This window comes from Phyllobates terribilis, unplaced genomic scaffold, assembly GCF_046119375.1.
Source record: "Phyllobates terribilis strain yellow unplaced genomic scaffold, ASM4611937v1 Scaffold_1__5_contigs__length_1240528914, whole genome shotgun sequence".
NCBI lineage: Eukaryota > Metazoa > Chordata > Amphibia > Anura > Dendrobatidae > Phyllobates > Phyllobates terribilis.
Genome location: NW_027362761.1, coordinates 46,361,838 through 46,433,926, shown reverse-complemented (window position 1 = coordinate 46,433,926; position 72,089 = coordinate 46,361,838).

Sequence of the window (72,089 nt, the reverse complement as noted above, 5' to 3'; positions counted from 1 at the left end):
TTTAGATACTAATGGCCCAAAATGGATAATACAGAGGTTTGAACCATGGAAGTGCAAAACAACACTTCTGTTTCTCTAGCCTACACCAGACTATTTTCAACAGTTATATTTGTGTCTGAAAAATCAGACACGCTTTTTTTTGGGGGGGGGGGGACACACCAAAAGGTTAATAAGACGGGTATTTGTACAGTGTGAAGGAGGGAAAAAAAAGGAGGATTTAGATGAAAAAAAAAAGATTTTTCCTTGCCCCGACACCTGGTGCTAAGTCCAGCAATTTCAGCAACAGGAGCACACAGGACTGTAATGCAGCGTTTGCTGGTATAACCACTGTGTCTCCTATACAGCCTGCCTGCCTGGTATCTGGGATGGATATTAGTCCTGAAAAGGACTGTTTGTTTGTTCTGGCTGCCTTTACAGACCCTACACTAACTATTTCGCGGTTTATATCTCTCCCTAAATCAGCAGCGCTGTCCCTACACTGTCTAATCCGGAGCGACTGTGTCCAAGATGGCGGCGCCCGGTTTTAAATACTCGAGGTGACGCTGTGTGGCCAGCCAATCACTGTAATGCCTACAACCAACATGGCTGCAGCATTACAGTGACTGGCTGGCAATCCCTGCATGTTCATTGGCTCTGTAAAGAGCGCAAAAAATGCAGGGCGGAGACCCGAGCTCCCGCCCGAGTAACCCGGAAATGCTCGGTGCTCGCTGAACATCCCGAGTAGCGTGATGCTCTGGCGAGTACCGAGCAGTGTCGAGCATGTTCGCTCAACACTAGTAAACACCCTAAATGTAAAAAATTCAAGAACGCCAAAATTAAATGTTTGGTCGCTGCAAAACCACAAAAGTGCTGTAAGGCTGTGTGCCCACGATGCGTTTTTTAAGCATTTCCGCAGAGGCAAAAACGCTGCAGAAACGCTTAAAAAACGCATGGTAGAAGGTCTGCAAAGTTCCCCAATGATAATCCGCATGTGCTCTGCACATGCTGCGGAAATTTCCGCTGCGGATTATCATTGCGGAAAAAACGCAGCACTACAAATTATTTTGCGGAAGTGCTGCGTTTTTGCCGCCATCGACTTGCATTAGAACGCATGCATTCCGCTTCACTAGATAAGGACATGCGGAATGCATGAGTTCAATGTGCGGACGGTACCCAGTTCTAGAGAAGATGAGACTCTCCTCCGGACCCGGGTACCATAGAAAAAACTGTGAAAAAAAGAATAAAATAAAAAATAAAGATTATATTTACCTTCTGGCTGTTAGAACCCTCCTGTTAGTTTTTTCTATTTTGTGGTCACATGACCTGCTGCCTATTTATTCCAGCTCCGCCCTTCTGGCTTTGCTGAACTTCAGTGTTACTTTGACTCTTAATCTAGCCAGGTGCTTTGTACCTATCTCTATAGTTTGCTTGGTCCTTGGACCTCTAAGTATTTTTGTCTGTTTGTCTTTTTGCTCCGCTAAAACTTCTGCTAGGAGGTGTCCAATTTTGTCCCAGTCCTTAGTGCTTTTAGGGACCCCTCCCTTATATCTATAGGTCTGCGTTCAGACTAGCTGAGGACGAAGGCGGGTCTGTTCACAAGGAACAGGTTGCCCGCTGCATCATAGAGAATCAGCTTAGTCCTATTGTAGGGACAGTTTTCCTATCTTTCCTTAGTTCTTGTAGCAGATCGTAACAGTAAGTCCAGCCCAAAATCAAAAAAAAAAATTCCTAAGGAACGAGATCCGGAGATCAGCATGGTGTCTGTTCAGGAATTGGCTCAACGCCTACAGGGATTGTCTCTTGAGTTGGCCGAGCTCCAGCAAAACGTGAGTAGCTGTCCTGGAGTGCATTTTGTTGAACCGAAGGTAGGACTGCCTGATTTTTTTATGGTAAACAACAAGATTTTTTTTCCTTTAAAAATGCTTGTTTATTATATTTTCGTTTGAGACCCAGGTCCTCTGGGAATGAATCACAGCGCATTGGGTTTATCATGTCACTTTTGCGCAAGGAACCATAGGGATGGGCCTTTTCTCTCCAACCTAATGATCTGTGTTTTAGATCAGTGGAAGATTTTTTTTATGCTATGGCGTTGTTGTATGACGATCCTGATCGAGTCTCTTCTGCAGAGACTCAACTGAGACGTTTAAAGCAGGAGTCAGGTGATGTTGAAAATTATTGTACTCACTTCAGAAGGTGGTCTTCTGAAGTGAGATGGAATGATTCGGTGTTAAAATGTTTGTTTCTTGCTGGTCTAAGTGCAAGGGTTAAGGATCTGCTGATTGCTTTCCCTGCACCTGGAAACTTGCAAGAAGCCTTGCAATTAGCTATATGGGTGTACAGGAGACTGCGTGCCAGGGTTAATGAGGAGAAAACTCCTGCTATGGCAGCTCCTAGTTATCAGAGGGTCTGCTTGGACGACGGAGAACCATGGAGATTGGGGCGATGCCACTCCGCTCTCAGGAAAAATACCGCAGGTTTTCCAAGGGATTGTGTTTTTACTGTGGTAAATCTGACCATTTTGTTAAGAACTGTGAGCTTCTGTTAAACAAAGAAAAAAAAAAGGTCAGTTACGCCCGTATTGCTTGTTTAAACTCTAAGGGAGTATTTCTTTCAGGGAGTACCTGATTGCAGGAGGAGTTGATTGAATTTCAGGTTTTTATAGATTGTGGTTCTACATTGAATGTGATTGATAAGGGATCTTTGGAAAAACTTAAATTGGAACCTAAACCTTTGTCATCTCCTATTTCTGTGGTTGCTGTTGATAACATTCCTTTGAAATGTGTTACTAACAAGGTTTTTGAATTTCCCCTCACTATTAATGGTATTCACCAAGAGAATTTGGATTTGGTGGTATTAAATAATTTACCTTCTCCAGTAGTGTTAGGTTTGCCTTGGTTAAAACTGCACAATCCTTTACTGGACTGGTCTACTAATGAGATTAAATCTTGGAGTCCTAAGTGTTATGATAAATGTTGTAACGGTCGCATTGCTGCTGTGGAAAGAGGGGAATTACCTATACCTATTCAGGATTTTTGGAAGGTTTTTTCAGAGGAGGAGTCGCAAATTCTACCTCCTCATAGGGACTATGATTGCACCATTGAGTTTGTTCCTGGAGCTACTCTTCCCAAGAGTCGCTTCCCAAGAGTCGCTTATTTAATCTTACTATCCCTGAAAGAAAAGCCTTGGAGGAATACATACAAACGAGCTTGGCTGCTGGTCACATTAGACCTTCTAAGTCACCTGTGGCTGTTGGATTTTTTTTTGTTAAAAAAAAAGATGGCGGTTTACATCCATGTCTGGACTTTCGCGAAATTAATAAAATTACAGTACGCAATTCCTACCCACTGCCGTTAATTCCTGACTTGTTTAACCAGTTAGTGGGGGCCAAGTGGTTCTCTAAAATTGATCTCCGGTGGGCATACAATTTGTTGCGAATGAAGGAGGGTGATGAATGGAAGACTGCTTTTAACACTCCGGTGGGTCATTTTGAGAATCTGGTTATGCCTTTTGGTCTTACCAATGCACCATTGTTTTTTCATAACTTTATTAATGACATCTGAAACCTTTGATTGGTAAGAATGTGGTGGTGTATTTGGATGACATTTTGATTTATTCGCCAGATCTGGAGGCTCATTGGCAGAGCGTACGTGAGGTACTGCAGTTATTAAGTGACAATTCACTTTTTGCTAAGCTGGAGAAATGCGAGTTCGCTGCGCAGAGAATTAGTTTTTTGGGCTACATTATCTCCAGCGAGGGCTTTGAGATGGACCCGGTGAAGGTTCAGGCTGTGCAGGAATGGCCTAGGCCTATTGGTTTAAAATCTATACAGAGATTTTTGGGTTTCGCCAATTATTACAGAAAATTCATTAAGAATTTTTCTATAATTGTTAAGCCGCTGACCGATCTCACCAGGAAAGGTGCAAATACGGTCCAGTGGACTACTGAGGCCATTGAAGCTTTTGTGTATCTCAAGGAGAGGTTCAGTTCTGCCCCCATCCTTATGCAGCCTGATGAGACCAAGCCTTTTTTGGTTGAGGTTGATGCTTCTTCGGTGGGGGTCGGTGCGGTTTTGTCTCAGGAGAACAAGGATGGGGTTCATCCCTGTGCCTTTTTTTCGAAAAAATTTTCTGAAACCAACATTGTTTCTGATAGGGGACCTCAGTTTGTGGCTCGTTTTTGGCGTGCCTTTTGTGACAGGTTGGGATTCCATTTGTCATTTTCATCTGGGTATCATCCTGAGTCTAATGGACAGACAGAAAGAAAGAACCAGGATGTTGAGCAGTTTTTGCGTTGTTTTGTGGCAGACAATCAAGAGGGGTGGTCTGAGTTTCTGCCACTTGCTGAATTTGCTCTTAACAACAATACATCCTCTTCTGCTGGGTGTTCTCCGTTTTTTTGTTGTACTGGGAGACATCCGTCGTTTGGTTCGTTCTCCAAATTGGTGTCGGCTGTGCCGGAGGAGGAGAATTTTTCCGGTGATTTGGAGAGAGTTTGGACTGATGTACGTTGTAACCTTCAAAAGGCTAACAAAAAGTCTAAGAAGTATTTTAACAGGAAACGTCAAGAGGTTTTGTTTACTGTTGGTGACATGGTTTGGTTGTCCTCAAAGAATCTGCGGTTGAGGATTCCTTCTAAGAAATTGGGTCCGAAGTTTGTGGGACCATTTAAGGTGCTTCAGGTGGTTAACCAGTCTGCTGTTAGGTTGGAGGTTCCCTCCTCCTGGGAGATTAATCCGGTGTTTCATGTTTCCTTGTTGAAAAAAGCTGATGTATCAGATAGGGATGCCACTGTCACAGTTCCTCCGGTGGTGGAAGACGGTGAATATGAAATTTCTCGTATCCTGAATTCCAGAAGGCATAGAGGGAGATTGCAGTATTTCGTCGCTTGGAAAGGTTTCGGTCCTGAGGATAACTCCTGTGTAAGGGCAGATGATGTCTCTGCTCCTAGACTTATCAGAGCGTTTCACAGGAGGTTTCCTGATAGGCCTGGGCCTGGAGGATCTGGAGGATCCTCATAGAAGAGGGGGTACTGTTAGAACCCTCCTGCTAGTTTTTTTCTATTTTGTGGTCTTTTAGTACTTTTAGGGACCCCTCCCTTTTATCTATAGGTCTGCGTTCAGACTATCTGAGGACGAAGGCGGGTCTGTTCACAAGGAACAGGTTGCCCGCTGCATCGTAGGGAATCAGCTTAGTCCTATTGTAGGGACAGTTTTCCTATCTTTCCTTAGTTCTTGTAGCAGATCGTAACACTGGCGGCCCGCGGTCTCCTTGTCTGTGCTTGCCGTCAGCTAGCGATGGACTGAAGGACCTGCGCTGACGTCATAGTCATGTGACGGGTCACTCGACGCTGACGTCGGCAGGTCCTTCAGTCTACCGCTGCTGGCAGCCGGGACGGAGGGAATCAAGACTGCGGGGGCCCTCGGAAGGTAAGTATAGATTTATTTTTTTATTTTTTACCATTCTTTAAGGTCACACTATATAAATCCATGCCGTTTGCATGGATTTATATAGTGTGACCAAGTTGACAAGCACTTTCCAAGTGATGCTAAAATCGCTTGGAAAGCGCTTGTCAACCCGCATGCGGAAATGCAAGTGAAGAACGCTTCACTTCCGCTTGTTCCTGGCAGGAAAAACGCATGTACAATCCGCATGTACAATCCGCATGTACAATCCGCATGCGTTTTTTTCTGCCAGGGGAGATGCAGAAACGCTCAGGAAAAAATCCTGAGCATTTCTGCATCGTGGGCACATAGCCTTACAAGCGATCAAAACGCCATATCTATCCCGATATGGTATCAATAAAAATATTGTCTCACCCTGCAAAAAGTAAGCCACACTTCATCGACCAAAAAATGAAAACGTTACCGGTCTTGGAAAATGGGGACACAACCCAAAAAATATTTTTTTACAAACTTTTTTTTACCACTAAAATAAAACAGAAAAAAAACATGAAATTGGCCTTGTTGTGAAGAGGTTAAAGATGAGCTAGTTGGACCTTTTCAGGTTAAGGATGGACTCAAGATCAACTCCCAAACCTACTGTCAGTTTTTAGAAGACACTTTCTTCAAGCAGTGGTATAGAGAAAAGTCAGCATGATTCAAGAAAACCATGATTTTTATGCAGGACAAGGCTCCATCGCATACATCAATGTCCTCCACTGCTTGGCTGCCAGTAAAGACCTTAAAGATGAAATAATAATGATATGGTCCCTTCCTCACCTGACCTAAACCCTATTTAAAACTTGTGAGCCCTTCTTAAACAGGAGATTTACAGTGAAGGAAAACAATACACCTCTCTGATCAGTGTCTGGGAGGATACGGTTGATGCTGCCCAAAAAGTTGATCAACAGATTGAGAAACTCACCGACTCCATAGATGGATGACTTATGACTGTTATTGAAAAGAAGGGGGGCTATATTGGTCACTAATATATTTTTTTCAAATGTCAGAAATGTATTTTTGTACATTTTGAGTTGTTTGGATATTATTTTATGTTATTTTGTAAAAGTAAAATGCAAAAAAAAATGAGAACTTTGGTGTCACTGAATTCAAAGTGAAAACAAAAACTGAGCAACTGTTTTTTTAATTTTTTTTACCATTTCACAAACACTTTTCTTTCTCATGGTTCAGTGCATTACATGGTAAATTAAATTGTGTAATTCAAAAGAATTACTCGTTCTTCAAAAAAGAAAACCTTATACAGTTATGTCAAGTAAAAAATAAAAATGATATAGCTCTTGGGGAACTGAAGTAAAAAATGAGAAAAAGCCAAGGTGGGAAAGGGTTAATCACATGGCACTGCTGAAATGTCTTGCATGAATATTCAGTTTCATAGAAAATATCCTGTTGTGACAGTTAGTTTCTCTTTAATGCGGGCTTCATTTGTTCTATTTTTTAATGATTCTGCATCATTCCTTTTGCTCACTGGTCTATAAATGCCAATTTGTTAAGTAGATATGCTTTTGCGTCATTTATTTTGCCCACTGATTCTATAAATGCCAAAAATCCTCACATGATTTTTTTATGTAAAGGGCAGAAAGAAAGTCAGCCTACTTGCTGATTACAATAGAAGTAAAAAATAGATGCAACCATTTGTCAGAACCACAAAGAGATTTTTTTTTTATTAGATTTTTGTTAAAAATAAAGTTATTTTTATATTTGCTTATATCATGTTGCTTCTTAATCCCTGGTGGATAGCAAACTCAACCTCAGTGATGGCTACCAGCTACTGCCAATTCATATAAAATCAAGGGATGCATTAAAAGAGGCATTAATGCTCATGATAAGCACATAGTTTTGCCTCTATACAAGTCTGGCAGCAGTTGGAATTCTGTGTACAATTTCAGGCCCCAGATTATAACGACAAAGCTGAACTACAGTGGGACTTCCAAACAGAAAGAGGCAAGTGTGAACAAGTGCAAGCAAAGAGAGCCACTCTATATACAGTTGTGTGAAAAAGTGTTTGCCTCCTTACTGATTTCTTATTTTTTTTGCATGTTTGTCATAGTTAAATATTTCAGATCACAAAACAAATTTAAATATTAGAGAAAGATAACACAAGTAAACACAAAATGCAGTTTTTAAATGAAGGTCTTTATTATTAACGGAAAAAGAAATCCAGACCTACAGGGCTCTGTGTGAAAAAGTGATTGCCCCCTAAACCTAATAACTGGTTGGGCCACCCTGAGCAGCAATAACTGCAATCAAGCCTTTGCGATAACTGGTAATGAGCCTTTTACAACGCTCTGGAGGAATTTTGGCCCACTACTCTATGCAAAATTGTTGTAATTCCGCCACATTGGAGGGTTTCCGAGCATGAACTGCCTTTTTAAGGTGATGCCACAGCATCTCAATCAGATTAAGGTCAGGGCTTTGACTACGCCACTTCAAAGTCTTCATTTTGTTTTTCTTAAGCCATTCAAAGGTGGACTTGCTGGTGTGTTTTGTATCATTGCCCTGCTGCATAACCCAAGTGTGCTTCAGATTGAGGTCACGAATAGAGATGAGCAAGCCTTTTGATGTTTGGGTTCGTTGATTTTACCCGAATATCAAAAAAAGGTTCATGTTCAGACACCCATTACCGAACACGAACCCGAATGGGGCCCTGAACAACTGTTTTTTCCCACGCTGTCATCTGTGTGACAGCGTGAGAAACAGGGGCTCTAATCGGCGGTAACTAGTGATGAGCGAGTATGTTCTGTTAACCCCTTCGCCGAGTATGCTCGGACGAGCACCGAGTATTTATAGCGTGCTCGGTGATATGTTTGAATCACTCCCGTGTGCATAATTTGCGATGGTTTGACAGCTTTAATACATGTGAGGAATGTGTAAGAAGCCGACATTCCTCACATGTTTCAAAGCTGTCAAAAAGTCGCAAATCATGCACACGGGAGTGATTCAAACATATCACCGAGCACGCTATAAATACTCGGTGCTCGCCCGAGTATACTCAGCGAAAGGGTTAACAAAACATACTCGCTCATCACTAGTGATAACATCACAGCACTGCGGGATAACGCTGACAGATGTCAGCTTGATACCGCAGCTCTGACTGTCACCCACGGTAAAAAGCTTACCGCGGGTCACAAACGCTGGCTGTTGAGACTACTACCCCCAGTGAGCGAAGGTGCCAGATGATGGGAGGAGTAGTCTCATCAGGCAGCGGCTGTGCTGCAAGTAAAAAAAAAATGTTAAAATTAATAAATATAAAAATAAAAAACACATTATACTCACCTACACCTAATCGCTGATGCCCTTGTCCCCTGTAAAAAATAAAAAATAAAAAAACACTATATACTCACCTTGATTCCTAATCCCCCATGCCCATGTCACCTGTAAAAAATTATAAACCACCATAATCCTCACCTATCCGTTGTAATCCCGGTAATCTCGAGTGTCCCACCACTATCTCACTTATAGAACAGTCACATCAAAATTCTCACTCAGCGGTGGTGCCGTAAATGAGGTTACTGGAGCTCATCAGCTGATTGAACTCCTGTGACCTCACTCACGACAGCTCAGAGCTATACACTGACACAGGAGTGATTATACTCCTGTCAGTGGATAGCCGGCTGTCCTGACCCAGATGTTCATGGGACAGTATGGATTATTTCATCACGTTTGACAGATGAGGGATATGGTTGTTTTTTATTTTTGATTTTTTACAGGTGACAATGGCTTCAAATGGAATGGGCGTTAGGCGAGTATCTTTGTTGCTTATAATTTTCTGCTTTTTACAGGAGACAATGGCTTCAATGGAATGGGCGTTATGTGAGTATAAGTGTGTTTGTTATTTTTAAATAAAAAAGTAAAAGTGTCTTTTTTTATTTCAAATAAAGGATTTTTTTCTGGCTGTATCTTTATTTCACAAATGTTACTATGGGGTTACTAATGGGGGGCGTCTGATAGTACTAACCTGGGCTTCATGTCAGCTGCCATTACAAGGCTGACATGAACCCCAACCTTATTACCCCAGTTGTCACCGCACAAGGGCAAGTGGGAACAGCGGAGGCTAAGAGCCAGAATTGGTGCATCTCATGGATGTACCATTTCTGGGGCGGCTGAGAGCTGATGGTTTTAGCCTCGGAAGGGGGCCAATATCCATGTCCCCTTTTTAGGCTATTAATATCAGCCTGCAGGTGTCTGCCTAACCTTTGCTGGTTATTAATTATAGGGGGGCCCCACGTCAAGACTACTCTTCTCATCAGCGATGCTTGTGCTCACTGATAACAGTGACAGCAGGCACTGGCTGATGGGAGAAGTAGTCTCATCAGCCGACACCTATCACCAGTGATAAGCTTTTTACCGCTGGCCACATTCACAGCTGCGGGATCACGCTGACATCCGACAGCGTGATCCAGCAGTGCTGTGACTGGCAGTATCTTTGTTACCGCCGATCAAAGCCCCTGTTTCCCGCGCCGTGACGCAGATGACAGTGTGGGAAACCAGGGATGTTCAGGCTCTACTTTTGCCGATTTTGAGCAAAATGTTCAGGAATTGAAACACAAATCAAAATGTAGAATATTCGTGCCTTATTTTAGATTGTTGAACGTTTTTTGAACATGTTCGCTCATTTCTTGTCACGAACAGATGGCCGGACATTCTCCTTCAGGATTTTTTTGTACACAGCCGAATTCATGGTTCCATTTACCACGGCAAGTCTTCCAGGTTCTGAAGCAGCAAAACAGCCCCAGACCATCACACTACCACCACCATATTTTACTGTTGGCATGATGTTCCTTTTCTGAAATGCTGTGTTACTTCTACGTCAGATGTAATGGGACATACACCTTCCAAAAAGTTAAACTTTTGTCTCATCAGTCCACAAAATATTCTCTCAAAAGTCTTGGCAATGATCAAGATGTTTTCTGGCAAAACTGAGCTCAGCAGTGGTTTTCATCTTGGAACTCTGCCATGCATACCATTTTTGCCCAGTCTCTTTTTTATGGTGGAGTCATGTACAGCGACCTTAACTGAGGCAAGTGAGGCCTGCAGTTCTTTGGATGTTGTTGTGGGGTCTTTTGTGACCTCTTGGATAAGTTGTCGCTGCGTTCTTGGAGTAATTTTGGTCAGCCGGCCACTCCTGGGAAGGTTCACCACTGTTTCATGTTTTCGCCATTTGTGGCTAATGGCTCTCACTGTACTTTGCTGGAGTCCCAAAGCTTTAGAAATGGCTTTATAACCTTTTCCATACTGATAGATCTCAATTACTTTGTTTCTCATTTGTTCCTGAATTTCTTTGGATCGCAACATGATGTCTAGCTTTTGAGGATCTTTTGGTCTACTTGTGGCAATAATCAGGCCTATGTGTGGCTAGGGAAATTTAGCTCAGGTTCCCAAAGATATGATAAACCACAGTTAATTTATGTTTTAAGGAGGGGGGAGCAATCACTTTTTCACATGGGGCCCTGTAGGTTTGGAATTCTTTTTCCTTTAATAATAAAGACCTTCATTTAAAAACTGCATGTCTTATTTTGTGATCTGAAACTATTAAGTGTGACAAACATGCAAAAGAATAAGAAATCAGGAAGGGGCAAAACACTTTTTTTCACACCACTGTACCTAACAAATTAAAGGTATAAATATGTTACACTATATATTGTAAACATTGGAAATATGAAATTGGAACTGCATTACTGTTATAGAAAACATGTTAAAAATGAAGGTACTTAGCACACAAATTGGCCAACTCGTGTGAGTCCAACAGCCAGCAACAAGGTGTACCCCTTTATTGGGACCCTAAACTTAACATGATGCCTCTCCCAGGCTAAAAGCCTACAATTGTATGGACAGGTAGGATCAAGCTCTATTTAAAAACGCCTTAGGGAGGAATACTCAAGTCAGAAGGCGTGTACTGCAAATATAAAAAAACTGACCGGCACTTCCAAACAGAAGAAGTGTGAACAGGTACAAGCTAACACAGCCACTCTATATAACTAACAAATTAAAGTTGCACTCTGAAACGCTATAATATGTAAACATTGCATATATGAAATTTAAACTGCATTACTGCTGTAGAAAACATGTTAAAAATGGATATACGGCACTCAACCGAGTAGTATAAATGCTCAAATTAGGGTTCCACTCCGTATCACAGAAAAAACTAATAAGATACTCGGCACTCTATTAGATACTATATATGAGAAAAAGGGAGAGCAAGAGTATAACTGGCGTATGAAAACAATTTTATTAATAATTGGAATAACATTCACAAATCTTTAAATAACATCCTAAATACAGACAATTTTTACCACCATCCATTTTACCTGACTTGGGTAAGATTTCAGGGGCATATGGTTTGACTCCCTATTCCACTTGGATGCATTCTTATACTTTGGTGTCTAGCATGTGACCCCTGTGTTTATAATCCATATGCACTGATTGCCATCATGGCGTACAAAATTTCGGGCCCATGTGTCCTGTTGCCCTGCAGACCCTGGTCTTTTCATTTCCTTTGTCTGTATTTATGATGTTATTTAAAGATTTGTGAATGTTATTCCAATTATTAATAAAATTGTTTTCATATGCCTGGTATAGTCTTATTCTTCTTTTTTCTCATATTTTTTGAGTTGGCGTTTCTATGTGTAGGTGCCCGACCTACTTAGGACTGGGCATCTGGCACCTTCGAGTGTTATTATGTATTGGGCCGTTTCTTTTTCATTAGATACTATATATATAGACATAAATAGAGTGCTGAGTATCTTATTATTTTTTATCTTAAAAAAGAAGATACTTAGCATGCAAATTGGCAAATTCGTCTGAGTCCAAAAGCCAGCGACAAGGTGTACCCCTTTGTCGGGACCCTAAATCTAACATGATACTTCTCATGTATCCAATGTTTACATATTATAGCTTTTTCAGAGTGCAGCTTTAGCCCCTTAGTAACTAAGCTAATTTTGACCTTAATGACCAGGCTAAATGTTTTAAATCTGACCAGTGTCACTTTTTGTGATAATAACTCTGGAACGCTTCAACGGATCACAGTGATTCTGAGATTGTTTCATGATAGTGGTAAAATTTGTTCGATATGACTTGCATTTATTTGTGAAAATATCGCAATTTTGGCAAAAAATTTTGAAAAATAAATCACAATTTTCAAACTTTCAATCTTTTTATACTTGAGCCTGTTAGGCTGTACAAAATAATTAAAACATACATTTCCCATGTGTCTACTTTACATCTGCATCATTTCTAAAATGTGATTTTATTTTGTTAGAATGTTAGAGGGGTTAAAATTTGAGCATCAATTTCTGATTTTTTCAAAAAATTTACAAAACCTGTTTCTTTAGGGACTTCAAATTTCAATGGACATTGAGGGGGCTTAATATTGGAAACTCCCCAAAAGTGATATCATTTTATAAACTGCACACCTCAAATATTTAAAAACTGTTGTCAGGAATTTTTTTCACCCTTTCACATGCTACACAGAATTAATGTAAAGTGGAATGAAAAAAAAAAAAATTAAATTTTACCTCTAAAATGTTGCTTTAGCCCCAAGTTTTTTCACTTTTGCAAGGGGTAACACCAAAAAGTGGACCCCACTGTTTGTTACCCACTTTCTTTCGAGCGCAGCGATACTGATACTTGAGATAGAGAAAAACCAAAGACAAGCAAAATACCCAAATATCTGGAAGTAAATGGGTAAATCGCACAGTGCAAAAATAATGATAAATAATAAAGGGTATTTAGTTAACATAATTTTGATCAAAATAGTGTAAAAGCCATCCCACCACATCACGGTAACCCTTATGGGACAGTCCTAACTCTAATATTAAAACCTTACCATTTGTCAAGTGACATACATATGGATAAGGGCAGAGAGACTGAACCCCTAGTAGAAACATAGACCTGTGAGGCAGAATGAACCTTTCAGCTCAGACAAAGGGCGGCCACACCCTTTATATGCACTAAAGCACACTAAACTGCAAAGAAACTTGAGATGTAGTCAAAAAGTTCTGTTTGGACAAACATGAGGGATCAGAACGGAAGGAGCACCATTTGAATTTTGGAACACAAATTGGCTGAAATAGATTGTGGGTGACATGTCTCATTTGCAGGGCCCCAAAGGTGCCTAAACAGAAACCTCCCACAACTATCCTCATTTTGTAAACTACCCCCCTAAAGGATTTTATCCAGAGGTATAGTGAGGATTTTGAACCCAAAGGTACTACACAGAATTTCATAACATTAGGTCGTCATATTGAATATGTCATTACACTGTGTTCCAAATTATTATGCAAATAATATTTTCTCAGATTTTCCCAAATTACCTATATGAATTGCAGTCATTGTAATTTTCCAGTCAAATAACTATTAGAGTACAATTGAAAGGTTTTTGTACAAACTGCCTATGATAACAGTATATTTTTAAAAAAATAAAAAACTCAAACTGCACTCAAAATGCAAGTTCCAAATTATTATGCACAGCAGAGTTTTCAACCTTTTCATTTTAATAAAGAACAAAAAAATTGTCATTTTTGAAATTATAAGCATTAGCAGGTTATTACAAACTGAAATCAAACAGTTTTCAACTCAAAACTTTATTCTAGGTGATGTTACATTTGCACATAGGACCCCTTGTTCGAAAGGAGCTTCTGAACTCTCTCGTCCATTGAATTTGTCAGGTTTTGGATGGTTTCTGCTTTAATTGTTTTGCATGAGGACAGAATACCCTCCCAGAGCTGTTGCTTAGATGTGAACTGCCTCCTGCCATCATAGACACTCCTTTTGATGATGCTCCAGAGGTTCTCAATGGGGTTGAGGTCAGGGGAGCATGGGTGCCACACCATAAGTTTGTCCCCTTTTATGCCCATAGCAGCCAGAGATGCAGATGTGTTATGTGCAGCATGAGACGGGGCATTATCATGCATGATTTATATAGTGTGTGATGTCAAAAAATAAAAAATAAATCTATACGTTACCATCTGATGGCCCCCGGTGTCCTGCTTCATCGGTCCCGGCTGCCGGCAGTGAAGACTGTAGGACCTTCCGACGTCAGCGTCACGTGACCCGTCACATGACTCTGACGTCAGCGAAGGTCCTTCATTCAACCGCGAAGTGCGCGGGAAGCCGGCAGGACGCAGCGCGGGCCGTCAGAAGGTGAGAATATATATATTTTTTATTTTATTCTTTTTTTTTTAATGGTACCTGGGTCTGGATGAGAGTCCTCTCATCCACACCCGGGTACCATCCGCACATTAGACCGCATGAAAAGCACATCAACATATACAGTGATGCGGATTCCATGCGGTCTAATGCAAGTCAATGGCGGCAAAAGAGCAGCGTTTCCGCAAAATTAATTGACATGCTGCGGATTTTTGACCGCAGCGTTTACGCTGCGGAAAAATTCGCATCATGGGCACAGCACATGTGGATTTCCATTGGGGAACATTGCTGCCCTTCTACCATGCGTTTTTCATGCGTTTCCGCGGCGTTTACGCAACTGCAAAAACGCCGCGGAAACGCATGAAAAACGCATCGTGTGAACTCAGCCATATAGTGTGAAGTTGACAAGCACTTTCCAAGTGATGCTAAAATCGCTTGGGAAGCGCTTGTCAACCCGCATGCGGAAATGAAAGTGAAGACCGCTTCATTTCCGCATGTCCCTGGCAGGAAACCGCATGTACAATCCGCATGCGTTTTTTCCTGCCAGAGAGATGCAGAAACGCTCAGGAAAAAACCCTGAGCATTTCTGCATCGTGTGCACATACCCTTACACGGTATCAATGTGAGCAATCAAATATGCTCTATCTTGCCTCCCCTCCATTGCAGCTGCTGAGAGAACACACCTTATTGTCCAGAAGGAGCTGAAGTCCAGACTAAATAAATGCCAAGAATCAGCAAATTAACTTTAAAGCTTGGAAATATTGTATTAACCCTGTGCCCACTGAAATTGAACCCTTTTAATATTTGATTGGCTATTAGATGTACATTTATAACTGGAAGATGCCTTGTGTGAGTGTTGTTTGTCCAAATAAGCAATGTAATGAGACTCCTCCTTGAAAAGTAATAATAGTTTATGTTTTGCTTATGAATTGTTTCATTATTACTGATGTCCAGCATTCTTTGTTCTGGGCAGTGGGCATGCAGAGAAGCTCCATGACTGTGAGACAGAATTTTGATTTAAATACTGCACCTTTTTGTAGCAGTTTAAATCCTTCTCTCACATTCATAGAGGTTCCCCATATGCCTTTTGTATCTTATCTTTATCTATCTCTTTTAACTGCACTTTATTGTAAATAATTTTTCCTTTTATTCATATGACATATGAAGACCAGATCTTTACTGGGTGTTTCATATCAGAACCTTTAGAAAAGGAATACTGGAAAAATAGAGTGTAGAAACAACTGCTGAGAATGGGACCCTATTGAACTTCCTTTAGTTTTAGAGATATTCTCATACACTTTTTCGTTCTGTAATTCTAGCATGTTGTCCCAGTTGCATAGTTATAGCCTTCAGTTTAAGGATAGCGATGGGCCACACATCTATATAAGCCTTCCACTATATTTGTTCTTTTTTATTGAGTGCATATCTCGACCAGAGGTCCTGAATGGGTGCATAGATACAGTGGGAGAAATAAGTATTTGATCCCTTGCTGTTTTTGTAAGTTTGCCCACTGACAAAGACATGAACAGTCTATAATTTTAAGAGTAGGTTAATTTTAACATTGAGAGATAGAATATCCCAAAAAAAATCTAGAAAATCACGTTGTATAACTTAGATTTTTTTTTTTGCATTTTGCAGTGAGAAATACCAGGGGAGGAGTCCTGAGGAGATAATTTGCATATTCCCACTGCATTTTGGGGTAAGTGAAGAGTCTCCGCGAGCTCAAAGAACACTGGATTTTGGCTGTTGGAGCTGAAAAGAGGACATCGGTAAACCAGGGGAGGAGTCCTGAGGAGATAATTTGCATATTCCCACTGCATTTTGGGGTAAGTGAAGAGTCTCCGCGAGCTCAAAGAACACTGGATTTTGGCTGTTGGAGCTGAAAAGAGGACATCGGTAAACCAGGGGAGGAGTCCTGAGGAGATAATTTGCATATTCCCACTGCATTTTGGGGTAAGTGAAGAGTCTCCGCGAGCTCAAAGAACACTGGATTTTGGCTGTTGGAGCTGAAAAGAGGACATCGGTAAACCGTGAAGCTTTTTTTTTAAGCTTTTTTCACTGTTTTCAGAACATTAACAATAAGAACATGGAAGAGTCCAGGAGCCATTTGGTGAGCTGCATATCCTGCTACATGTTCACAGACTTGCCAGTGGAAAAGCCAAACTTCACATGCCAGAAATGCAAGCTTGTGTCCCTGTTGGAGGAAAAGTTGCGAAATCTTGAAGAGAGGTTAACTACCTTGAAAATCATTAAGGAAGGTGAAGAGTTCTTAGACAGAGCAGAATTATCTCTTCATGATTCAGAAAGAGAAGAAATTCGAACTGCACCTGACGAAACAGAGGAATGGAAGCATGTGACCCACAGAAGCAGGAGGATGGAGAGGCAGTCAGCACCCATACTGCTCAGGAACCAGTACCAGGCTCTCACGCAGGAGAACCAGGAAGAAATACAGCAAAATAAGACTTTGCCAGCAATGAATAACCTTGTAAGCCCTCAGAATCCTCCTGGATGGAGAAAGAAGAATGTTGTGAAGAAAAAACGGAGAGTGGTGGTCATGGGGGATTCCCTGTTAAGAGGAACAGAGGCCGCTATCTGCAGACCAGACATAACCTCAAGAGAAATGTGCTGTCTTCCAGGAGCAAAAATTAAAGATGTGTCTGACAGGATATCAAGACTCTTCAGACCTACAGATCACTACCCATTCCTGCTAATACATGTGGGGACAAATGACACCACAAGAAAGGACCTGGAAACCATCTGCAGTGACTTTGAAGACTTAGGCAAGAAAGTGAAAGAATTGGGAGCGCAGGTGGTCTTCTCATCCATCCTCCCAGTGGATGGCCATGGAACAATGAGGTGGAATAAGATTCTACAGGTGAACAACTGGCTACGTCGATGGTGCCGTCAACAAGGATTTGGATTTCTGGATCACGGAATGAATTACCTATACGATGGACTACTTGCTAGAGATGGGGTGCACCTTACGAAGACTGGAAAACATGTATTTGGAAGTCGCCTTGCTACACTCATCAGGAGAGCTTTAAACTAGAACAATGTGGGAAGGGAAACAAAAGGCCAGAAAAAGCCATACAGCTGACAAATACTATTGAGATCTCTGCTACTGGAAGTGGAAAGGAAGAACAAAGACAAAACAATTTAAATAATAAAAATATGGGAGGAAGAGAAACCAATCACAAACTAAAATGTTTTTATACAAATGCACAAAGCATGGGCAACAAACAAGGAGAATTGGAACTACTAATGCAGGAAAAGGAATATGATGTAATTGGAATCACTGAAACTTGGTGGGACGATACACATGATTGGAATAAAAGGCTAAAAGGATACAACTTATTTGCAAGAAACAGACTTGATAAACGAGGAGGAGGTGTTGCATTGTATGTTAGAAAAGCGTATATCTGCACAGAGATTGAAGCTTCAGAGACTGGGAGTTCTGTGGAAACTGTTTGGGTAAGAATACAAGGAGAGAACAACGGAAAGGACACCATTGTAGGCATTTACTACAGGCCACCTGGGCAAGCTGAAGATATGGATGAACTCTTTATGTATCAAATGACCAAGTTCTCCAAAAAATATGACGTAGTGGTCATGGGAGATTTCAACTATCCAGACATTTGTTGGGAATCTCTCTCAAGTAAAACTAACAGGTCAAGCAAATTCTTATCCTCTCTTGCTGACAACTTTATCTTCCAAAAGGTAGGGGAGAAAACAAGGGGATCTGCTACTTTTGGATCTAATCCTTATAAACAGGGAGGAAATGGTTGAGGAGGTAAAAGTGGCTGGGACCCTAGGAGGCAGCGACCATGCTATTATAGAATTTTGGATAACTAGAGGAGGAAGACATGTGAAGACTCAAACTTCAAGGTTAGATTTTAGAAAGGCAGATTTTAAGAGACTCAGAAAGAGAATAGGAGGGATCCAATGGCTGGATGTCCTTAAGGACAAAAATGTCCAGGAAGGATGGGAAATTTTTAAAAATGAGATTCTCAAAGCACAATCGTTAACAATCCCAAAAAGTAGAAAGAATGGGAAGCATTTAAGGAAACCAGGATGGATGAACACAGAACTTAAACACATGCTAAAAAGAAAGAAAGAAATGTTTATTAAATGGAAAGAGGGAGGCATATCTAAAAAAGATTATAATGCAGTCTGCAGATCCTGCAGGGCACGTATCAGGTTAGCTAAAGCTGACAATGAATTAAGGCTTGCAAGAGATGTCAAAAGCAATAGAAAAGGATTTTGGGGGTATGTCAAAAGTAAAAGAAAAGTCAAAGATGCTATAGGATTATTACAAGATGAAAATGGAGAAATGGTAAGAGAGGATGTTGAGAAGGCCGAACTTTTTAATTCCTATTTTGCATCTGTTTTCTCTCAGAAAGAAAATGTAACATCAACTGATCTTCACTGTCCTTTTAAAGGAATAGAGGAATCCAAGTTATCTGTAAACAGAAAGATTGTGAGGGAATATTTAGCTAACATAAATGAGTTCAAGTCTCCAGGTCCAGATGAATTACACCCCAGAGTACTGAAGGAGATCGTAGAAGAAATTTTAGAACCACTCTCCATAATCTTTGAAAATTCTTGGAGAACAGGAGAAGTCCCAGAAGACTGGAGAAGAGCAAATGTTGTTCCTATCTTCAAAAAGGGGAAGAAGGTGGACCCAGGGAACTATAGGCCGGTGAGTCTGACTTCTATACCAGGAAAGATCTTTGAACAAATTATTAAACAACATGTATGTAAGTACATGGATAAGAATGAAGTGATTAACCAGAGTCAGCATGGGTTTGTAACTAACAAGTCATGTCAGACTAACTTAATTTCCTTCTATGACAGAATCACTGACTGGGTGGATCAGGGAAATGCTGTAGATATAGTATATCTTGACTTCAGCAAAGCATTTGACAAAGTATCTCACACCATCCTTATTGAAAAAATGACCAAGTATGCAATGGACCAGGCAACTGTTAGGTGGATTCATAACTGGCTTAGTGATCGGACTCAAAGGGTGGTTGTAAATGGCTTCACATCCAGCTGGATGAATGTCTCAAGTGGGGTACCACAGGGCTCCGTCCTGGGACCTGTATTGTTCAACATCTTTATCAATGATTTAGATGAAGGAATTGAGGGTAAACTGATTAAATTTGCTGATGACACAAAGCTAGGAGGGATAGCTAATACTAGAGAAGAGAGAGAGAGGATTCAAAAAGACCTAAATAAACTGGAGCAGTGGGCAGCAACCAACAGAATGGTTTTTAACAGGGAAAAATGCAAAGTACTACATCTGGGCAATAAAAATGAAAAAAGCATATACAGAATGGGAGGAATAGAGCTAAGCAACAGTACATGTGAAAAAGACTTAGGTATACTAATAGATCATAGACTGAACATGAGTCAACAGTGTGATGCAGCAGCAAAAAAGGCAAATACAATTCTGGGATGTATTAACAGAAGCATACAGTCTAGATCACGTGAAGTCATTATCGGTCTTTACTCCTCTTTGGTCAGACCTCATCTGGAATACTGTGTACAGTTTTGGGCACCACATTTTAAAAAAGACATAGACAAACTGGAGCAAGTTCAGAGAAGAGCGACCAGAATGGTGACTGGTCTGCAAACCATGTCCTATGAGGAACGGTTGCAGGATTTGGGAATGTTTAGCTTGCAAAAAAGAAGACTGAGAGGAGACTTAATAGCTGTCTACAAATATGTCAAGGGCTGTCACATTGTAGAAGGATCATCTTTATTCTCATTTGCACAAGGAAAGACTAGAAGCAATGGGATGAAACTAAATGGGTGGAGACACAGATTAGATATTAGAAAAAACTTTTTGACAGTTAGGGTGATTAATGAGTGGAACAGGCTGCCACGAGAGGTGGTGAGTTCCCCTTCAATGGACGTCTTCAAACAGAGGCTGGACAGACATCTGTCTGAGATGATCTAGTGAATCCTGCTTTGAGCAGGGGGTTGGACCAGATGACCCAGGAGGTCCCTTCCAACTCTACCATTCTATGATTCTATGATTCTATGAAATAAGTATTTGATCCCTCTGGCAAACAACACTTAATACTTGGTGGCAAAACCCTTGTTGGCAAGCACAACAGTCAGACGTTTTTTGTAGTTGATGGTGAGGTCTGTGCACATGACAGGAGAAATTTTGGTCCACTCCTCTTTGCAGATCATCTCTAAATCATTGAGATTTTGAGGCTGTCGCTTGGCAACTCCGAGCTTCAACTCCCTCCATAAGTTTTCTATGGGATTAAGGTCTGGAGACTGGCTAAGCCACTCCATGACCTTACTGTGCTTCTTTTTGAGCCACTCCTTTGTTGCCTTGGCTGTATGTTTTGGGTCATTGTCTTGCTGGAAGACCCAGCCACGACCCATCTTCAATGCCCTTACTGAGGGAAGGAGGTTCTTTGCCAAAATCTCACGATACATGACCCCATCCATCTTCCCTTCAGTATGGTGCAGTTGTCATGTCCCCTTTACAGAAAAGCACCCCCAAAGTATAATGTTTCTACCACCATGCTTCACGGTTGGGACGATGTTCTTAGGGTTGTACTCATCCTTTTTCTTCCTCCAAACAAGGCGAGTTGAGTTAATGCCAAAGAGCTCACTTTTTTGTCTTATCTGACCACAGCACCTTCTCCCAATAACTCACAGAATCATCCAGGTGTTCATTGGCAAACTTCAGACGGGCCTGCACATCTGCCTTCTTGAGCAAGGGGATCTTGCGGGCACTGCATGATTTTAAACCTTTAAGGCGTAATGTGTTACCAATGGTTTTCTTGGTGACTGTGGTCCCAGCTGCCTTGAGATCATTAAAAAGTCCCCCCCTATGTAGTTTTAGGCTAATCTCTTACTTATCTCATGATCAAGGATACCCCATGAGGTGAGATTTTGCATGGTGCCCAAGATTGATGTCGATTGACAGTCATTTTGTATTTCTTCCATTTTCTTACTATTGCACCAACAGTTGTCTCCTTCTCACCCAGCGTCTTACTTATGTTTTTGCAGCGCATTCCAGCTTTGCGCAGGTCTATGATCATGTCCCTGACATCAAGAGAAAGCTCTTTGGTCTTGCCCATGTTGTAGAGGTTAGAGTCTGACTGATTAATTGAGTCTGTGGACAAGAGTCTTTTATACAGGTGACTATGTAAGACAGCTGTCTTTAATGCAGATAACAAGTTGATTAGGAGCTAACTGGTCTGTAGGAGTCAGAACTCATAATGGTTTGTAGGGATCAAATACTTATTTCTCACTGCAAAATGCAAAAAAAATATCTAATTTATACAATGTGATTTTCTTGACTTTTTGGGGGATATTCTATCTCTCAATGTTAAAATTAACCTACTCTTAAAATTATAGACTGTTCATGTCTTTGTCAGTGGGCAAACTTACAAAAACAGCAAGGGATCAAATACTTATTTCCCACACATGTGTATATTGTGTAAGCATGAAATCGATATGGTGAACATGATTGCAGTTTAATCAAGTTTTTGTGTATCTGAAGAAGTGGAAAGGAGGAGTCTTGGAGGCAGGTGATTGGCTTTGACCATCTAAAGCAGCTTGGGACTGCCTAGTCCTTAGAGTTGATCCTCCTGCTGAAGGCTAGACCTTGATTGGTTGAATGTAGAGGGCTAAGAAGGGAGGAGTTGGGTATATAGAAAGCTAGCAGTTGAGGTAGCAGACTTGGCCATCAACCTTGCGACCATGTGCACACATAAGTGCACAAATGTATTATTAATCTAACATTACTTTACCACTCTACCAGTCCCAGGTATAATCGAGACCGTTGCATCATATTGATGAAACACGTAGGGGCTTAGAGGGCTGAGGACTATTAGTCAGCTGGTCAATAGGGATAGCTAGTGTATTGATCTGTTCTTTAGAAAGCTCTACTCTTCCAGTCCTTTACTCTTTTATCTATGGCTATCTATATGCATAATTTTTTCAGTAACTAATTAGTGCTTAATGAATTAAAGATAAATAATTATTACAATTCAATACAATATATGACTTAGGTGGAGCACCTCGATCACACCAGAGCTGACATCTGTCCTAGTTATATTTATTATCTTTGGAAGCGGCAATGTGTCAATTTGTGTATAGGATGATGTGAAGTGAGTGAAACTGTAAAGCATTATCTCTAAAGCAATTGAAACATGGCAAGTGGTATTAGTTCTTTAGCTCTTTATCTTGAAGCAGATGACAATGTTCCATCTACAATATCCCATTGATCAGTGGAACAACAGGGCTAAAGCACTTGCATCTTGGTCCATTCATGCCAATACCCAAATAGAATTTTTGATATAAGTAATTTTGGTAAGCATTTAAAAATTATATTTTAAATGTAAGAATCATTTCAATTTCTGCCAGGCCTATGCAGCAGTAGTGTTACTGGAGTCCAATGGGCCCTACTGCAAACTTTGACCGAGGGCCCCTCCTTCCTATCCACAGCATATTTTTCTTTTTTGTAACCAACCCAGTTGCATAAAAAAAGTCATTCAGTTGGCTGAACCAGCATACCCTACATTATAAAAAAAAACGCTAAACCTTTTGCTATCATGCCCAGTGCTGTGATCTAGACTTCCATGTAGAGCCTGTGCCAGTGAGGCAAAAATTGACATCTCTTTTAAACCATATGTGTAATTAATTTCCTATTAAAAAGGGGTGGTCAGGAAATATTAGCTCTAGATATTAGCTTTTAAAAATAGACCTATATCTCTTGTCCATGAAACTTAGACCATGTCCTATTCTACTTAGATTTTGCAAATCAGATTCAAGCCATTAAAGTCAATGGGGATCTGTGAGACACGGAGGAAACATGGAAGACATCCTTTATAATTCAGAGATCCATCCGAGTTTCTCCTGTTTTTAACTGATACAGTGTTAAGAGTCAATGGATAAAAAAAATCAGTCTACCAGCTTCAGTGAAAAAAAAAATAGATGAGAGAAAAGCTGATGCAACTAGGATGACATCTGAGAAATAAATCAGTCTGCTCCTCTTGGATGGTAATGCTCCCGTGAATGTGTGAATCTAGCATAAGTCTATCCCTAACCCATAACCAATCGCTAAGCTTAGTTTGGGTTATGACGCGCCCCTAGGGCAGTGGGGTACTCGGTGTCCGGGCTTATGGATGCTGGGGGGGAATATGTCACAGTGGCTGGCCCGGTCCGTGGCCCAGGGCGGTCAACAAAAAGGGGATAGTTTATATGGGATTTGTAGTTTGATCGTGACGCCACCTGTGGTTTCTGGTAATTTGTACCAGCGCTGCTGCAGACCTCTGAGGCAGTTGATAGGACGGCTGGGATGTTCCTGCTCCCCACAGGTGGAGCGGGCCTCAGGGAAGTGTAGAGTTTGATGGTGGGTGGTGATGCTGGGGCTTGTAGTGCAGTCGGGATGGCGCAGCAGGAGTAACTGACAGAGACAGGGGATTCGTTTCAATACCTTTACTGGTGCAGATGTCAGGTATGGTCCAGGGTACTCGGTAGGAAGGGTGCATTTTAGGACTTCTCCCGAGTGAGCGGGTATAGGGCCTCCTGGTCCGTGTCTCCCTCTAAGCTCCTGGCCAGCCTGCAACTGGGCCTAGCTTCTGTGTCGTGTTGCTCTCTTCACCTGTTGCTTAGTAGTAGGACCTTCCACTGGCAACCACTATCCCTGGGCGCCTGGGCCTTCATGGTTCCTGGTCCTGTAATGGGTTTAGTTTCCGGTCGGCCAGGGACTTGTAGTCCTCCTAGTATGCCGGTGATCCCTACTGGGTATAAAGGACCCTGTAGGCGTGGACCCGGTGTCCGGTTTGTATACTCGGGGTGAGCCTATGATGCTCCTCTGCCCCCTCAACTCCTCTCTCCTCTCCTCTTTTCCTTTGGCCACACTCGGGGCCCTCAATACAGCAGCAGACGTTCTGCGTCTTCACTGCTCTCAGGGTCAGCACGCTCTCTCTCAGACTGAGAGACTCTCCGAACTGCCTGACTCCACCCTCCATATATATATATATATATATATATATCCCTAACAGGGCTCCCTCTGGTGGTATGAGGTGGAAGGGTGGAGGTGTTTGTTTGTAATGAGGGCCTCTTGTTGAGAAATCCGTCCATGCACCCTTTTGGGTCCTGTGGTACCTGTTGTATAGCAGGGTGCCACAGTTAGAAAAAGCATAAAAATATATAAGTAACTCTTATTAATTAATTCAATAGTATCTTCATTCATTACCTACGAATCTCTCTTCTCCATCACTGCTTATGCAAAGCACAACAGGTGAGATGAGTTTGTCATCAGCTACTGGGCTGTGCATAAGCAGCGACCAAAATGCCAAAGCTCATTTCATTATACTGAGATTTAGCATTTAGGTAGCTAACTATGTAGAGCGCAGCAGCTGATGACAAACTCCTAGCACCTGTTTTGCTTTGCATAAGTAGCTCCAGGCAGGTATTTGCAGTGCGCTTGCAGGTGCTGATTATTTGACAATGCGGGCGATGTGGGGAAATGGGAGTCAAAATGTTGTGCCTGCACTGCATGGCAACCACCCAACACCACTGCTGTGCATTAACCAGAATAAACACTCAAACGCACTTCTAGCCAACATGTTTTCTGCAATGCTCCCACCTTCAGTTATAAAAAAGGGGGCAGCACGGTGGCTCAGTGGTTAACACTGCAGCCTTGCAGCACTGGGGTCCAAATCCCACCAAGGACAACATCTACAAGCAGTTTGTATGTTCTCCCCATGTTTGAGTGACTTCCTCTAGGTTCTCTGGTTTCCTCCCATGCTCCAAAAACATACTGATAGGGAATGTAGATTGTGAGCCCAAATGGGGACAGTGATGATAATGTCTAGAAAGCGCTGTAGAATATGATGGCGCTATATAAGTGACTAAAATAAATAAATAAAAAATAGCTCCTAGCAGTCTTGAAATTTCCAAACTTTTGAAGCGTGATCACCAAACAATCAAGCGTTTCATGGCAAATAGCCAACAGGGTCGCAAGAAGGGCGTTGGCCAAAAAAGGCACAAAATAACTGCCCATGAATTGAGGAAAATCAAGCGTGAAGCTGCCAAGATGACATTCACCACCAGTTTTGCCATATTTCAGAGCTGCAACGTTACTGGAGTATCAAAAAGCACAAGGTGTGCGATACTCAGGGACATGGCCAAGGTAAGGAAGGCTGAAAAATGACCACCTTTGAACAAGAAACATAAGATAAAACATCAAGAATGGGCCAAGAAATATAATAAGACTGATTTTTCAAAGGTTTTATGGATTGATGAAGTGAGAGTGACTCTTGATGGGCCAGATGGATGGGTCAGAGGCTGGATCAGTAAAGGGCAGAGAGCCACTCCGACTCAGACGCCAGCAAGGTGGAGGTGGGGTACTGGTATGGGCTGGTATTATCAAAGATGAACTTGTGGGACCTTTTCAGGTTGAAGCTCAACTCCCAGACCTACTGCCAGTTTCTGGAAGACAACTTCTTCAAGCAGTGGTACAGGAAGAAGTTGGTATCGTTCAAGAAAAACATGATTTTCATGCAGGACAATGCTCCATCACATGCATCCAACTACTCCACAGCGTGGCTGGCCAGTAAAGGTCTAAGAGAAGAAAAAATAATGACATGGCCCCCTTGTTCATCTGATCTGAACCCCATAGAGAACCTGTGGTCCATCATAAAATGTGAGATCTATAGGGAGGGAAAACAGTACACCTCTCGGAACAGTGTCTGGGAGGCTGTGGTGGCTGCTGCACGCAGAATCTATGGATGGAAGGCTGTTGAGTGTCATCATAAAGAAAGGTGGCTATATTGATTACTAATTTTTTTGGTTTTTGTTTTTGCATGTCAGAAATGTTTATTTGTAAATTTTGTACACTGATATTGGTTTACCTGCTGAAAATAAACAAGTGAGATGGGATTATATTTGGTTTTTATTAAGTTGCCTAATAATTCTCCACAGTAATAGTTACCTGCATAAACAGATATCCTCCTAAGATAGCCAAATCTAAAAAAAAACACTCCAACTTCCAAAAATGGTAAGCTTGGATATGTATGAGTCTTTTGGGTTGATTGAGAACATACTTGTTGATCAATAATAAAAACAATCCTCTAAAATACTACTTGCCTAATAATTCTGCACACAGTGTAAGCTCCCTGGAATCACCTTCATGATTTACAGACAACCTTGCGATAGAGGCCGGTATCAGTGTGCACAGCACTGAAAGGCTTATGATTAGTGTTGGGCGAACCTGAACAGTAAAGTTTGGCGTCTGTACCAAGCATCTGCTGTTTGGTCCCGGACCCCGAACACGGACTTCCTCTGGAAGTCCGTTTTACTGTTCGGGCTTAGGTTCGGGTTCGGGGGTTTCCCGCTCTGTCACTTGCATTACCGCGAACAGAGCACTGTGGCAGTGACCCGGCGGTAAATAGCTTACCGCGGGTCATAGGCGCCGGCTGATGGTACTACTACCACCATCAGCAGGCGCCTCCTGCCATTGTAAACAGCGAGCACAGGCACCTCTGCAGAATGTTAACAAAGAAAAGTTAAAATTAATAAAAAAAATATTAAAATAAAAATAAAACACATTATACTCACCTACACCTTGTCCCCAATGTTCGCCGCCCCTGCAAAAAATAAAAAATAAAAAAAGAACATATACTCACCTTACACCTAATCCCCGAAGCCCACGATCACCTGTAATAAAAGTAAAATAATAAACCAACCTCATCCTTACCTTTCCGACGCAGTCCAAATAACGAGTGTCTCACGAAGATTCCATGAACAGAGCTGTCACAGTGTATGTGACCGATCTGATCATTTGCCAGCAATACACTGACTCAGTGTATCCTGGCAAATGAGGTCTGTGCATGCGCATTGAGTATTTTCCAATGCTTGCAATGAGTTGAACTAAGTTCAACTCATTGCATGCGTGGGAAAATACTCACTGCGCATGCAGTGACCTGTATTGCTGGCAAATGAACACAGCAGTCACATACAATGTCACTGCTCTGTTCAAGGGATCTTTGTGGGACACTCGTTATTTGAACTGCGGAAAGGTAAGGATTAGTGTTGAGCCACCCCCGTAGTGTTCGAGTTCGGTTCGGTTCGTCGAACACCCGTGTGTTCGCCGAACTGTTCGTCGAACTGTTCGTCGAACACCTTCGAACACCGTTAAAACCAATGGCAGGCAAACAAAAACACATAGAAACACATAGAAAACACCTTCAAAGGTGTCCAAAAGCTGACAAACTGCTCAGAAGACACAACTAACACATGGAAAAGTGACAAGTACATATAGTCATGCGAAAATAAAAGAGGTGGAGGAGTAAAAGGAGGGGGAGACACAGATATAGGCATGTCATGCCCTTCTAAAATCCAAAAAGTGAGAAGCCGACACGGCCAGTCCGCTCCTGCCCGTGCCACCTCCGTGTCGCCGGGTTTGTGCCAGAGCCGCGGTGAACCCTGATGGCCAGCCCCCCTCTCCCAATACTGGTGCCTGTCCGCTGGTGGGTCGAGCGAGCCCCCCTGTGGTGGAGGCAGCTCTAAGCTTTTTAATTTAAATTGTCTCTCTAATTTGAATGAATACACTTTAAATCCATTTACAAGGATCTATTGGAGGGCAAGTCTCATGCCAGCAGCCGCGTAATTCCAGCTCCAGTAGCGTCCACAAAAGCTGCTGCAGTTAAAAAGCTTTTATAAGGATCGAGCTCGGCTGTCCACCGCAAGGCATCCTACTGCTAGTCCCAGCCCCTATGCCTTGGGGTGCCTCCTGATGCTCTTCACTGAGTATCCCATGGTCCCGAAGCATTTCCTTTGAAAAAATTAAGTGTCTAAACTACAGGTGGTGTAGCTTGCTTAACAGCCGGGATAATCCGCTGACTAGTAGACACTGCTACTAGGCACAAAGTATTTCCTGGGCTAGATGCAGTTAAAAATTTGTAATTAGATACTCTCGTTGGATGCTGAGAAAGCATTCCATAGAGTCTCCTGGCACGCCATATATGATTCTCTTAAAAAGCTTAGGGTAGGGGTCTAGGGGACCCTTTTATAGCCAAAATCACGGCCCTGTATCGCAATACGTCACCTAGGCTGAAGATAAATGGAACTGTAGCACCCTGAGGGCTCGGTTGCTACAGACGTATTGCACCTCACCCAGAGGTGTGATATCTCACTCTCAGGTAAGGATGGAGTGTGGATCAGGACCCGACACCTGCATGCATTACACCACATTGCCGTGGGGCAGGGCGACCAATATGCCCCTGAGATGGGCACGACAGTCCCTGTCCCTGGCTGGAGTGGGGGGAGGGAACACTGAGGAAGGGGAACCCTGTAGTGCAGGAGCAGGGAGGAAGCAGTTCCTGGGTGCATTGAGAAGGGAGTATAAAAGGTGGGCACCATCTTAGTTCAGTGCAGAGAAGTCTGAGCAGAAGTGGCAGGGAGCAGGGGCTCTGCATGAGCTCTGCTCCGGAGGCGGGCCTAGTAACAGAGGCCCAGGCCTGGAAGAGGGAGAAGGAAGGAAGAGGAGCGGAGAAGGCTCCAGGAACGAGGAAAGAAGGGATCCCAGGGGTGCGGACGGGCGAGTCGCCACCGCACGCCCGAATCCACCTGCGTGGAGGGGTCAGGCCAAAGGGGGAGACCGGTCCCCAAACTAGTGGAGGCAGGAAACGACCCTCAGCTAGAAACCGGAGGCTCTGACAGTTTATGTGGCGCAGCCCCTCGCTACACCCGCTAGGAAGGCACCACATAGGGTCAGGGAAACTGGCGCCAAGTTTACCAAGAGGAGGCCCGAGGCAGCCGGACAGAAGTGTTGGTAAGAAAGGCCAGACAAAGGACACACAAAGGGGGTCCTGTGAAGTGCTCCAAAGTTATCTGGGAGTTGTCTGAGCCCCTCACCTGGTGAGCACAGTACGACGTGGGCAGCCGTTACCTGCAGACGTGGTCTGGATAATAAGAACTGTGAGTAAAGGCCCTGGACTGCATCACTGACTCCGTGTCGTTACTGCTGCTGCCCTGCACCATCACCCCCATCCTCCGCATACACTGCCCTGAGGCTATACTCCTCCCGTGGGGAGTTATGCTACGCTCTGCTGCACCCACAACACCAGCCTCAGCGGTCTGCCCTGTAGCGGCGGTTCACTCTGATCGCAATCCACGGGTGGCGTATTCGGACATTTAAACATCAAAACCACATAAATAGTTCCGCCACTGGTTTGACCGCCCTGAGCCACGGAACCGGGTCGCCGCCACGAAGACTACAACCACCAGCATCCACCAAAAAGGGTCCGGCTCCGGGTGTCCCAAGGCCCAGGGAGTGCGTCAGAACATTTTCATCACCTTTCACAATCACCAATGGGACAAGGCAGGGATGTCCTCTGTCCCCTCTCTTATACATCCTAGTGACGGAGCACCTGCTCTCATCAATTCGCCATAACCCCAATATTAGGTGGATTGAGGTGGGAGGCACCGAGTACAAGTGCTCTCTATTTGCTGATGATGTCCTAGTATATATCACTCAATCACATATATCCATCCATGCTGTTATGGCTGAAATAGATCACTTTGTTACATGGTAAAATTTTAAAATCAATGCAGCGAAGTCTGAGGCCCTCGATGTCTCCCTCCCCAAATCCATATAGGATTCCATCCAGTCCAACTTTCCCTTTGCCTGGCCCTCACAGGGTATCAAATACTTAGGAATTCCTATTCATAGAGACCTCTCCCATCTATGTTATCTTAATTTTGGGCCCTTTATTGAACAATTCCATACAGACCACGGTTGGCAAGTTAGAACTGTAAGATTCACTACGTGAACCGCTGGTGTTTTGTGGAAAAGCACATGTACACCGCGTTCCAAATTATTATGCAAAAAGTGTTTAGGAGTGATAAGGGAAGAATTTGTTTGTTTGTCAGTTAAACTCATTGATGGTGATGTGTGTCAGGGCTCTTTATATCACTGTAAGCAATTGCAGACACCTGTGCTAATTAGTTTGGCAGGTGTGTCCAATGAAAGGCAAGACTACTTAAGAAGGCTCTCTCACATTATTAAGCAGCCTACATTTTCTGCCAAAATGGGAAAGAAAAAGGATGTGTCGGCTGCTGAGAAGCAACAAATTGTGGAGTGTTTAGGTCAAGGCATGACTACAATCAACATTGTGCGATGATCAGGATGAAGTGTCTTGGCAATCAAGAAGTACACACGTGTGCGTGCTGATAAGGGCAAATTGAGGACTCTTTCCTACAGGCAATTACGTCAGGTTGAAAGAGCAGCGGCAAAAAAGCCTTGTCATAGCAGCAGACAAGTTTTGAAGCTGCTTGTGCCTCCAACGTCCCCCAAACAACAAGATGCAGGGTCCTTCAGAGGTTTGCAGCTGTGCATACGCCATCCTGTCGACCTCCTCTATCCACTTCACACAAGCAGAAACGGCTCCAGTGGGCCAAACATTACATGAAGACTGATTTCAAAACTGTTTTGTTCACGGATGAGTGCCGTGCAGCGCTCGATGGTCCAGATGGATGGAGTGGAGGATGGCTGGTTGATGGACACCCCACGCAAACACGGCTACAGCGCCAACAAGGAGGAGGTGGAGTAATGTTTTGGGCTGGAATCATGGGGAGAGAGATTGTCGGCCCCTTTAGGATCCCTGAAGGCGCTAAAGATGAACTCCATAATGTATGTGGATTTTCTCAAACAGCACTTCCTGCCATGGTTCAAGAAGAAGAACCGTGTATTTCACAGCAAGATCATTTTTCTGCATGATAATGCACCATCTCATGCTGCACATAAAACATCTGCATCTCTGGCTGATATGGGCATAAAAGGGGACAAACTTATGGTGTGACCCCCATGCTCCCCTGACCTCTACCCCATTCCGAACCTTTGGAGCATCATTAAAAGGAGTGTCTATGATGGCGGGAGGCAGTTCACATCTAAGCAACAGCTCTGGGAGGGTATTCTGTCCTCATGCAAAACAATTGAAGCAGAAACCATCCAAAACCTGACAAATTCAATGGACGAGAGAGTTCAGAAGCTCCTTTCGAACAAGGGGTCCTATGTGAAAATGTAACATCACCTAGAATAAAGTTTTGAGTTGAAAACTGTTTGATTTCAGTTTCTAACAACCTGCTAATGCTTATAATTTCAAAAATGACCATTTTTTTGGTCTTTATTAAAATGAAAAGGTTGATCGAAAAGTTTGGGGGATCTAAGAGTGTGGCAACCCAGTAGTCATGATTACTTCGAATTCTGACAATATGAGGGTCATGCTGCAGGTAGTGCAGCAAGAAGGCACTTATGTGTCTTGCGCATCTCGGAGCCCCAAAATTATTTTCCGGGCTAGATGCAGCTAAAAATTATTTTTAATTTTAAATCTGATGGAGCTTATTATAGATGGCCTAATAGGATCAGTGCTGCACACTGCTACAAAGCCCAAATTATTTTCCAGTCAAGATACAGATAAACATGATTAGTAATTTGAAAGCTTAAAACGTTTGGTAGGGTGATTTTAACCAATCATCAAGCTTTTACTCTCCCCAGGATGACACAGGGGTAGAAAAGTCATTTCGGATCCATGATTTGTTCATCTTTATGAGCGTGAGTCTGTCTACATTATCAGTGGAGAGCCGCGTGCGCTTATCTGTCAGCACACCACCAGCAGCGCTGAACACACGTTCAGACAGAACGCTGGCTGCGGGGCATGACAAGATCTCCAAGGCGTAAGTGGCTAGCTCCGGCCATTTATCCAGATTGGAAGCCCAAAAAGAGCAAGGGTCCAGTGACACAGTCGTGGCTTCAATGTTTACTTGGAGATACTCCTGTACCATCGTCTCTAGGCGTTGACTATGTGTCAGACTTCTTGTCTCCTGTGGCCTTGCAAAGGATGGGCTAAAAAAGTGGTGAAATGATTCCGCAAAATTGATGTTACCAGCAGATACTGTGGTTCTGTTACGGTTTGAGTGCTGAACACTTGACGGTCCCACGGTTGGCAAGTTGGAACTGTGGGATTCACTACGTGCACCACTGGTATTTTGTGGAAAAGCACATGTAAGATTCTGCAACAGTCTCTGCTGATACTCCTGCATGCGTGCATCCCTTTCTATGGCAGGAATAATTTCTGCAAATTTACTTTTGTACCGGGGATCTAACAGTGTGGCAACCCAGTAGTCAGGATTATTTCTAATTCTCACAATTCGAGGGTCATGTTGCAGGTAGTGCAGCAAGAAGGCACTCATGTGTGTTGCGCATCCAGGAGCACCAAGTCCCTGTTGTGTTGGTGGCGAGGTAACAATCATGCTTCCTTCCTCTGTCCTCTCCCCCCAACCTCGCACAACAGAAATGTGATCAAGGTCTCCCTCATCTGATGAGTCTTCCATCAGTTCGTCCTCCACTTCTTCCTGGGCTCCTGCACCTTCCTCACTAGTTTGGCTGCTACCATGCGCCCTGGTAAAACCATCTCCCCCACCCTCACATGCCTGCCGCCTTGGTGCTGCCGACCTTCTGGACCTTGCAGATGTTAGCCCTTCCGCATACAACTCCTCCTCCTCTACTTCCTCCACCTCCTCTTGTGCCACCACCTGACTCCGAATTCTGTTTAACATGTGCTCCAGCATGTAAATCACCGGAATAGTCATGCTGATAATGGCATCATCAGCACTAAACATCTTCGTCGCCATTTCAAAACTGTGCAGAAGGGTGCATAGGTCCCTGATCTGAGACCACTCCTCCAGCGTGATTTGCCCCACCTCTGAATCTCGTTGGCCCAGGCTATACGTCAGAACGTATTGCACCAGGGCTTGTCGGTGCTGCCACAGTCGCTGCAACATGTGCAGAGTTGAATTCCACCGGGTAGGCACATCGCATTTTAGCCGGTGAAGTGGCAGGCCCAACGACTTCTGTAGAGATGTAAGTCGCTGAGCTGCGGGATGCGAACGGCGGAAGTGAGCACACAGCGACCGTGCCCTCTGCAGAAGGCCATCTAGTCTGGGATAGTGGGCTAAAAATTGCTGGACAACCAGGTTCAACACGTGAGCCATACAAGGCACGTGTGTGACATTGCCCCGGCGAAGGGCCGCACCCAGGTTTGCAGCATTGTCGCACACGGCCTTCCCTGGTTTCAGGTCCAGTGGAGACAACCATTCATGAAATTGGTTCTCCAGAGCTGACCACAACTCCTCAGCTGTGTGACTCACATTTCCCAGACATTTCAATGTAAAAACCGCCTGATGACGTTGAGCCCTACTGCCAGCATAGTAAGGAGGTGTGCAGGATCCCTTCTGCGCAGTTAGAAAGCTTGTGGCATGACCAGACAGGCTTTGGGTGCAGGTGGAAGACCGAGAGGAGGTTGAGGAGGCAGAAGCAGTGGAGGAACTTTGACATAAAGAGGATTGACGCACAACTCGTGGGGACGGCAAGACTTGGACAGCAGCCCCTTGTCCTGCTGTCACCATAGTTACCCAGTGCCCAGTCAGCGACATGTAACGCCCCTGTCCATGCCTACTCGTCCAAGTGTCTGTGGTGAAATGTACCCTGTCACACACAGAGTTTCTCAAAGAAGCGGTGATGTTGTGTGCGACATGCTGGTGGAGCGCAGGCACACCTTTCTTTGAGAAGTAGTGCCGACTGGGCATCTGGTACTGGGGCACTGCGACGGACATAAGGTCTCGAAAATCCTCTGTGTCCACCAGGCGGAAAGGCAGCATTTCTGTAGCCAAGAGCTTGCAGATGGTGAAATTCAACCTCTTAGCTTTCTCATGGCTAGGAGGAAATGGTCTTTTACTTGTCCACATCTGAGGGACCGAGGGCTGGCTATTGTGCTTAGACGGGGTTGATAAGGGTGTCCCCGGCAAACTGCCGGTCTGTGAGGAAGATGCAGGCGGACATGTTAGGTTGCCTTGATCCAAAGGTGGTGCTATCGATGTCGGACAGCGCTCAACACCAGCTGGTGTTACCACCTCCAAAGAAAATGATGACCTGCCAATCACGCTGGCTGTTGCGGGTAAAGAGGTGGCAGGTCTGCGCCCCAAAACAGGTGTGACTGCTGTCCCCCCAGTCACAGAGGATGAAGAGGCCGCGGATGCACAAGATATGGCAGACGGTGGTTGGCCCGGCCGGCTAGGCCGCATTGTAGCACACTGAGCTTCCCACTGCAACTTATGCTTCATGTCCATGTGCCGGTTCATGCATGAAGTACTCAAACTATGTATTTTTTGGCCTCTACTTAGCTTTTGCTGACAAATGTTACAGATAACACGAGTTGGGTCATCTTTATCGATCTGAAAAAATGCCCAGGCTATGCAAGGCTTAGCACCCATGCGACCTGAAGAGCCACCACGACTTGTGGTGAGAGGCAGAGTTGTGTTTGAGGATGCAGTTGTTGACGTGCTTCCAGTACTACGTCTCTGTCCAGGAAGGCGCAACCTGACCTCGTCGTCACTAGCATCTTCCTCCACCTCCTCTGCTGACCTCATCTCTTGGCTGACTGTGGGTTGACAGTAAGTGGGATCTTCGACCTCATCATCATCACCCTGTGCGTTATCACACCCGTCGTCCTCAGAGCCAACCTGTTTCTGCCCTGACAAAAAACTAAAGTTGTCGCTCCAATCAGGTATTTGAGTCTTATCATCGTCTTCCTCATTGTCTCCACCAACAGGAGTTACAGTTTGGGAATGAGGGTCTACATTATGGTCAGAACCTTCTGCGTCTGGTCCTGGATCCGACTCATAAAGATTCTGGGCATCAGTGCAGATCATTTCCTCGTCTGGATTCACAGAAGCGCTGGAGTCGACCTCTGATTCCCAGGCTATAGTATGAGTAAACAGCTCTGCAGACTCAACCATCTGTTCTACCTCATACTCAGACGGGCAGCTGGAGATTTGGGAGCTGTGAGGAAGCAAGTGCGATTTGGGTGACACCTTTGAGGACTGGAGTATTTGTGATGTTGAAGTTGATGTGGAGGAGAGCCCACTTAAAGGAGCACTTGATATCCGTTGAAGCACCTGCTGTTTTTGTGCCTCATCTGGAATTTGTAGCGATTGGCGTGGCCGTAAGAAAGGGATCTTATCACTTTGTCCGCTAAAAGAAGTAGACATTTTAGTTTGGCTGGAAGATGGTCTTTCTTCTGCAGATGTTACTGTTGCTTTAACACCTACCCCACGGACACAACCTTTTTTCCCCTTCCCAACACGCCTATTCCCCTTTCCACCAGCAGCAGGCCTTTTTCCACTCATTTTGGTGGTTAACTAATTCACAACTCTGGAGTTGTTTGCACAAAAAAACAATGGATGGTAACCGAGCAGAGCTGAGTGGCCAAACTGTGGTATTAGGCCAAAACTATTGGCTGGGTTAGATGCAGAAAAAAATTATTTTGAATTTGCAACCTGATGGAGGTCAGTATAGATGGACTAATAGAGAAAGTCCGACACACTACTAGAAGGCCAAATATTTTTTCAGAGGTAGATGCAGAAAAAAATATATTCAGTTTGCAACCTGATGGAGGTCATTATAGATGGATTAATAGAACAAGACCCACACACAGCTAGAAGCCCAATATTTTTTCAGAGGTAGATGCAGAAAAAACTATATTCAGTTTGCAACCTGATGGAGGTCAGTATAGATGGACTAATAGAACAAGTCCCACACACTGCTAGAAGCCCAAATATTTTTTCAGAGGTACTGTAGATGCAGATAAAAATTAGTTTTAATTTGCAACCTGATGGAGGTCAGTATAGATGGACTAATAGAGAAAGTCCGACACACTACTAGAAGGCCAAATATTTTTTCAGAGGTAGATGCAGAAAAAAATATATTCAGTTTGCAACCTGATGGAGGTCAGTATAGATGGATTAATAGAACAAGACCCACACACAGCTAGAAGCCCAATATTTTTTCAGAGGTAGATGCAGAAAAAAATATATTCAGTTTGCAACCTGATGGAGGTCAGTATAGATGGACTAATAGAACAAGTCCCACACACTGCTAGAAGCCCAAATTTTTTTTCAGAGGTACTGTAGATGCAGATAAAAATTCGTTTTAATTTACAACCTGATGGAGGTCAGTATAGATGGACTAATAGAGAAAGTCCGACACACTACTAGAAGGCCAAATATTTTTTCAGAGGTAGATGCAGAAAAAAATATATTCAGTTTGCAACCTGATGGAGGTCAGTATAGATGGACTAATACAACAAGTCCCACACACAGCTAGAAGCCCAAATATTTTTTCAGAGGTACTGTAGATGCAGATAAAAATTATTTTTAATTTGCAACCTGATGGAGGTCAGTATAGATGGACTAATAGAGAAAGTCCGACACACTACTAGAAGGCCAAATATTTTTTCAGAGGTAGATGCAGAAAAAAATATATTCAGTTTGCAACCTGATGGAGGTCAGTATAGATGGACTAATACAACAAGTCCCACACACAGCTAGAAGCCCAAATATTTTTTCAGAGGTACTGTAGATGCAGATAAAAATTAGTTTTAATTTGCAACCTGATGGAGGTCAGTATAGATGGACTAATAGAGAAAGTCCGACACACTACTAGAAGGCCAAATATTTTTTCAGAGCTAGATGCAGAAAAAAATTATATTCAGTTTGCAACCTGATGGAGGTCAGTATAGATGGATTAATAGAACAAGACCCACACACAGCTAGAAGCCCAATATTTTTTCAGAGGTAGATGCAGAAAAAAATATATTCAGTTTGCAACCTGATGGAGGTCAGTATAGATGGACTAATAGAACAAGTCCCACACACTGCTAGAAGCCCAAATATTTTTTCAGAGGTACTGTAGATGCAGATAAAAATTAGTTTTAATTTGCAACCTGATGGAGGTCAGTATAGATGGACTAATAGAATGATGCTATGCCCAAAAGATTTTACTTCACTAGGTGCAGTAAAAAAATTGGTATTCTATACACAGGTGGTATATCTTGCAACACAGATAGGCTACTCCACTGACTAACACACTCTGCAATAGGCCAAAAAGGATTAGCTTTGCTAGATTCAGCCAAATGCTGTGAAAAAAACTTGCACAGCACTGGCACAGACCTGCCTGGCAAAAACTGATAGGAACTCATGTAACCTAGTCCTGAAAAGGACTGCAATTACAATTAGTCTTTACTCCCACAACCGATCTATTTAAGAGCACAGACCTCCCTGATAAAAGTCGTAGGAAATGCTGTAACCTAGTCCTTAAAAGGACTGCAATCACAACTATTCCCTACTCCCAAGCTATCTGTATATTTGTGCGAAAATTGGCTTGAAATTAACAAGGTATAGCGCACACAGCAACAGCGGTGCCGTCTAACACGCAGCTGCAGCAGTGAGAAAATGGTGGCGACGGGGAAAATGGCTTGGTCTTATAGGGCAAGGACATGTGACATACACTGCCAATGACACATGCCCTTGCTTGTGTGAAAAAAAGCACTTCGCTCCGTGTGTGCGCTGCTGATAGGCTGACAGATTGCACCTCCCCACTGTAAATGCGGGAAAGAGAAAAAAAAATGGAGATCTTCATTGTTCCTGCAGAGATCCATCCCCTGCCCCTCCCCCCACCCCGCTGTACACTCAAACTGCGTATTAACATTAATTTTCATCATTACTGAGAAAAAATCCAGTTATGATTTTGGTGCACGAACAGTTATCGAACATAACCTCGAACAGCCGAATTTTTCTCAAATTGTTCGTGTTCGCCGAACGGCTCGAACACCGCCCAAAACAGCTCGAATTTGAGATTGGCGAACAGTTCGAGTAGAACAACGCTCATCTCTAGTAAGGATTAGTTATGAGCGAGCATGCTCGCTACTGCTCGGTGCTCGCCCGAGCATCTCACTGCTCAAGATGCTCGGAGCTCGCCAAGTATTTCCGGGCTTGCTCGACGGGAGCTCGGGTACCCTCCCTGCATGTTTGGCGCTCTTTAGAGTGCCAATCAACATGCAGGGATTGCCTGCCATGCACTGTAATGCCGTAGCCATGTTGATTGTGGCATTACAGTGATTGACTGGCCACATCATCAGGTCTATATGAGACCAGGCGCCGCCATGTTCATCACTGTCACTCCGGAATCAGACAGTGTAGAGAGGTGCTGCTGAGCTAGGGAGAGATTTGCTTGTGTATTAGGTAGTGTAGGGAGAAAACACGTTCATTACACATATCCATCTTAACAAACAGTCCTTTTGAGGACTAACTAATCCATCTGCAGAGATATCAGGCAGGCAGTGTATATAGGCAGGGTATATAGCAGACTGCAGTGCATATAGCACAAGAGGCTCCATTCCAATTCTGCCTTCTGCTGCTGTTAGATATTTCTATACAAAGGCCCAGGTCTCAGGGGCCAGGAATACTTTTCTTTGGATCTTAATCCTCATTATTTGCTTAAAAATCAATCCAGAGATCACCGTTTTTCTGTGCCATTTGCTTGTTGGCACTGCAGAATACAGCCAGGTCCTTTCGTTATTACAGCGCTAGAAATCCAGCTATTTAAAACCGTGTTTTCTCCGTGAAACGGATCACATATACGTTGTCAGAAAATACTGCCATTTCTGGCCTCCATTAAAAATTTCCTTTAGTGTGTCATTGAAGCAATTCACACCAGTTTGCTGTTCAAACTACTTACCTACAGGCCAGGTATTTAAAACTGTGTTTTCTCCATCACACGGATCACATATAAGTTCGCTCCAAACTCAGTCATTTGTAGTGAGCATGGAAGATACTGTCCTCCATTTAAAATGGGCAAGGCGTGTGGCAAGGGACGGGGAACTGGACGTGATGGTGCATGTAGAGGCCAAGGACAAGGCCGTGGGCAAGCTGAAATTGTGCCACAACAAACACCAACATCTACTCGCCTGACCTTCCTGTCCCAATTTCTAGAAGACCGCAGCACACCACTATTGAACCCAGAGCAGTGTCAAAAGGTTGTTGGTTGGATAGCGGATAATGCTTCCAGTCACTTAACCACTACGACCACCCTGTCTTCCACATGGTCAAGTCTCAGTAGCCGTGAGTCAGGACCGCATATTCCTCACCCTGATCCTCCTTCCTCCCACTATAACGAGTGCCCAGGGACAGCTGATCCCACACTTGGACACTCCGAAGAGCTGTTCATTTTTCCATTTATAGATTCGGGCCTCTCGCCCAGTCCACTTGAAGTGGAGCAAGAGGAGATCGCGTGTAGCCATGCCCAAATATTTGAGCAGCCACGTTCACACGAAGGCGACGGTGGGAAAGTGTCACAAGAGGTGGACGATGATGAGACACAATTGCCAGGAAGTCAGGAGGAGGACGAAGGTGGAACATGAGGTGATAGATGATATAGTAACTGACCCAACCTGTCAGGATGACATGCAGAGCGAGGACAGCAGCACACATGGGGAGGGAGGCAGAGCACCCCAACAGGCAGGAAGTAGCAGTGTGGTGGCCGCAGACAGAAGGCAGGCAACCGTTCCCCGTAACACCAACACAAAGGATTTTGCCAGTACAACTGTTAGGTCTTCCCGACTCTGGTTGTTTTTTAAAGACTCTGCCGATAACCCCAAAAAGGACATTTGCACCACCTGGCAGGCCAGCATCAGCAGGGGTGGCAAAACGACCAGCCTGTCCACCACCAGCATGATCAGGCACATGGCAGCAAAGCACCTGACTTTGTGGGCTGAACCCCAGGGTCCAGGAACAGTGTCTGGGGGTGGAACCATTGCTTCTTCCGCTGTTGTGCATGCAAGCCAATCCCCTGTCCATGGTGCATGCGAAGATGCCTCCTGCCCTGCACCTGTCATTGCGCACTCTCAAGTAGCAGCATCAGGAAGCACGTCCATGTCCTTGTCCCAGCGCAGCGTTCAGTTGTCCATACCCCAGTCCTTGGAACGCAAGCGAAAATATGCAGCCAACGCCCCACAGGCCACACTACTAAATTCTCACATTTCGCGACTGCTTGCGCTCAAAATGTTGCCTTTTAAGCTAGTGGAGACGGAAGCATTCCGCAACCTCATGGCGGTGGCCGTCCCTCGATACTCGGTCCCCAGCCGCCACTATTTCTCCCGGTGTGCCGTCCCCGCATTACACAAGCACGTGTCCCAAAACATTAGCCGTGCCCTCAAAAATGCAGTTACGGGGAAAGTCCACCTAACCACGGACACGTGGACAAGTGCTTGTGGGCAGGGATGGTACAGCTCACTGACGGCACACTGGGTTAACATAGTGGAAGCCGGGACCCATTCGGATCTTGGGACGGAACACGTCCTCCCGACGCCAAAGATTGCGGGCCCTAGGTCAATCAGGGTTGCCCCCACGGTCTACAGCTCCTGCACATCATCCTCCCCAGCCTCTTCCTCCTCTTCAGCCTCCATCTCCGAAATGACCACATCAGTCACAAGCTGGAAGCACTGCAGCACTGCCTCGGCCAAGCGACAACAGGCTGTGCTGAAGCTAATATGCTTAGGTGACAAAGCGAACAATGCTGAAGAGTTGTGGACAGCTCTGAAAGAGCAGGCAGATGTGTGGCTCACACCGCTGAACCTACAGCCAGGCGTGGTAGTGTGTGACAATGGCCGGAACATGGTGGCGGCTCTAAGGTGAGGCGAGCTCACACGCGTACCATGCCTGGCCCATGTGCTTAACCTCGTGGCTCAGCGGTTTCTCATATCCTACCCGGAGCTGCCGGATCTGCTTGTTAAAATACGCCGCCTGTGTACCCATTTTAGAAAGTCAGCTACAGCTTCCGCCGCCCTTGCCATGTTTCAGCAGCACTTGCAGCTTCTGGCTCACAGACTGGTGTGAGATATCCCCACACGTTGGAACTCTACACTGCAGCTGTTGGGAAGGATTTGTGAGCAGAAGAGGACTCCACCAAGATGGTGAGCGGCGATGATGACCATAATTAGCGTCACTTCCCGCTTCTCTGTCTTCTGAAACGCTCTCTGCTCACAATCAAAAAAGATGCATTGCAGGTGGAGCACGATGAGATGGAGCAAGGAACCATACAGGGTGATTACACACAGCCAAGCCTCATCTCAACCCAACGTGGATTGGGTGACAATGAGGAAGAGGAGGAGGAGGAGGAGGAAGGACAGGAGCTAGCTTCAAGCACTATAGATGGTACTACCTGCACAGCTGTCATACTGTCTGTTCAGCATGGATGGCCAGAGGACAGAGAGGAGGAGGAGAGCATGGTCAGTCATCCTCTTGGTGAGGACACGGAAGTCTTGCCTGTTAGTAGTCTGGCACGCATGGCTGAGTTTATGTTACACTGCCTTTCCCATGACCCTCGCGTTCTCAAAATTTTGGGTGACAGTCCTAACTGATTGGTGACACTTCTAGACCCACACTACAAGGAGAACTTTATATCTCTTATTCCTGAGGCGGACAGGTCTACAAAATTGGGGCTGCACCAGAAGGCCCTTGTTGCAGAACTATTAAAAAAATTCCCATCTGAAAACGCTGGCGGCAGAGGGCACACTTCGTTGGGCAACCAAGGAGTACAGGCGAGACAGACACAACTTCAATCCAGCAGAGGCAGGGGAACACTGTCAAAGTTCTTGGAGAATTTTCTCAGACCCTCCCATCGCACAGGCCGTGAGGCGCGGGGTACTCTCACAAGGAGTGCAAAGTTTTGGAAGATGCTGAGGGAGTACCTTGCCGACTGTACCAACGTCCTCCGTGATTCCTCTGTGCCTTATAATTTTTGGGTATCCAAGCTGGATACGTGGAATGAACTGGCTCTCTATGCCTTGGAGGTCCTGGCCTGCCTTGCCGCCAGCGTTTTATCAGAGCAGGTTTTTAATGCCGCTGGTGGAATTTTAACTGATAAGTGCATCCGTCTGTCAACTGAAAATGCTGACAGGCTGACTTTTATAAAAATGAACAAGGGCTGGATTGGGCCAGACTTCTCAACACCACCGAATGATAGCAGCGTAACATAAACTCCAATCCAGTGTCTTTTCTTGGGAGGTGTATTCCCATGCACCTTTTCACACCCACACATGGGTAAATGTGGCACCCCAGGAGTCCGGTTGCCACAGTGGCATTGCCTCCCTCACAAGGGGGTAATGCCATGCCTGGAAGGAGGGGTCCTCTAATCAGGTTTTGCTAGCATGAAACACTTTCCTGGCTCCAGACCAGCAACGGGAGCTCCTCCCCTTAGCAACTGGATCTTGAGGCGGGGTTAGTTAGTGTGAGGAGAACAGACAGGAGTTGAAGTCAGGACGTCGACGAGGAAAGATCTAGGGAGTGGAGCTGCACGGCAGTTCACCCCAGAGGGGAGCGCAGAAGAACCGGACGCCGGAATCCAAGGTTGTGGGGCACCGAAAGCCCAGCAGCAGAAACCGGAGGGCAGGAGACTGCAGGTCTCCTGGTCCCATCAGACATCCGGAGGCTCAGCAGCACGATAGGGCCCAGCACCGCCACGTGGGAAGGCCCCAGCTGCCTGCCATACGGCCGCAGCATAGCTATGCGCAGCAGGGCCAAAGAGGTAGCGCAAAGGGAAGGCCTACAACTCCACCTGGCTAGGTGGATCCCCCAACTTTCTTTCAGGCTGCCCGGGCCTCTACTACCAGCTAGTACCCGTACCCCGGTCTGCCTAACCACCGCAAGTATAGATAAGAGGAAACCGCCATTAAGTTGTGGACTGATTATTAACTGCGCCATCCTCTGCACTACACCATAACAGCAATGTCTACACTGTCCTGGAGCTAAACTCTACCTGTGGAGAGCTAAACCAACTCTGCTGCATTAACAACAGCTCCAGAGGACCTGCTCCGCAGCGGCAGCTCCCTTTAGCCGCATACAACAGGTGGCGTCACGAATAGTGTTGAGCGATACCTTCCGATATCAGGAAATATCGTATCGGATTGGATCGGGCCGATACCCAAAAAGTATCGGATATCGCCGATTCCGATACCGGAAACCAATGCAAGTCAATGGGACACAAATATCGGAATGAAAATAAACCCTTTCTTTCCTTGTAGGTTAATTCTACATGAAGTAAAACAACTAAGAATAATGTAGAATGACATGAAAAGCCGGCAATTCATCAGCGCATACACCGGTACCCGACAATTTACAACAGAAAGAATAGAGCATCACACATAGATTAGATAGATAGAAACATGTCAGTCACATATATATGAAGTACAGTGACAGTGTTGCTTACTGTACTTGTCATTTAGTGTAAAGGATTTATTTTAAAAAATATTAGTGTTTTCATGCACCGTCTCTTTAAAAAAGCCGGCCGGCAATTCAGCAGCGGTACCCGACAATTTATAACAGACAGAATAGAGCTTCACACATAGATTAGATAGATAGAAACATGTCAGTCACATATATATGAAGTACAGTGACAGTGTTGCTTACTGTACTTGTCATTTAGTGTAAAGGATTTATTTAAAAAAATATTAGTGTTTTCATGCACCGTCTCTTTAAAAAAGCCGGCCGGCAATTCAGCATCTGTACCCGACAATTTAGAATAGAAAGAATAGAGAATCATACATAGATTAGATAGATAGAAACATGTCAGTCACATATATATGAAGTACAGTGACAGTGTTGCTTACTGTACTTGTCATTTAGTGTAAAGGATTTATTTAAAAAAATATTAGTGTTTTCGTGCACCGTCTCTTTAAAAAAGCCGGCCGGCAATTTAGCATCTGTACCCGACAATTTAGAATAGAAAGAATAGAGAATCATACATAGATTAGATAGATAGAAACATGTCAGTCACATATATATGAAGTACAGTGACAGTGTTGATTACTGTACTTGTCATTTAGTGTTAAAATAAAGGATTTATTTAAAAAAAAATTGGCGTGGGGTTCCCCTTAATTTTAGGCTCTAGCGGAGGTTAAGCAGACAGCTGGGGCAAATGTTTGAAGCCTGGGAAGGGGGTAATACCCACGGAGCTTCCCAGGCTACTAATATCAGCCCCCAGCTGAATACCTAGCCTTTACTAGCTATTAAAATGGGGGAACCCCCCCAAAAAAATAACGTGGGGTCGCCCCTAATTTAATAGCTAGCAAAGGCTAGGCAGACAGCTGGGGGCTGATTTTAATAGCCCAGGAAGGGTGCCATGAATATTGGCCCCCTCCCAGGCTAGAAACACCAGCCGTCAGCCGCCCCAGAAATGGCGCATCCATAGGATGCGCCAATTCTGGCACTTAGCCTCGCTCTTCCCACTGCCCTGTAGCGGTGGCAGTGGGGTAATAGGGTTGGGGTTGATGTCAGCTTATAATGCCAGCTGACATCAAGCCCAGGTTAGTAATGGAGAGGCGTCTATAAGACACCCCCATTACTAACCCTATAGTCAAAGTTAAAAAAAAAAACACAAACACCCAGAATAAAGTCCTTTAATTGAAATAAAGACACAATTCTTTATTGTTCTAAATTAAACCATACTTACCATCACGCCCATTCCAGCTGAAGCCAACGATCTCCTGCAATAAAATAAAAGGACTTTATTTTGGGTGTTTGTGTTTTTTTAAATACTTTAATAGAAATTCATGGTGGTCATGTCTAATATTGGCGTGACCCCATGAATTTCGGGCTTAGGGCCAGCTGATAATGCCAAGCTGGCCTTAACCCCTTTATTACCCAGTGAGCCACCGCACCAGGGCCCTGGATGAGTTGGGTACAGCGCCAGAAGATGGCGCTTCTATGAACGCGCCATTTTCTGGGGCGGCTGCGGACTGCAATTTGCAGCAGGGGTGGCCCAGAAAGCTTGGGTCTCCCTGCGCTGCGGATTCCAGTCCCCAGCTGCCTAGTTGTACCTGGCTGGACACAAAAATAGGGCGAAGCCCCCCGCATTTTTTTTTTTAATTATTTCATGAAATTCATGGAATAATTAAGAAAAAAAGGGCTTCCCTATATTGTTGTGTCCAACCAGGTACAAAGAGGCAGCTGGTGGTTGGGGGCAGCCCGTTCCTGCCTGCTGTACCTGGCTGGACACAAATATAGGGCGAAGCCCCACGTCAATTTTTTTTAAATCATTTCAGGAAATTCATGAAATAATTAAAAAAAATTGATATGGGGCTTTGCCCTATATTTGTGTCCAGTCAGGTACAGCAGGCAGGAACGGGCTGCCCCCAACCACCAGCTGCCTATTTGTACCTAGCCGGACACAACAATATAGGGAAGCCCTTTTTTTCTTAATTATTCCATGAATTTCATGAATTTAAAAAAAAAATACGTGGAGCTTCGCCCTATTTTTGTGTCCAGCCAGGTACAGCAGGCAGGAACAGGCTGCCCCCAACCACCAGCTGCCTATTTGTACCTGGCCGGACACAACAATATAGGGAAGCCCTTTTTTAAAAAAATTATTTCATGAAATAATTAAAAAAAAATTGACGTGGGGCTTCGCTCTGTTTTTGTGTCCAGCCAGGTACAACTAGGCAGCTGGGGGCTGGAATCTGCAGCGCAGGGAGGCCCAAGCTTTCTGGGCCCCACCCGCTGCAAATTGCAGTCCGCAGCCGCCCCGGAAAATGGCGCGTTCATAGAAGCGCCATCTTCTGGCGCTGTACCCAACTCTTCCAGGGCCCTGGTGTGGTGGCTCACTGGGTAATAAAGGGGTTAAGGCCAGCTTGGCATTATCAGCTGGCCCTAAGCCCGAAATTCATGGGGTCACGCCAATATTAGACATGACCACCATGAATTTCTAGTAAAGTATTTAAAAAAAACACAAACACCCAGAAAAAAGTCCTTTAATTGAAATAAACACACAATTCTTTATTGTTCTAAATTAAACCATACTTACAGTCACGCCCATTCCAGCTGAAGCCAACGATCTCCTGCAATAAAAGTAAAATAATAAAGCAACCTCATCCTTACCTTTCCATGGCTCCCACGACGGCTCCAGCTCTGCTACATCGAGATGACTGGCTGGACCGCAGCAGAACGCTGCCATCCAGCCTATCATCCCGCAGACACTGAGAAGCGCAGGCATGCTTGCGCTCCTCAGTGTCTGGCTGTGACGGCATCCAGATGAGCCGAGGTCATGTCCAATGAACTCGGCGCACCTCATGCACGTCACTGACAGCGTGGGAAAATTCTCACGCTGAAGCGCTGAGTGCAGGAGAATTTTCCCACGCTGTCAGTGACGTGCATGAGGTGAGCTGAGTTCATTGGACATGACCTCACCTCATGTATGTCACTGACAGCGTGGGAGAAGTCTCACGCTGAAGCGCTGAGTGCAGGAGAATTTTCCCACGCTGTCAGTGACGTGCATGAGGTGAGCTGAGTTCATTGGAAATAATTAAAAAAAAATTGACGTGGGGCTTCACACTATATTTGTGTCCAGCCAGGTACAGCAGGCAGGAACGGGCTGCCCCCAACCACCAGCTGCCTATTTGTACCTGGCCAGACACAACAATATAGGGAAGCCCTTTTTTTCTTAATTATTCCATGAATTTCATGAAATAATTAAAAAAAAAAAAACGTGGAGCTTCTCCCTATTTTTGTGTCCAGCCAGATACAACTAGGCAGCTGGGGGCTGGAATCTGCAGCGCAGGGAGGCCCAAGCTTTCTGGGCCCCACCCGCTGCAAATTGCAGTCCGCAGCCGCCCCGGAAAATGGCGCGTTCATAGAAGCGCCATCTTCTGGCGCTGTACCCAACTCTTCCAGGGCCCTGGTGCGGTGGCTCACTGGGTAATAAAGGGGTTAAGGCCAGCTTGGCATTATCAGCTGGCCCTAAGCCCGAAATTCATGGGGTCACGCCAATATTAGACATGACCACCATGAATTTCTAGTAAAGTATTTAAAAAAAACACAAACACCCAGAAAAAAGTCCTTTAATTGAAATAAACACACAATTCTTTATTGTTCTAAATTAAACCATACTTACAGTCACGCCCATTCCAGCTGAAGCCAACGATCTCCTGCAATAAAAGTAAAATAATAAAGCAACCTCATCCTTACCTTTCCATGGCTCCCACGACGGCTCCAGCTCTGCTACATCGAGATGACTGGCTGGACCGCAGCAGAACGCTGCCATCCAGCCTATCATCCCGCAGACACTGAGAAGCGCAGGCATGCTTGCGCTCCTCAGTGTCTGGCTGTGACGGCATCCAGATGAGCCGAGGTCATGTCCAATGAACTCGGCGCACCTCATGCACGTCACTGACAGCGTGGGAAAATTCTCACGCTGAAGCGCTGAGTGCAGGAGAATTTTCCCACGCTGTCAGTGACGTGCATGAGGTGAGCTGAGTTCATTGGACATGACCTCACCTCATGTATGTCACTGACAGCGTGGGAGAAGTCTCACGCTGAAGCGCTGAGTGCAGGAGAATTTTCCCACGCTGTCAGTGACGTGCATGAGGTGAGCTGAGTTCATTGGAAATAATTAAAAAAAAATTGACGTGGGGCTTCACACTATATTTGTGTCCAGCCAGGTACAGCAGGCAGGAACGGGCTGCCCCCAACCACCAGCTGCCTATTTGTACCTGGCCAGACACAACAATATAGGGAAGCCCTTTTTTTCTTAATTATTCCATGAATTTCATGAAATAATTAAAAAAAAAAAAACGTGGAGCTTCTCCCTATTTTTGTGTCCAGCCAGGTACAACTAGGCAGCTGGGGGCTGGAATCTGCAGCGCAGGGAGGCCCAAGCTTTCTGCCCCCCCCCCCCGCTGAAAATTGCAGTCCGCGGCCGCCCCGGAAAATGGCGCGTTCATAGAAGCTGGATGCTGTACCTGGCTGGCATACAAAAATATGGCGAAGCCCACGTCAAAAGTTTTGGGAAAAATTAATTAAAAAATAAATAATAATTTAGGGACTGCATCTTTATTAACTCCTCAAATGTCATTTAGTGTTAAAATAAAGGATTTATTTAAAAAAAAAATGGCGTGGGATCCCCCATAATTTTAGTCTCTAGCGGAGGTTAAGCAGACGGCTGGGGCAGATGTTTGAAGCCTGGGAAGGGGGTAAAACCCATGGAGCTTCCCAGGCTACTAATATCAGCCCCCAGCTGAATACCTAGCCTTTACTAGCTATTAAAATGGGGGACCCCCCCCAAAAAAAATGACATGGGGTCCCCCCTATTTTAATAGCTAGCAAAGGCTAGGCAGACAGCTGGGGGCTGATATTAATAGCTCAGGAAGGGTGCCATGAATATTGGCCCCCTCCCAGGCTAGAAACACCAGCCGTCAGCCGCCCCAGAAATGGCGCATCCATAGGATGCGCCAATTCTGGCACTTAGCCTCGCTCTTCCACGCTGCCCTGGTGCGGTGGCATGGGGTAATAGTGGTGGGGTTCATGTCAGCGCCAGCTGCCATGAAGCCCAGGTTAGTAATGATGGCCGTCTATATGACACCCCCATTACTAACCTACAAAGTGTTAAAAAGAAAAAACACACTACACCCAGAAAAAAATAATTTATTTGAAATAAAACACACCATTTTATTTAATTCTTAGTTTACTAAAAAAAAATAGTTACCTGTCCACGTTCCTGCGCTGATCTCCCATGCACAGCTGTCACATCTGGAGATGGTGACAGCTGTGCATGGCTGCTGTAAGCTCACGCTGCCGGGAACACGTCCGCTCCCGGCAGCAGGAGCCACTGACTGAGGTCACCGGAGTGCATTCAGGCAGCGCAGCTCCGGAGACCTCCTTTACGGCACTGCTGTACCGTGGGAATTTCTCACGATACAGCAGTGCCGTAAAGGAGCTAACCGGAGCAGCGCTGCCTGAACTCCGGTGAACCCTTACGGCCCCGTCATTCTAGCGGCGGCAGCGGTTCAGAGCGGTCACATTCTATGTGGCTGCTCTAAACTGGAGATCATCGTGGGACACTCGTGGACTACTACGGAGGGGTAAGGATAAGGTTGTGGTTTATTATTTTATATTTTATTACAGGAGATCGATGGCTTCGGGGAATTAGGTGTCTAGGTGAGTATAGGTGTAGTTTTTTATTTTTTACTTTATTTTAGGTGGCGATCGGCGGGGACAGGTAATGTATGAACTAATTTCTTTTAGGTAACCACTGGCCACCAATGACATGTATCTAACATTTATTGGGGACACAGTAGGGCAATTTAAATAGCAGGATCAGGCTGATGGGAACTACTGCTCCCATCAAGCTGATCCTGCTGGCACGAGTGGACGGGGGACAGACATAGGCCGATGGGAGTAGTAGTGTCACATCGGCCTATGTCTGCCTGCACGCACAGACACATCGCACAGACACCCCGCACACACACACCCCGCACACACACAACCCGCACACACACACCCCGCACACACACACCCCGCACACACACACCCCGCACACACACACCCCGCACACACACTAATCATGACGGGTCCGGGAGGTGAGGCTGACCTGTGCGGTCGTGGGAAAGTTCATGTGAGTTCATGCAATGCAGTCAAGCATGAACTCACATGAACCCTCTGAGGGCACCGCGGCGACTTCAAATGAACAGCTGATCGGCATCACCTGATACCTCAGCTGTTCATTTGAAATAACCGGCGGGAAAGCGCAGCACAGAACGGGAAAGCCGGCGGTGAAGTCTTTTCACTGCCGGCTTCCCCGCCCGGGTCCTTCACTCCTTGGTGCTGCGCTCCCCGCCCGGTCCTAATTTACGATCGGGATGGGAGGTGGTGAGGGGAGCGGAGGATCGGGGTGGGAGGCTGCGGGGAAGCAGTATGGGGCTGTGTGATTGTTTAAAAGCCGGCGGCTTTTTACCGCCCGCCGGCTTTTAAACAATCAGGAGAATTCTCCCACGCTGGGATGGCATTCTGATGACAGGCTGGATCGCAGCTGAGCGCTGCCACCCAGCTTGTCATCCTTCACAGACACTGCAGAGCGCAGGCATTATGGGAACTTCCAATTCCGGTATTCGATATTATAAAAGTATCGGAATTAAGTATCGGAATTCCGATACAGTGAATATCGGCCGATACCCGATATTTCAGTATCGGAATGCTCAACACTAGTCACGAACTGTATATAAGAACTTTAATTCCCCTGTAAATATCCCCTTTTTACTGACCGCCCTGGGTCACGGACCGGGTCACCGCCACTGTGACATCTCCCCTAGCAATGACCGGCCCGGCACCGAGTACCCCACAGCCCAGGGGGCGCGTCATATACGCTTCCTGATTTTGGCTATTTGCTCTTGTCCTCCTCCTTCTCCTCATCCTCCACCACCATATCACAAGTGTGACCGTGGTCCGTAATTCAACACCCACATAATTTTTTTTAAAGGGTATTTATGATGCCCGTCCAAAAATTTTTTTATACAGTATGTTCATGTATACCCCCCAGGGGTAAATGTTTGTCATGCCATACACTTAGTGCATGGGCATTACAAGTATAGGAGGCCCGCTCCTTTCTAATGGGAACATTTTTTTATGAGGCTCTCCTCCACGTCTCTTCCAAGGGGCATTGAAATGCCTCCAAATTTTTGGCAGCCCTTGCATTCACTGCATAGGCCAACACTATTGGAGACTCTCTCCTTTCTAAATGGAATTTGTCGTTACTGTGGCCCTGCTCTATGTGTCTTTAAATTCTTAGTGGGGTTTTTCCTAAAATTGGTCAGCCGTTGGACTCACTGCATACCCTATAACTGTATAGCAGACTCTCTCCTTTCTAAATGGAATTTGTTGTTACTGCGGCCCTGCTCTATGTGTCTTTAAATTCTTAGTGGGGTTTTTCCTAAAATTGGTCAGCCGTTGGACTCACTGCATACCCTATAACTGTATAGCAGACCCTGTCCTTTCTAATGGGAACATGTCATACTTGTTTCTGTGGCCTTGCTCTGTGTGTCTTTAAATTCTTAGTGGGGTTTTTCCTAAAATTGGTCAGCCGTTGGACTCACTGCATACCCTATAACTGTATAGCAGACCCTCTCCTTTCTAATGGGAAAATATCATACCTTGTTAGTGTGGCCCTGCTCTATGTGTCTTTAAATTCTTAGTGGGGTTTTTCCCAAATTTTGGCAGCCCTTGCAGTCACAGCATGGGCATTACCACTATAGGAGACCTGATCCTTTATAATGGGAACATTTTTTTAACTGAGACCCTCCTCTATGTCTCAATACGTCTATGTCTCTATGTCTATGTACGCAATAACAGTATAGGAGACCCACTTGTTAATAATGGGAACAACAAAGCATAGCCGACTGATGGCTCTCTAACAATAGCGAGGGCCGACTGCTGGCCTTTTTAGAATAGTAAGGGCCGTCTGATGTCCCTATAAAAATAGGCTTTATGACTTTCAGAGTCCCTCCATCATAAATAAAACAGGATGTGTTTGATGATGTGTCACACACCACATTGCCAGCTAAGGTTGTAAAATGTTAAAATGCCATTTCCTGGTGAATGCATTTGTCTTAAAAAATAACGTAAAAAAAAACAAAACAATAGGATCTTTCTGTAGTATAAAAAACAGTGTCATCAATTTAACCTCAATGTAATCACATTGTTCAGCTCCTGCACCTCCTCCTCCATCTCCGAAATGACCACATCAGTCACAAGCTGACAGCACTGCAGCAGTGCCTTGGCCAAGCGGCAACAGGCTGTGCTGAAGATAACATGCTTAATGCTTAATTGACAAACCGCCCAGCGCTGCAGAGTTGTTGAAAGCTGTAACACAGCAGCCTGATCTGTGGCTCTCACCGCTGAACATACAGCCAGGCATGGTCGTGTGTGACAATGGGCGGAACCTGGTGACGGAGAAATGACACCCAAGGTAGATACGGTTTCCCTCTATGCCAGTCCTTTCACCGAGCTAAATACAACTCTCAGCAAAAAAAGCTGTGGACTGGCTCCATACCGTCCCTGGCCACATTCACCTGTCCACGTGTTTGTGGTTAGGTGGTCCTTCCCAGTAAGTGCACTGGGGAGGGCACGGGTAATGTTGTGGGACCCATGCTTGTGGAAGGCGGAGACGATACCGGGAGAAATAGTGGTGGCTGGGGACCAAGTATGGACACCCGGCTGCCGCCGGCATGAGGTTATGAGAAGCTTCTGCCTCCACGAGCCTAAAAGGCCACATTTCATGTGCAAACAGCTGTCAAAAATTTGGCAGTATAGTATTGCAGCCTGTGGGTGGGTGGCTGGCTGGCTGCATACTTTCGCCTGCATTCCAAGGAATGGGGTAGGGACAACTGAATGCTGCACTTGGATAAGGACGTGGACGGTGATTGTTGCAAGTCTGCAATGACAGGTGCATGGCGGGAGGCATCGTCGCATGCGCCAAGGATCACTTATGATGGGCACAATTTTAGGCAGGCACCTGGGAGTCAGAAATGCTACCAGAGGTCTTCCCCATTCTTTTCCCATGTCTTTTCAGCACTGTATGCATGTGTCTGATGATGTGTCACACACCACATGGCCAGATAAGGTTGTAAAATGTTAAAATGACATTTCCCAGTGAATGCATTTGTCTTTGTTGAAAGCAATGCAAAAGTGCAAAAACGCATCAAAAACACTACGTGTGAACATAGTCCAAGTTGTGGAGGAGTATTTTTGGTTTTGATTATTTATTTTGCCTTATATACAAGTCATTATCCTGGAAAGGATGTTCCTTAACATATTTCCCTGGAAAATCCATTTTGTTTTTGTTTTTGTATGTTTTATTGTGAATCCGTAAAAGTGGCGTAATACTCTGACAACGTTGTTGACAGCAGTGACCTGGGAGTCAGAAATGCTTCCAGGGGTCTTCCCCATGCTGTTCCCATGTCATTTGAGCACTGTTCCCATCGATTTGGACAATATTTAGGCCCTCTGCAGACCGCCGGGGGGAGCCGCCTGAAAAATGCTCGAGTTTCCCATAGACTTACATTGGGCTCGTTGCTCGGGTCGAGCACCCGAGTATTCCAATTTGCTTGACCCGAGCAACGAGTACCTAGGCATTTTAGTACTCGCTCATCACTAGTAAGGATGAGGTTGGTTTATTATTTTATTTTTATTACAGGGGACGTTGGCTTCAGCTGGAATGGGCGAGACGGTAAGTATGGATTAATTTAGAATATTAAAGAAACATTGTCTTTATTTCAAATAAAATATTTTATACACGGTGTGGGTGTTTTTATTTTACAATTTACTTACACAATGGGGTTGGTAATGGGGGCGTCTTATAGACCCCTCTCCATTACTAACCTGGGCTTGATGTCAGCTGGCATTATAAGCTGACATCAACCCCAACCCTATAACCCCACTGCCACCGCTACAGGGTGAGTTTAAGTGCCAGAATTGGCACATCCTATGGATGCGCCATTTCTGGGGTGGCTGAATGTTCCTGCTTCTAGCCTCGGAGGGAGTAGATAAAAGATATATGGATAGATAGATAAATAGATTAATAGATATATGGATAGCTAGATAGATAGATACATAATAGATATATGGATAGCTAGATAGATAATAGATATGTGCATAGATAGATAGATAGATTAATAGATGAGTAAATTTCTAAAAAAAAATGGCGTGGGGTCCCCCGTAATTTTATTAATCAGCAGAGGGAAAGCGGACAGCTGGGGTGGATGTTTTTAGTCTGGGAAGGGGGTAATACCCATGGACCTTCCCAGGCTACTAATATCAACCCCCAGCTGTATACATAGCCTTTGCTGGCTATTAGTGATGAGCGAGCATGCTTGCTACTGCTCTGTGCTCACCCGAGCATCTCACTGCTCGAGATGCTCGGCGCTCGCTGAGTACTTCCAGGGTTGCTCGGCGGAAGCTCAGGTCCCCTCCCTGCATGTTTGGCACTCTTTAGAGCACCAATGAACATGCAGGGATTGCCTGCCACACACTGTAATGCCGTAGCCATGTTGGTTGTGGCGTTACAGTGATTAGCTGGACGCACAGCGTCATCATGTCTATATCAGACCTGGCGCCGCCATGCTCGTCACAGTCACTCCGGAATCAGACAGTGTAGGGAGAGGTGCTGCTGAGCTAGGGAGAGATTCACTTGTTTCTTAGTTAGTGTAGGTATACCACAACATATTCTACACATATACAGTACAGACCAAAAGTTTGGACACACCTTCTCATTTAAAGATTTTTCTGTATTTGCATGACTATGAAAATTGTACATTCACACTGAAGGCATCAAAACTATGAATTAACACATGTGGAATTATATACTTAACAAAAAAGAGTGAAACAACTGAAAATATGTCTTATATTCAAGGTTCTTCAAAGTAGCCACCTTTTGCTTTGATGACTGCTTTGCACACTGTTGGCATTCTCTTGATGAGCTTCAAGAGGTAGTCACCGGAAATGGTCTTCCAACAATCTTGAAGGAGTTCCCAGAGATGCTTAACACTTGTTGGCCCTTTTGCCTTCACTCTGTGGTCCAGCTCACCCCAAACCATCTCGGTTGGGTTCAGGTCTGGTGACTGTGGAGGCCAGGTCATCTGGCGTAGCACCCCATCACTCTCCTTCTTGGTCAAATAGCCCTTAAACAGCGTGGAGGTGTGTTTGGGGTCATTGTCCTGTTGAAAAATAAATGATGGTCCAACTAAACGCAAACCGGATGGAACAGCATACCGCTGCAAGATGCTGTGGTAGCCATGCTGGTTCAGTATGCCTTCAATTTTGAATAAATGCCCGACAGTGTCACCAGCAAAGCACCCCCACACCATCACACCTCCTCTTCAGAAGCAGAGGTGACTCTTGGTCTTCCTTTCCTGGGGCGGTCCTCATGTGAGCCAGTTTCTTTGTAGTGCTTGACGGTTTTTGCAACTGCACTTGGGGACACTCTCAAAGTTTTCCCAATTTTTTCGCACTGACTGACCTTCATTTCTTAAAGTAATGATGGCCACTCGTTTTTCTTTACTTAGCTGCTTTTTTCTTGCAATAATATAAATTCTAACAGTCTACTCAGTAGGACTATCAGCTTTGTATCCACCAGACTTCTGCACAACACAACTGATGTTCCCAACCCCATTTATAAGGCAAAAAATCTCACTTACTAAACTTGACAGGGCACACCTGTGAAGCAAAAACCATTTCCGGTGACTACATCTTGAAGCTCATCAAGAGAATGCCAAGAGTGTGCAAAGCAGTCATCAAAGCAGAATATATAATAAGACATATTTTCAGTTGTTTCACACTTTTTTGTTAAGTATATAATTCCACATGTGTTAATTCATAGTTTTGATGCCTTCAGTGTGAATGTACAATTTTCTTAGTCATGAAAATACATAAAAATCTTTAAATGAGAAGGTGTGTCCAAACTTTTGGTCTGTACTGTACATCTCAACTAACAGTCCTTCTGAGGACTAATCCACCTGAAGAGATATCAGTGCTAGGCAGGCAGGCAGTGTATGTGGCAGACTGCAGTGCATATAGCAAGAGGGTCCATTCCAGTTCTGTCTGCTGGTGCTTTTACAGATATTTCTAGAAACAGCCCGAGGTATCAGGGGCCAGGAATAATTTTTTTTAGATCTTAATCCTGATTATTTGCTTAAAAAGCAATCCAGAGAACACCGTTTTTCTACTCCATTTGCTTGTTGGCACTGCAGAATAACCGTGGTTTGTCCGTCATGCGGATCACATATAAGAGCGCTCAAAATTCTGCCATTTCTGGCCGCCATTGAAATTTTGTTGCAGTGTATTAGCGAAGATATTGACACCAGTTCGCTGTTAAAATAGTTACTTACAGTCCCGCTATTTAAAACTGTGGTTTTCCGTCATACATATCACATATCACTGCGGTTCAAATCCTGCCATTTGTACTGAACGTGGAAAATATTTTCCCTCATTTAAAATGGGCAAGGCGCATGGCAAGGGACGGGGAAGTGGACGTGATGATGGTTCATGCAGAGGACGAGGCTGAGGCCGTGGGCTAGCACAACAAACATCCACATCTTCTCGCGCGACCTTTCTGTCCCAATTAATAGGGGACTGTAGAACACCACTATTGAACACAGAGCAGTGTGAAAAGGTTATTGGTTGGATAGCCGATAATGCTTCCAGTCACTTAGCCACCACCACCCTGTCTTCCACACGGTCAAGTCTCAGTAGCCGTGAGTCTGGACCGCATATTCCTCACCCTTATCCTCCTTCCTCCCACCATGCCGAGTGCCCAGAGACAACTAATCCTACACTTGGACACTCCGAAGAACTGTTCGCTTTTCCATTTATAGATTCGGGCCTCTCGCCCAGTCCACTTGAAGCGGGGTAAGGGGAGATCGCATGTAGTGATGCTCAAATAATTGAGCAGCCACGGTCACACGAAGGCAACTGTGGGAAACTGTCACAAGAGGTAGACGATGATGAGACACAATTGCCAGAAAGTTAGGAGGAGGACCAGGGTGCGGATGTGGAAGACAAGGTGGTGGATGATATAGTAACTGACCCAACCTTGCAGGGCAACATACAGAGCGAGGATAGCAGCACACAGGGGGAGGGAGGCGTAGCACCACAATAGACAGAAGATGCAGTGTGGTGGCTAAAGACAGAAGGCAGGCAACCGTTCCTCATAACATCAACACGACGGAAATTGCAAGTAGAACTGTTAGGTGTTACCGAGTCTGGTTGTTTTTTAAAGACTCTGCTGATAACCCCAAAGGGGACATTTGCACCACCTGCCAGACCAGCATCAGCAGGGGTAGCAAAACTACCAGCCTGATCAGGCACATGGCAGCAAAGCACCTGACTAAGTGGGCCGAACCCCAGGGTCCAGGAACAGTGTCTGCGGGTGGCACCACTGCTTGTTCCACTATTGTGCGTGCAAGCCAATCCCCTGTCCATGGTGCATGCGAAGATGCCTCCTGCCCTGCACCCGTCATTGCACACTCTCAAGTAGCACCATCAGCAAGCACGTCCTTGTCCCAGTGCAGCATTCTGTTGTCCCTACCCCAGTCCTTGGAACGCAAGTGCAAATACACAGCCAACGCCCCACAGGCCTCACTACTAAATTCACACATTTCGCGACTGCTTGCGCTCAAAATGTTGCCTTTTAGGCTCATGGAGACGGAAGCTTTTCGCAACCTGATGGCTGCGGCCGTCCCTCGGTACTCGGTCACCAGCCACCTCTTTTTCTCCTCTCACATACAGTGTAACAGCTCTGTTCATGGAATCTTCATGGGACACTCGTTATTTGGACTGCGTCGGAAAGATAAGGATGAGGTTGGTTTATTATTTTACTTTTATTACAGGTGATCGTGGGCTTCGGGGATTAGGTGTAACGTGAGTATATGTTTTTTTTTTACTTTTTACTTTTTGCAGGGGCGTCGAACATCGGGGACAAGGTGTAGGTGAGTAAAATGTGTTTTATTTTTATGTTTTTTTATTAATTTTAACTTTTTTTTTCTAACATTCAGCACAGCACAGGCACCGTCGGATGGGAGACTATTGCTCCCATCCAGTGGTGCCTGTGCTCGCTGTTTCCAATAGCAGGAGGCGCCGGCTGATGGTGGTAGTAGTACCATCAGCCGGCGCCTCTAACCCACGGTAAGCTTTTTACAGTGGGTCACTGTCATAGCTGTGGCATCATGCTGACACTTGTCAGCATGATGCCACAGCGCTCTGATCACGGTAATGCAATTCCCGCCGATCAGAGCCTGTGTTTCCTGCGCTGTCACGCAAATGACAGCACGGGAAATTAGGTGAATTCGGGTCCCCCATTCAAATCAATGGGGTCCGTGCTTGGGTTCGGGGTTTGGGTACTGTTCTGGTACCCGAACTTTTAAAAAACTGTTCAGTGTTCGACTATATTAGCCGAACCCGAAAATTGACGTGTTCGCTCATCACTACTCAGGATGTTTTTTTATTTGTTTGTTTTGCCAGGGGAACAAAAATATTACCGTTTGCATACAACGTAATATAGTTGAATATACATTTACAATTTGAATTTACTTATGCTATTTCTTCGTTTAGGGGGATATCTCACTGTTCACAAATATAAGTTACCATCGTCATTTTTTATACTGTTTTAACTTTTTTTTACCATTCTGTCACCTGGAATCAGTCAATAGACAAAGACCTGGCTTGCTGCTGAATTTCACACTAAGGCTAAGCTAGAACCTGGCGGCATATTTCACTCAGAAACAATTTCAATCTATTTGCACTGATTCATACAAGGCTAGGAACAGGATTTTTGTTAGTAATCCAAGTACCAGGCGAAATCTCCTTTTTTATTCTTTTTTTAATCCTTTTTATCCTTGAAAAAAACAGTGGGATTTAAGTATGGCAAAATATGCATAAATTAAAGTCATATGTAATTGGCTATGCATGAAAAACCTTTGGTGAATCACAAACCTAGAAGTATAACATTCAATTATAGAACTACCTATTAAAGCATTTAAATTTCTCTTTGAAAGTTCTGGCTAGTTTCACTTATGGCTATGTTATATGAATGACTACTTTGAATTTTTAGTCTGATTCATTTAAAAACTGGAAACCTGTAGGTTGCTCTTTCAGTATATATCCAAATGGGATGAAATGGGCAGGTAAGGTCCACTATGGTTTACAGGAACAGGCATGTAGATGAGATTTTAACAAATATTATCTACCTTCTTCACAATTTTATCTTACAGAACTTGAGATTGAGGTTTGTATATTAAAGGGAACCTGACAGCTGATACATGCTTTCTGATCCATGGGCAGCAGGAATCAAACACTGGCTGCAGCGTATCAGAGACTAACTTCAAAAGCCTCATGGGTGACTAGTTGAAAGGCCAGCCCCGATGCCTTCTCCTTGACCGCTGCCAGAGGCTTACAAGTCTCTCCCTATACACACGTATAGGGACACACCTGTCATTCAAGGGCAGTGGGCAGGAGAAGCCGCCAGGGACCCAACTATCCAACTAGTCGCCTGTGCTGCTTAGTCCTCAATGGATTTTCAAGTATGTTTTTCTCTGAAGCACCGCAGCTTTTTACAGTCAAACATACAAGGGTGAGACCATACACCCAGTGTCCGATACACTCTGTCTGTGGATCGGGCAACATGTAGCTATCAGGTTCCTTTTAATAAAATAAGCAACGAGTCAGTTTCTGTTGAAGATTTTCACTGTGGAATTTCACCATCTTGAATGTGGAGGAGTTAAATCCTTAGTGTATCCACAGCAAAACTTGTATCTTACACAAGTGGATTTTGCTTTCAAATTTCAGTGGTCTTGTGTTGCATTTTGCAGGCAGATTATGGGGTAAAAAAATCCAATGTTTGTGGAAGTAACCTAAAAATGACATGTGGGCAATGTTTGCTTGTCAAAGGGGTGCTCCAGCACAATAGTACAGGTGGACTTAAAAATGTTATTAATATGCTCTTGAACTGTTGTTGCCACCTGTAAAGCTACAGTAGCTGGACATCACTATTAAATTCAACTGTTAAGCCAATGCATGTCTATGGTTACTTGAGCCAGTACACCATTTTCAGTGTGCTATTAACATGATTTTACCTTCAGGTACTTTTTTCTGTTCAGAAATCCTAAAGTGACCTACATTATTTGACTATCCCGGCCTGCTTGTCCTGAGACCGATTGTTCCCAGCATTGTGTGATTACCACGCTTAGTGCCTAAACATTGACTTGTAACCATCAAAAATTGTACCACATGGTTGTGTAACGAGGTTTCTGGTCCCTCATCTCGTATCTGTCTCTTTCTGACTCCATTCTCATACTGGGGGCCATTTTTGAAGCCAAAGGGCAAGACCTTTGATGATTCGACCCCTTTTGGTTGTATCAGGAGTAAAGGTCACATGCAAGAGATGCCCAAGTCATAGGTAAATGGAGATGATTAGCATTTTAATGCATAACTTAAACAATATTAAATTGCAATTTCTATCTTATAACATGAAGGCATATGGATAAAATATGCCATTATGTCATAGTCTATAAGGCTCTGACCAATGCTACGTCTCCTTATAGGGTGTATCTAATTCCCACTGACAGGAAGTGGGAGGAGGCCTGACAGGAAGTGGTGGAGGCGGAGCCTGCCGTGTGCTGCAAGAGTTGTGCTGTGTGTGGAGAGAGCTCCTGGGAAGGGAGGAGAGCCAGGCGGAGGTGACCGAGCGGACCGGGAGGACCAGTAGGAGGCGACCGGAGGGACGAGCGCAAGAGAGCGCTGTGGCAGCGTGCAGTGCCGGCCAGCGGAGGGTGCCAGGTGGTGGTGACCAGGAGGTGATCAGGAGGACCGGTAAGAGGCGACCGGAGGGACAAGCGCGCTGTGATAGCGTGCAGCGTCCCTAGAGGAGGTGAGTGAGGGGCAGGAGGCCGCGATAAGCGGCCCTACTGAACCCAAGTGTGTACTGTACTGTATTGTATTTGTATCTGTATTGTAATTGTATTGTATTCCCTAGTCCATATTTAATTGATTACACCCCCGTCCATATTTAATTGATCACCCCCGTCCATATTTAAATTGATTCCCCTGAACACCCCCGTCCATATTTAACTGATCCCTCTGACCACATTAAATTGACCCCCCCGTCCTCATTTAATTGATCCCCGACCACCCCCCGTCCATATTAAAGTGATCCCCCTGACCACATTTAAATGATTGACCCCCCGAGCCCATAATTGATTGATCCCCCTTGTCCTATTTAATAGATTCCCCTTGTCCACTTTTACTCATCCCCAGTCCCTATCTATTTGCCTTATACCCCACCATATTTAATTAACCCCTGTCCATAATTAATTGATTGATTCCCCAGACCACATTTAATTATTTCCCCAGTCCATATTTATTGATATTATTGATACTTATTGATCCCCAGTCCTTAGTTAATTGACCCACCGTCCATACCTATTTATTTGCTTTACCCCCCATCCTATTTAATTAAACCCCCTGTCCATAATTAATTGATTGAATCCCTAGTCCACAATTAATTATTTCCCCAGTCCATACTTATTGATCCCAGTCCATAGTTAATTGACACACCGTCCACACTTAATTAATCCACCTGACCCACTCAGCTGATCCCCCGTCCATACTTAACTGATACTTAATTGATCCCCCGTCCATACTTAACTGATCCCGCGCCGATATCTAATCGATACACTTGCACATCCCTAATTGATCCCCGTCCATACACCTATATATAAATAATTGTGTTTTGTACTTGTACATATATACTGACTGTATCCCCATATTTAGAATGACGTCCATGTTGGCCGGAGCCGTGCAGTGTACATCTTGCGCAATGTATGCATTCCCTGAGCTACCGCTCAGGGATCCATACTGCTGCGAGAGATGTGAGCATATCGTGCACTTGGAAGCCCAAATCATGGATCTAAGTGCTCAGATAGCGGTACTGAGGAGCATCGACAACATGGAACGGAGTTTGCTGCTCACAGAGCAGACACTCAATGGGTCAACACTGGGGGTGGAGCTTAGTGGGGAAGCGCAGGCTGAACAGGCAGGGAGCTGGGTAACAGTTAGAAGGGATAGAGGGAAGAAGTATAGGAAGGCTGGTTCAGAATCGGCATTATTGGAGCACGACAGATCCTCTGACCGCCGGGGGAGTGTATGCTCCAGTAATGAGGGGGAGGGGGGAAGTGTAGGGCAGGCTAGACAGGTCCTGGTAGTGGGTGACTCTATTATTAGGGGGACAGACAGGGCAATCTGTCACAAAGACCGGGATCGCCGAACGGTGTGCTGCCTCCCTGGCGCTCGAGTCCGGCACATCGCGGATCGGGTTGACAGGTTACTGGGTGGGGCTGGCGAAGACCCAGCGGTCATGGTCCACATTGGCACCAATGACAAAGTGAGTGGTAGATGGAGGGTCCTTAAAAATGATTTCAGGGATCTAGGTAGGAAGCTTAGGGCAAGGACCTCCAAGGTAGTTTTCTCAGAAATACTACCAATCCCGCGAGCCACACAGGAGCGCCAACGGGAGGTTAGGGAGGTGAATAAGTGGCTAAAGAGTTGGTGCAAGGCAGAAGGGTTTGGGTTCATGGAGAACTGGGCAGACTTCGCTGTCGGCTACAGGCTCTACCGTAGGGACGGGCTGCACCTCAATGGGGAGGGCGCAGAGGTGCTGGGGAAGAAGATGGCTAATAGGTTGGAGGAGTTTTTAAACCAGAGACGGGGGGGGGGAACCAAGGAAATAGGTGGGATGTGAGGCAAGCAAGGGGGAAGGGGAGAAGTGAATATAATGGGGGTGGAGAGGGGGGTGGGGATAGTACAGTTAGATCATTAGAGAAGAATAGGATGCTAAATAACCCCAAAGTTTTATCTTGCATGCTGACCAACGCAAGAAGCCTGACCAATAAGGCGGATGAGCTGCGGGCGCTTATATCGGAGGAGAGGTATGACATCGTAGGTATAACAGAGACTTGGCTAGACGATAGCTACGACTGGGCGGTAAATTTAACAGATTATAGTTTATTTAGAAGGGACCGGAAACAGGGGAAGGGCGGAGGAGTCTGCTTATATGTAAAGTCACGTCTAAAGCCCAGACTAAGGGAAGATATAGGAGAGGGAGAAGAGGGGGTCGAGTCCATGTGGGTAGAGATAGAGGGGGCAAAAAATAATAATAAAATATTACTGGGGGTCTGCTATAAGCCACCCAATATAACAGAGGAGAATGAGAAACTGCTATTAGGACAAATAGACAAAGTAGCAAAACATAATGAGGTGATTGTAATGGGGGACTTCAACTACCCGGATATTGACTGGGAAACAGAAACCTGTAGATCGCAGAAAGGAAAAAGGTTCTTGACAAATATTAAGGATAATTATCTCTCCCAACTAGTGCAGGAACCAACGAGAGGGAAGGCAGTGTTGGACTTAATATTGACTAATAGGCCTGATAGAATAACTGAGGTACAGATAGGGGGGCACCTAGGTAATAGCGATCATAATATTATCAATTTCAAAATGCCCTTCAGTAGGGTTATCAATAAGGGAACAACTAAAACATTAAACTTTAGGAGGGCGAAGTTTGATCAGCTGAAAGAAAACCTTCAACTTATAGACTGGGACAAAGTTCTTAATCAAGGAAATACGAATAGTAAATGGGAAACCTTCAAAAGAATTCTGAATACTCAGTGCGAGAGGTATATACCGTATGGGAATAAAAGGGCCAGAAATAAGAGGAAACCAATATGGTTGAATAAGAACGTAAAAGGGGCGTTAAATAGCAAAAAAGAGGCATTCAAGAGATTAAAACAGGAAAACAGCAAGGAGGCACTAATGTGTTACAAGGAAAAAACGAGAACCTGTAAAAAACAAATAAAAATAGCAAAGGAGGAAACAGAGAGACGTATTGCTAGGGAAAGTAGATCAAATCCCAAACTGTTCTTTACATATATAAATAGTAAAAGGATTAAATCGAATAATATTGGACCGATAAAAAGTGATGAAGGCAAAATCATAGAGAAAGATGAGGATAAAGCTAATCTATTAAATAAATTTTTTTTCGTCAACTTTCACAAAGGAAAAAGAACTAACAGGCGAAATGAGAAGTGACAAACTTAATCCTCCACTAAGTATGACAAATCTAACCCAAGCTGGGGTACAGAAACGCCTCAGTAACATTAAAATAAACAAATCACCAGGACCTGATGGCATACACCCACGGGTACTAAGGGAACTAAGTAATGTGATAGACAGACCGTTATATCTTATATTTAAGGACTCTGTTGAGACTGGGTCTGTACCACTTGATTGGCAACAGGCGAATGTAGTGCCAATATTCAAAAAGGGAGCAAAAAGTAACACCGGAAACTATCGACCGGTGAGTCTGACGTCCGTTGTGGGCAAAATTTTTGAAGTCTTTATTAATGAGGCAATCATGGAGCATCTTGATGCTAATAATCTATTAACCCCGAACCAACATGGATTCATGAGGAATCGCTCCTGCCAAACAAACCTGATTGACTTCTACGAGGAGGTTAGCTCTCGAGTAGATCAGGGGGAACCAGTGGATGTCGTGTATCTCGACTTCTCAAAAGCGTTCGATAGCGTGCCACATAATAGGTTGGTATACAAAATGAGAATGATGGGGCTGGGGGAAAATGTCTGCAAGTGGGTAGCTAACTGGCTAAAGGATAGAAGGCAGAGGGTGGTTATAAATGGAATATACTCAGATTGGGTAAGCGTCACTAGTGGGGTACCACAGGGGTCAGTACTAGGCCCAATGTTATTTAATATCTTTATTAACGACATAGTCAACGGGATAAATAGTAAAATATCAATATTTGCAGATGACACAAAGTTATGTAAAACAATTAATACAAAAGAGGATAGTGAAGACCTACAGAGGGATTTGGATAAGCTGGGTAGGTGGAGCATTAAATGGCAAATGAGGTTTAACGAGGAGAAATGTAAGGTCATACATATGGGAAGGAAAAATGGAAGTCACCAGTACTCACTGAATGGGAAATCATTGGGGAATTCAGAGATGGAGAAGGACTTGGGCATCTTGATTGATAGCAAACTAAATTGGAGTGCCCAAAGTCAGGCCGCTGCTGTAAGGGCAAACAGGGTAATGGGATGTATCAGAAGAGGTATAGCTGCAAAGGATGAGAACATTGTTCTTCCACTGTACAAAGCACTGGTCAGACCACACTTGGAATACTGTGCTCAGTTATGGGCCCCAATATATAGAAAGGATATAAATGAGCTTGAAAAGGTACAAAGGAGGGCAACAAAATTAATAAAGGGAATGGAGGGACTGCAATACCCAGAGAGGTTGGCAAAACTAGGACTATTCAGCCTGGAAAAGAGAAGGTTGAGGGGGGACATAATAAATGTGTACAAATATGTTAGGGGACAGTATAGAGACCTTGCCCGGGATTTGTTCAAAAGGAGGGATATTACGGTAACAAGAGGGCACTCACTAAGACTGGAAGAGAAAAGGTTTCAGCACCAGCATAGGAAGGGGTTCTTTACGGTAAGAGCAGTGAGAATATGGAATTCACTGAGTGAGGAGACGGTAATGTCGGATTCACTAAACCAGTTCAAGCGGGGACTGGATGCTTTTCTAGATACCAGGCAGATTTCTGCATATACTTAAAAATAGAATAAAATAGTAGGTTGATACAGGGATTTATTCTGACTGCTGGTTTCAGAGTCGGGAGGGAATTTTTCCTCAGGTGAAGATTGGCTAAATCATTTGGGGTTTTTGCCCTCCTCTGGATCAACTTTAGCAATTACAGAACTAACAGGTCGAACTTGATGGACGCAAGTCTTTATTCGGCTTTACTAACTATGTAACTATGTAACTATGTTTTCCCTACACAACAATGCCCTTGTCACCACCTATGTAAGGAACCGCTGTGCAGCCCCATTTACATCTCAGAGGTCAAACCTCCATGGATGATAAAATGATGACATCTGGTAGTGATGTGTTGTAACTTTTTATGATGTCCCTTTAACCTTTGGTGCAAATTGTCTCATCCAAAAATGAGCAGCTACAGCTAGTAAATATATTTTATTGGCCCTGATTAAGCAGTTGGAATATTCTTGTATCTTCCATGGAAAGACATGTATAATTATAGTTGACAATTATTAGAGCTCAGATGCTTGAGCATTTGCTACTTCCATGTGTTTGTGCCTCATACAACAGAGACATTGAATGTCCCGTTGACAAGTTATGTCTTAATATCATAAACACATAAACAATGACAGATTCCCTAGGCTTCAATAAAATGCATTAATGTCATTGATAATGTCATGGGAATAATACATGTAGTAATAAATATATGTATAAAAAAATATTAAAAGATTTTGAAGCCAATTTGGGTTTTGTATTTTTTTTATATTGCTATGGCTCTTCTGATGTTTCCTGAACTTCATAAGAAACTGTATGAAATTATACAATAAATATACAGTGAAGGAAATAAGTATTTGATCCCTTGCTGTTTTTGTAAGTTTGCCCACTGACAAAGACATGAACAGTCTATAATTTTAAGAGTAGGTTAATTTTAACATTGAAAGATAGAATATCCACAAAAAAATCAAGAAAATCACCTTGTATAAATTAGATACATTTATTTGCATTTTGCAGTGACAAATAAGTATTTGATCCCTCTGGAAAACAACACTTAATACTTGGTGGCAAAACCCTTGTTGGCAAGCACAGCAGTCAGAGATTTTTTGTAGTCGATGATGAAGGTTGTGCACAAGTCAGGAGGAATTTTGGTCCACTCCTCTTTGCAGATCTTCTCTAAATCATTCAGATTTTGAGGCTGTCACTTGGCAACTCGGAGCTTCAGCTTACTCCATAAGTTTTCTATGGAATTAAGGTCTGGAGACTGGCTATGCCACTCCATGACCTTACTGTGCTTCTTTTTGAGCCACTCCTTTGTTGCCTTGGCTGTATGTTTTGGGTCATTGTCTTGTTGGAAGACCCAGCCACGACCCATTTTTAATGTCCTGGCGGAGGGAAGGAGGTTGTCACTCAGGTTTTACGGTACATGGCTCCATCCATTCTCCCATTGATGCGGTGAAGTATTCCTATGCCCTAAGCAGAGAAACACCCCCAAAACATAATGTTTCCACCTCCATGCTTGATAGTGGGGATGGTGTTCTTTGGGTCATAGGCATTTCTTTTCCTCCAAACACGGCGAGTTGAGTTAATGCCAAAGAGCTCAATTTTTGTCTTATCTGACCACAGTACCTTCTCCCAATAACTCACAGAATCATCCAGGCGTTCATTGGTAAACTTCAGATGGGCCTGCACATGTACCTTCTTGAACAGAGAGTCCTTGAGGGCACTGCAGGATTTTAAACCTTTAAGGCGTAATGTGTTACCAATGGTTTTCTTGGTGACTGTAGCGTCGGCATCCCTGCCTCCTGCTAGGCAGGGACGCTGTTCCCCTCACCTCTCCGCTCCGTGCCCGGCGTCCTCCTCCCGCTCTGATGGCAGTTACCTGCCAGATTCCTGCTTGATATCTGCCTGTTACTTGTCTTTCTACTTGCATTCCTGCGGTCCGACAGTCTGCCTACCTGCCCTGCCAGTCTGTCTATGGATCTGATTGCCCGCTCACCTGGGAGCGCTCATCTGCTACCTGCCTGCTAGCCTACCTGGAGGCTCTGCCGTCACGTGCTGTGACCACCTGCCTGTCCAGAGACTCTTACCCGCTCACCTGGGAGCGTCCGCCTGCTACCTGCCTGCTAGCCTACCTGGAGGCTCTGCCGTCACGTGCTGTGACCACCTGCCTGTCCTGAGACTCTTGCCCGCTCACCTGGGAGCGTCCGCCTGCTACCTGCCTGCTAGCCTACCTGGAGGCTCTGCCGTCACCTGCTGTGACCACCTGCCTGTCCAGAGACTCTTGCCCGCTCACCTGGGAGCGTCCACCTGCTATCTGCCTGCTAGTCTACCTGGAGGCTTAGCCATCACTTGCTGGGCCACCTGCCTGTTCAGAGACTCTTGCCCGCTCACCTGGGAGCGTCCACCTGCTACCCGCCTGCTAGCCTATCTGGAGGCTTAGCCGTCACTTGCCGTGACCACCCGCGTGTCAAGAGACTGTCCCCGTCACTTTCCGTGACCTCCTGCCCTTCTACCCAGAGACTGTCCCCGTCACTTGCCGTGACCTCCTGCCCTTCTACCCAGAGACTGTCCCCGTCACTTGCCGTGACCTCCTGCCCTTCTACCCAGAGACTGTCCCCGTCACTTGCCGTGACTACCTGCCCGCCTACCCTGGGAGCCACCCGCTTCCTTACAAGGACTGCCCCTTTGTATCGTTGCTCAGAGGTTCCACCTCCCAGACCCGTTACAGTTTGCTCGGGGCCATGGAACCCGGTGGCACCCAAGTTCCCTCGCTCTCGGACTTGTGTCATGAACTTTCCCGTCAGAGGTCCCAACAGGAGTCCATCCTGAGTCACCTGCGTAGTGTTAACTCCCGCCTGGACACATTGTCTACCTCTTCGGGAGCTGCCTCCACACGCACACTTACTACCCCGGCACCGCTGCAGCCCATCAACACCATGGCATCTCTTCCCGGTCCCCGCCTCTCCGCTCCTCCTCATTTTGGCGGAGATCCCAGCCAGGCACGGGGCTTCATTAACCAGTGCACTCTGCACTTCGAACTGTTGGCACACCAGTTTTCTGCCGACTGAGCCAAAGTAGCCTTCATCATGTCCCATCTCACGGAAGAGGCACTGGCTTGGCTAAATCCTCTATGGGAGAGAGGAGACCCCCTGGTGTCCAACCTGCCAGCCTTTCTCACGGCTTTCCGGAAAGTCTTCGTCGAACCAGGACGGAAGACCTCATCCGCATCATCTCTGCTACGCCTCCGTCAAGGAAATCTCACCGTGGGCCAATATGCCATACGGTTCCGTACCCTTGCTTCGGAGCTGGCCTGGGATAACGACGCCCTGGTGTCTGTCTTTTGGGAGGGTCTGTCCGGCCGTATTAAAGATGAACTCGCCGGTCGGGACATTCCTACCACTCTCGACGACTTAATAACTCTTGCCACCCAGATAGACATCCGGTTCCAGGAGCGTGCCAAAGAGGTCACCCGTGAGAGGAGGTTTCCACGTCTAGCCCCTACCTTCCAGAAACCCGTCACTTCTCCCGTTACTCCCCAGGCGCACTCACCCGAGCCTATGCAGGTCGACCAGACCAAGATGGTCAAGACCCGTCAAGAGTTACGCCGAGCCGAGGGGAGCTGCTTCTACTGTGGCAGTAAGGAGCACCGGATCCGTTCCTGCCCGGAGAGGTCGGGAAACGCCTGTGTCTAGGATCGCTCAGAGAGGTCGTCCTAGATAAGAGTAAACCCTCTCCATCTCTGTTGCTGTCAGTCTCTATCATCTGCGGGGAGAACCATTATTTTGAACTAGCCCAACTTGACTCTGGAGCTGCCGGAAATCTCATTTCTCAGTCCCTGGTAGAGAAATACCGCATTCCCACCAAACCTCTAGCTGTACCCTTATCTGTCGCTGCCGTAGATGGGGGCCTCTTACCACATCCCATCCAACTCATCACCGAATCCATAACCCTGCAGGTGGGAATGCTGCACTCTGAGAGCATCTTCTTTCATGTTCTGCCTGGACTCTCTCACGCCCTCTTGCTAGGCCTACCATGGCTTCAGAAACATGCACGCGTGCTTGATTGGCAGACCGGAGAAGTCTTTCGCTGGGGACAGGACTGCCATAAGACTTGTTTAGTTCCCGTCCATCCTGTCCGTCCTTCTCCTTCCCCAGCCAATCTACCTGGTTTTCCGGTTCCCTATTGGTCTTATGCGGACGTCTTTAATAAAAAGGAGACAGAGACATTACGCCCTCATAGACCATACGACTGCCCAATCGACATGATGCCCGGCGCTACTCCTCCCCGTGGGCGTATTTACCCCTTGTCCGCTGCTGAGACCCGGTCCATGTCTGAATATATTGAGGAGAATCTGGCCCGGGGATTTATCCGGAAATCGACCTCCCCGGCGGGAGCAGGCTTCTTCTTCGTCAAAAAGAAGGACGGCTCACTCCGTCCCTGTATAGACTATAGAGGCCTTAACCAGATCACGGTGAAGAATAAATACCAACTTCCGCTCATTCCGGAATTATTTGACCGTCTGAGGGGGGCTAGAATCTTCACCAAGCTGGACCTCCGTGGGGCGTATAACCTGGTCCGTATCCGTCAGGGGGACGAATGGAAGACGGCATTCAACACCCGGTACGGCCACTATGAATACCTGGTAATGCCCTTCGGTCTCTGTAACGCTCCCGCCGTCTTTCAAGAGTTGGTCAATGACATCTTCTGGGACCTTCTCTACTCCTGCGTAGTGGTGTACCTGGACGACATCTTGGTCTTCTCTCCGGATCTTCTCACTCACCGGAGGGATGTTCGTCAGGTCCTGCTCAGGCTCAGGCAGAACCACCTCTATGCTAAATATGAGAAGTGCCTCTTTGAGCAGACCTCGCTTCCGTTCTTGGGCTACATAATCTCTCAGACCGGCCTACGAATGGATCCTGAGAAACTGTCTGCCATCCAGAAGTGGCCCTGACCAGAGGGGTTGAAGGCTATTCAGCGGTTCCTGGGCTTCGCCAACTACTACCGCCTCTTCATACCGCACTTCTCTTCCCGGACTGCCCCAATCTCTGCGCTCACCCGTAAGGGCACTAATCCCAGAGAATGGCCGCCCGAAGCAGAGGAAGCCTTTCTTTCCTTAAAACAGGCTTTCTCTTCTGCCCCGGTGCTGCATCGTTCGGACTGCAACAAACAATTCTTCCTGGAAGTGGATGCCTCCTCCTCTGGAGCCGGAGCGGTACTTACCCAAAAGTCATCTTCCGGAAGAATGGTAACTTGCGGCTTCTTCTCCAAACTCTTCTCCCCTTCTGAGCGCAATTATTCTATAGGAGACCGAGAGTTATTGGCCATTAAGCTGGCACTGGAGGAGTGGCGTTACCTGCTCGAGGGGGCTCTTCACCCGGTAATTATTTACATGGACCACAAGAACTTGGCTTACCTCCAGAGCGCCCAGAGACTTAACCCGCGCCAAGCCCGGTGGTCCTTGTTTTTTGCCCGCTTTGATTTTGTTCTTCATTTTCGCCCGGCAGACAAAAACATCAAAGCTGACGCCTTGTCCCGATCCTTCCTGGTGTCTGATCTAGAGGAGGAGCCTAAAGACATCATTGATCCCGCCAGAGTAATGCAGGTGGCCCCCGTGAATCTAAATCGTCTCCCTCCCGGTAAGACGTTCGTAACAGTACCTGATCGGAAGAAGATCCTACACTGGGGTCACTCATCTAAGCTAGCTGGCCACGCCGGTCAGAAAAAGACCCTCCAGCTTATTACCCGGCATTACTGGTGGCCTACCCTGCACAAGGACGTAATAGACTTTGTTTCAGCCTGTGTGTCCTGCGCCCGCAACAAGGTTCCGAGACATCTGCCAGCCGGTCGCCTCCTTCCTCTTCCAGTACCTGCTGCCCCGTGGCAGCATATAGCTATGGACTTTATAACGGATCTTCCTGTCTCTGCCGGTTGTACGGTCATTTGGGTGGTCGCTGACCGCTTTTCCAAGATGGCTCACTTCATTCCCCTGCCGGGCCTCCGGTCTGCACCCGAGCTGGCTAAAGACTTTATCCGCCACATCTTCCGTCTCCATGGCCTGCCCCTCCACATCGTGTCGGATCGTGGGGTTCAGTTCACCTCATGCTTCTGGAGAGCAACATGTAAGCTGCTGGACGTCACCCTGGACTTCTCCTCCGCTTACCACCTAAAGTCCAATGGTCAAGTGGAGCGGATCAATCAGATCCTGACCAGTTACCTCCGGCACTTCGTTAATGCCCACCATTCGGACTGGGTGGATCTCCTACCATGGGCCGAGTTCTCTTACAATAATCACGAGAGCGAATCTTCCTTCAGTCGTCCGAGCGGATGAAAAGACACGCTGACAAAAAACGCCTGGATCCTCCACAATTCCATCCTGGAGATAAAGTCTGGCTCTCGTCCAAGTATGTCCGGCTCAAGATTCCTTCCTACAAGTTAGGGCCTCGGTTCATCGGCCGACTGGAAGTTATCAAACAAATCAACCCAGTGGCCTATATATTGAAACTCCCGGCCAACTTGCGGATCCCTAACTCCTTCCATGTATCTCTCCTCAAACCCGTGGTACTTAACTCTTTTTCCATGTCTACAGGTACGCCTCCTGCTCCGGTTTCCGCTGAAAACGAGTTTGAGGTAGAGAACATTCTGGCC